Source organism: Canis lupus, chromosome 14 (assembly GCF_048164855.1).
Source record: "Canis lupus baileyi chromosome 14, mCanLup2.hap1, whole genome shotgun sequence".
Lineage (NCBI taxonomy): Eukaryota > Metazoa > Chordata > Mammalia > Carnivora > Canidae > Canis > Canis lupus.
In genome coordinates, this window is record NC_132851.1 from 60,076,776 (window position 1) to 60,148,864 (window position 72,089).

The 72,089-nt window shown below is 39.7% G+C and overlaps 2 long non-coding RNA genes and 1 other non-coding gene across 3 annotated transcripts; 1 reads left to right on the forward strand and 2 right to left on the reverse strand.

Annotated features, from left to right (window-relative positions):
• Positions 1 to 19,018: 19,018 nt before the first annotated feature.
• On the reverse strand, positions 19,019 to 37,969 carry LOC140604145 (uncharacterized). The gene is made up of 4 exons (XR_012007173.1): positions 37,777 to 37,969; positions 30,204 to 30,322; positions 20,338 to 20,430; positions 19,019 to 19,703 (listed from the first exon to the last, which is right to left on the reverse strand). It is a non-coding gene; the product is annotated as an uncharacterized lncRNA (long non-coding RNA).
• A 51-nt stretch (positions 37,970 to 38,020) lies between these two features.
• On the forward strand, positions 38,021 to 39,018 carry LOC140603506 (uncharacterized). Its single transcript, XR_012006494.1, has 2 exons — positions 38,021 to 38,060; positions 38,826 to 39,018. It is a non-coding gene; the product is annotated as an uncharacterized lncRNA (long non-coding RNA).
• Positions 39,019 to 52,129: 13,111 nt separating this feature from the next.
• Positions 52,130 to 52,237, reverse strand: LOC140604388 (U6 spliceosomal RNA). Its single transcript, XR_012007293.1, has one exon. It is a non-coding gene; the product is annotated as a U6 spliceosomal RNA (small nuclear RNA).
• Between the last annotated feature and the right edge of the window lie 19,852 nt (positions 52,238 to 72,089).

The following is a 72,089-nucleotide window of genomic DNA, read 5'->3' on the forward strand; positions in this document are numbered from 1 at the left end:
GTCAACACACAATTCAAGTGCCACATTATAAGCGCTACAAAGATATTAAGTACAGGGTGTTGTGGGATCAAGAGAACAACTAAGTAACCTATACTAGGGGTGGGGTAGCCAGGAAAATCTTCACACCCAGAGTCAACAATACTAGAACTGAATTATAAAGAGTGCCAAAGAGAGGGTGGAGGTGTTTTCGGCAAAGGAAAGCATGTAAGTACACACAACAGTGTGAGAGACAGCCCAGCACGATCTGGGAACTGCAAGAGGTTCAGTTACTGCATCTAAATGAGAAGTAAGGGTGGCGGGGGAAGGGAGGAAGGCAGAGGGTTGTTATAGCTGAGGCAAGGAGCAAATGATGAAAAACAACCACGACAAGTGCAATGAAGAATGCAGTCAACCTACCCAGTGCTCCACAACATCTGTTCTCTCCTCTGGGCACATGAAACACCACGCTTCCCAAATGGTGAAGTCAAAGGGATGGAAGGGCCAGTTCTGGCCAACAGGCTGGGACAGAAGTGATACATGTCACTTCTGGCTCAAAGCACAAGAAAAGCCATGTGGCATCTTCACGTGCTAGATCTCTAGCCTTGCTACAGCCACGGGCAACATGCAGATGGCATAGCCTCCACCAGCCTGGGTCCCTGATATCTGTGTGAGGCAGACAACCCCCCCACCCCCACTCCTGTACAATGGGGGACACAGAGGATGAATAAGACCTAAAACACTGGCTTTGCAAAGCCACTGAGACTTTCAGTTCATTTGCCACCACAGCATAACTTCACTTTCACCTAACACGGGGGGCAACTATGAGAACATTTCGTCAGGACAGTTATTGAACAAGACTTGTATTTTAGGGGCACCTGGTGACTCAGTCAGTTAAGCATCTGACTCTTGGTCTCAGCTTAAGTCATGATCTTATGGGTCTTGAGATCAAGGCCCGCCTCCTCCCAGCTCCCCATCAGATTCCACATTCAGCGGGGAGTTTGCTTGAAGATTCTCTCGCTCTGCCCCTCCCCACTGTGCTCACTCTCATTCTCTTTTTCTCATGCTTTCATTCACTAAAATAAACAAATAAATCTTAAAAAAAAAAAAACACACAAGACTTGTATTTTAGAAAGCTCACATTGGCTGTGAGGTAGAATACAGACTAGTAGTGCCAAGGATGGATATAGGGAAACAAATTAAAGGCTATACTAATAATTCAGTTAATTGGTGTTGTCTTCCATGTTAGCCAAACTTACGTCGTTCCAACTAGACCTTACAATACCAAGTATTGGGTCATCCTGGGCCACACCATGACACATGAGGCTTCCTTAGGCCCAGCCCTCTTCCAAACTCAAACTCTTGTAGGCAAAAAGCCTACAACTAGTAAAAGAGCCCAGATCTCTAGTTAAGGTAAGAAAAACCTGTGCTAGTAGAGAAAGTACATATAACAACTTGCCCTAAATTACTCTGAAAACTTCTTTTGTGTAGGACTTACTCTGAGCATGTAGCATTCCGAAATTCAGAACAGAGGAATCAGAGGGAGGAAAGCCCTCGGGTACCATTCACTGTCTGCCTACCCATAAATTGTTCAAAAATCTGGCCGAGATTTCCCTGAGCATCACATAAAACATAAAGAAGTTACTGAGATTAAGGTACTTTAGAAGCCAATATAAAACGATCAATATGTTGGGATGTTTGGTGCTAACAGATAAAGTGCACCACAGTGACACCCCACATAGTTACTAAACCAGTTGGAAGTCGAACATACTTGGAGATAACTCTAGTCTGGGATTTGGATCCCTGGACTACTCAGCTAGTGTGATGATAAGTCTCTAAGTGACCTTGGACAAGCCACCCACCTTCAATGTCTCCATTTCCCTTCACTGGCTTAACAATGAGAAGATTACTTTTCCCCTCAGAGAGATCATGTAAGAAGTTGTAACAGAAGCGTTTATTAAGCATTTTGGATGTCTTTCATACATAGAGTCTGAAGTTCAAAGCAGTTCCACATATGCCTAGACAGGGACCCATAAATGCATTTGGTCTACACCAAGGGATGACTCTGCCATGTGTTACTGTTGAGAAATAAAGGACTTGTATTAAAAATGCATAATTTAATCAAGAGAAAACCACTAATCAGTAGGAACTATGCAACCTTGATGTTATGGGTTTTTTTTTTTTTTTTTTTTTTAATGTTCATGTTATTAGAGCTGCCACAATTTCTCAGGGATCTGTTGGAATGAAAGTTCGTGTGAAGGAGAAGTTTTGAAAGATAAAATGAGATCAATCCATAAGGCCCTCAGGAGAGCCTAGCACGCCTCTGGGGCAAATACGGAGAAGCTAAAGCAGCATGACAGCCAGGCTGACATTGGTTCTTCCTCCAGTTCAAAGCTACAAACCTGCAAGCTGAGTTTTACAGTCCTTCAGAGGTTAACAAACCATGTGGTCATTCTACGAGTGCCCAAACACTATAGGATACAGAGGCCCTCTATGCCACAGCATCAGTTTGTCGGAGACTCTCCAACTCCTGTGTAGAGCTCGCAAAATCTCCGAAAATTCTAAGTGATCTTATCGAGCCTTCCTATGGGTTAATAATTAGATATAATCTTCCAAACAAGACTTCATGAAATGCAGCGGGGAGTCCTGTTTGAATCCTCTTCAGTCACAAACAAGCACATTTGACAATTTTTCATTAGCACTTAACTGTTATGAGAGTTGTTTAGAGGCTTAGGGCTGAGGCAAGGAGTGTGTGTGTGCGCGCGTGTGTGTGTGTGCATGTGTGTGTGTGTGTGTAGCTCTTTCTCTTTTGTATTGTGTTGGCTGAGAGAAAATCTGGCTCAATGGAAAAGGAGGAAAACAGTAAGGACAAAAGGGTGGCCAGCCAGCTCTAGTACACCCTCAGCTGGAACCATGCCAGCAACCACTGCAGATTCTGAGCCCAGGGAATCGGGGCTGGAGAAATCCCACATCGGCAGCGTCAGCAGGACTGATTGGGTGGGTGACCCTTTTTATCCACAGCAATTCTCCTATATTTGAAGAACGTAACTTCAGAGCTGAATGAAAAAGCGAACTTACCAATAACTTCACTGTAAGTGGGCAGCACAGGTGAAATAGTCGCATGAACTTCCCTTAGCCGCATGGATTAAGCGCCTGCATGTGTGAATTCCAAGCACTAAGAAAATAGCTAAAACTGAGCTGAAAGCAGCCCTTCAAACTGAGAAACTGTTCTTCATCACTAAAGCCTTTGCTTTTAGGTAAGCCTGTCTAAGAGAATGTAAAAAGCGAAGGCAGGAGGTGGGCAAAAGAAGTGTGTTTGCTACCCCAGGAAGGATGAAACATGAAGGTAACAAGGAGGTACTTGATAGGAAAGTGGGGTCCTAAGTGGAAAAGGATCCATTTTCACAGTTTGCTAACTGGTGATCCCAATACTAATAATTCCTCTTAAGTGTTGCTACCCACCCCTGCTTTGTAAGATGATGAAAATCATATAAAAGAGTTTGCTTTCTTAAAAATCTCAGCGCTCCCAGGACTAAAGTAGAACTTGACTTTCTCAGGTGTCAAGTGTGTCTTATATGCATTGGTGCACGGGGCCATACTCTTCCTAAAGCTACAGGTGACTTTCCAGGTGTGGCTGAGGTTCTCTGCCTTCTGTCTTTCTATTATGGATACTTTATGAGTGAGGTTTTAGGTAACTGTGTTGGTTTCTTGGCAGAAGCAGAAATTATTCCAGGAATCATGAGTCTATTGCCCCTCGATAATCTTTCTGTTTCCAAGACACAAGTTCTTAGAATTATGATTCCTAAGTGGTCCCAATTCATTCCAACTCTTCTGACAGAGGCAAGACTGTATATCTCTGGCCTGAATTCCAGAATTAGGATAACAATCGACTTTCTCCACGTAAGTGCATGGTAAATGAGACAATGCTAATGACTATTTAATGATTTTTTTTAATGTATTACACTAACAATGTATAACTCGGAAAGAAATTGGTGTAACATTTTTGCCTATATTGCACTTTGTAAACAGGTAATAGAAAAGAAAATAATCTTACCGTATCCTACTAAAAATTTTTTATATTTCTTGTTCGTTTTAAACTTTTGTGTATTTTTGTTTTGTTTTCCCAATCTTAAGGTCCTAGAGCACAGAAATAAAGACTCATAGTATAGAATTATACACATTCTAGCTGCATAAAAATAATATTGATTCTTTTCTAATCAAAGAAAATACAACCTATATTGGCTAAATCTAAAATAGAATATGGTAATCTTTTTTCAGCCTGAAAATAAGGCCAATATCTACTGCAACCTACTCTTCACTTTCTAAATATTTTTTCACTTCCCACCAAGGTTACTCTATCATTTCTCATGGCATTTAATGCCTTATGCAGAACTTTGCCAAATAATCTCAGGGGAGAGAAATTTTTCCCCCTTCTAGATGAGGTTCCTAGGATATAGAGGTGTTAAATAATACGGTCAAGGTAAGAGAACAGTGGAATAGTAGAATGGGAACAGAATCCAATGTGACTAAATCCTACCATGTTGTCCTAGACTCCCTTCCTCCATCCCTCCCTCTTTCTCTCTTCTTCCTTCTTCCAATTGTTTAAAGCCTTCTCTCTTTCAATATTTAGAAGCTGTCAGGATTCTAGAGAACTTAAACTTATTTTTCCTTTAATATCTTATCAGAAAATTAGTGAGGGAGAAGGAGGGGAAAGAAGGGAAGGAGAGGAGAGGGTCCTTTCCTTTATAGTAAGACTCCTTGAAAGTGTTCTCTATACTCAGTATTTTCTTTAAAAAAAAAAAAAAAGATTTTATTTATTTATTCATGAGAGACATAGAGCGAGAGGCAGAGACACAGACAGAGGGACAAGCAGACTCCCTGTGGGGAGTGATGTGGGACTCGATCCCGGGACCCTGGGATCATGACCTGAGCCAAAGCCAGACACTCAACCACTGAGCCACCCAGGCGTCCCTATATTCAGGATTTTCAATCTTTTCCTCCTTTCCTCTCTACTTCTCTCTAACCAAGCATGTCCTCTGCCACACCACTGATACTAAAGCCAGTATCCAGGCCCGTCCTGTCAGTTCAGAACATTAGCGGTCATGTCATCCCCAGACACATCAGACCAACCAAGGATCACATAGACCTAGGCTCAAGTAATGAGAATGCTTCTTATCATTCAAGGGAACCTGTAGGACAGGTAATTCATCAGCACTACCCTAGAGATATAATCACCAAATATACCAAATGAAATCTCTAACATAAAGAATAAAGATATTTTATAGATTTCAAGTCTCTTGAGTTGGAAAAGACCTCTGGGGACCAGACTAAGTGGCACCATGGCACCTGCTAGCATGACCTCCTGGGCCTCCAAACAACAGTGTCCACCTTCACAGGAGACCAGACTAAGTGGCAACATGGCACCTGCTAGCATGACCTCCTGGACCTCCAAACAACAGTGTCCACCTTCGCAGGAGACCTCTGCCCCTAGTACCTAGGATGTAATGGGGAGTTACTTAGATCAGAGGGCAGAAAGCTGTAGGCAGAAGGGAGGAGGAAGGGATAAAGGCTGGGAAGGAATGTGTTTTGTTTTGCAGAACAGGCAATTCCTGCCAAGGAGATGCCCAGCAAGGTGATTTACCTGGTACCCATTACATGAGCCAGTTTAAGCCAGTTTGGAGCTGAGAACCTGTGCAGAAGCCCTTCTGATTGCCCTAAAGTTATCTGTAGCTTATTATAATACTAAGAGCTCTCCTATTGGGAGAGGGGCTTGCTACACATGCACAGTTGAACCCAAGTGCCTAAGTAATAGAATATGTTTAAGTTCCTTAATGTATATGGAAGCTCCCTGCCCCCAGCCTCTAATACAGTGAATAAAAGCTTCCCGTACTAGCCCCACGGAGACAGTGCTTGGAAGCTATCTCCCTGTCTCCTTACTTATAACAAGAAATAAAAAGTTCTTTGCTTTCAGCACTCCCCTGGGTTGTGTTCAATCTAATGCACCTCAAGTGGCACATTCAGTTATAATACCGCTCTGGTTAAGGCCACCAAGGCCCTCCACATGAACAATTCTCAGACCTGTTGGCAGCATTTAACTGACCCATAAGCAGCATTTGATACTATTAGTCATCCTCTCTGCTTTAAAACGCTTTTTTCACTCAGAGCCTCTGACCTATCAAACTCACCTGGCTTCCTTCTTCCCTCCTGGGCTGCTTTCCCTCCATTTTCCTTGGAACTTTCTCATCATTTCCCCGACTTTCAAATTTGAAGTATCCAGCAGCTTGGTTTGGGAACATTTTTGCTTTCTTGTGATTTCACCCGATCTCATGATTGTAAATGCTTTCCATGTGCTGATAAATTCCTGTCTCCATCCACGATGCTTCCCCGAACACCGGGTCCAGTATATCCAACTGCCTACTGACATCTGTACTTGGATGTCTAACAGACATCTTAAAGTTAACTTTTGCCATTTCTAACCATTTCAATTCCCCAAATTGAACTTTTGCCATTTCTAATCAAACTCTGCTTGCCCCAAAATCCTTCCCATCTCTCTATTAAGCCAAAACCCTTGCATCATCCTTGATTTTTTTTCTTCCTCTCACACTATACACACAATCCAGTAGCATGTCTTGTTAGCTTTACTTTCAAAATATATGCAGAATCCAACTCTTTCTTACAACATTCTCTGATGCCAGCCTGGTCTACACTGCCATCACACCTTGCTTAGGCTGCTATTACAGCCTCTTAACTGGAATTCATGCTTTCACCTTTGCCCATTTTCAGTCTATTGTCAAAACAGCAACCAAAGGGATCCCTTTAAAATGGGCCAGTTCATGTCTCTTCTCTGCTCCAAACCCCCGAACAACTTCCTATCTTACTCAAAGTAAAGCCCAAAGGCCTTACAGAGACCTCAAGGCCCCACACAGTGTGGTCCTCCACTCCTTCTCTGGCCAGGTGTCACCAAACCCTTCCTTACATTTGTCTGTCTGCTACATTTCTCAAAGACACAGGCACATTCCTTCCTCAGGGCCTTTGGCCTTGCTGGCCATTCTTCCTAAAATGCTTTTCCCACAAAAATCCACACGACTTGCTTCCCTACCTCTTTAGATCCTTCCTAAAATGCCGTCTTCTGAGTGAGGGCTTCCTGACCGTTCTGGCTGAAATTAACAACCATGCACATAATCTTCGTTCTCTGCTTAGTTTCCTCCTTAGTGCTTGTCACTATCTACCATATTATATATTTTCAAATTTGCCTTGTTTAAGATCTGTCTTCCCAATTAGACCATACCAAATGCGATGATTTTTGTCTGTTTTATTCACTGTTCTATCTCTCACACCAAGAGTAAAAAGCAGACATTCTGTAAATACTGTAGAAGGAGGTATAAAAGAGGAGGAAGGATGCAGGAAGGGAAGGAGGGGAGGAAGGAACAAACAAAGGAAAGATGGCAAGAATTATTAAAGCCCTAGTTGCTCTCAGTGTGAAAACAACCTCTAACTCGTTTATGACATTTAAGTCACGGGTGGCATAAGCCTACTCCATTGCTTCCTGAGTAGATCTCGATAAATAGAAACCATCAGCCTCTAAAGAACAGTGGCATCCTCTTAACAAAATGCATTTTTTAAATGCCCATGTGAACCAATTAAAATATGAAGTGGTTCCAGCTTCCAAACGCTTTTTTCTTAGACCACAAACTAGGAACAGAGGCCAATGCCCAAGCTGCTCCTCTACCTCACACCATGTTAAGTGTGATGTTGGCTCTGGATAAGTATTAAATTGCAGCTATACCCTTTTTATTTCCCAAAACTAGGTTTTGATTTATCTTACTGCAGGTCTTGAGCGTCTGGAATTTTCCCAAAAGAGCTAAAATTCCTCCATCAGTAAAACTACTGCTCATTACCTGTGCTAATTTCATCTCTTTCTCTGCATTCGATAACCCCATCTGTTGCAATTCCAGCTGTGAGAAGGGAGGAGAGCAAGAGACTGAGCAGACCCAATGCAGAGACACTGTGGGTTAGCAATAGCTCTTTCACAGAGAAAAAGGAAATGTGTAACTAGCAGTGGACACAGCAAAAATAACCTGGCAAAATGGAGCCTTAGTGTAAATCACTCACACTTTACAAGTTCATAGTTCATTATTTTAAAACTTTATATTTATGCTTCAAAATGTCCAGTCCATTTGCTGATAAATTTATTGTTATAGATACACGTATTATGTAACGCCCCATATTATAAAAGCAGACTTCACTTCAAAGTTTCATGGCCTAATTCTCAACCAAAAGCTGCCGGACCCCCATGGGACACCAAAGTTCTGAATATGGGTCTGCCAAACTTTAAGGAAATGCTAGGCATATGTCATTCAGTAGATGCCCAAGAAATAGAAGTTCCCTCTTCTTCCCCTTCAAAGAAACAGCCAAACCCTGTCAAGCTCCTCTGTACTCTCCTAACAAAGTTTCTCAGCAATTCCATTGTTGGGAAACCACACCTGGCGCTGCATTCCTGCCCCCTGCTGCCTTCTGAAAGCCCTCCTGAGGCTCTGGGGAACTGCTGAAGCATTTCCTTCCTCTTCAGAATAGAATGATGAACCAGGTTGTAGTGATTCAGGATGACACTTCAACAAGCTCAATTAATATCCAGTAGGCCAGGATATGATTTATTTCAAATTCGCCCCTATTCTAAAGGGGAGAGCTGTGCATGTAGAAGTGATGGCTCTCGTGAACTTTGCTCCCTTGCTGTGCTCTCATGCTGTACCTCTCTCCCTCCTTCAAGGAGTGGCTCTGCAGGTAAGGATGAGGGCAGTGATATTTAAAACTGATCAATTCTTTACTATCAATTATTTTCGTAAGTGAGGCCAGAAAGAGAACTAGGCAAAAATAAGAAGTATGCTAATTTGTCTTCAATATGAGGTTGCTGGATAAAATATAGGATGCCCAGAGAAGTTTAAATTTTAAACAATCGACATATCTTTTTAGTATAGCTATGTGCCAAATATTGTATGGGACATATTTACACTTAAAAATGATTAAATTTTTATCTGAAATTCAAATTTAACTGGACATCCTGTATTTTTGTATGCTAACTTTGGTGATCCTACTTCAGAATCCCCTTCTTCCTCTTCCTTCATTCCCCACCCCCAGATCTCTACACGGAAAATTGGTCTGGGGCAGGGGGGCCACCCACTCCAGTCAGGTGGGAATGGCAGTCCAGGAAGGCTTCACAGAGAAGACTGGACCCAATTAGGTCAGGAAAAATATGCATCATACAAAAGAATGACTGGAGGGGAAGAGAGGAGAGTCCTAGGTATGAGCAATAGCATAGGAGCTTGAAAATCCATGCATGTTATAGAAACTACAAATTGCAGTATTACTGGAGTATGAAATATAGGATGGAGAGTAGCAGTGAAGAAAATTATCAAATAAGTAGGAGCAGATCATGGCCCTGTGTGCCAAGATCAAGGGCTTGTTGCTGCAGAGCTCTTGGAATGTTTTAAGCAGGAGACGATGTGATCCAATTTGCTTTTTAAACACATCCTTTTTGACATGTGTAAAAACTAGTTGTGCAGAGGATTGAATTAAAGGCCGAATCACCTTTCAAGTGTACCCAGGACAGGCTGGAGATGATGAGAAGCTGAACTGGGACAGTGTCAGAGGGACGGAGAGTGAAGAGACAAACTTAGTAAATATTTATGAGGAGAAAAGCACTAGAAAGGTCTGACGACTGATTAAAATGATGGGAGAGGAAGCAGAGAGATCCAGGACTGCCCCGTGGGTTCTCCTTGGATGCCGCAACTGTGGTAAAATGCCAAGCACAGTGGGGGTGGGTTAGGGAAGGTACCGGAGGTACATTAGGAGCTCAGTCTGGAGAAGATAATGTTAAGGTACTTAACAGTAAGTACCATATCAGTAAGGAAATGTTCAGCACATGAATCTAAAACTCAGAAGGATGAGGTTAGAGATAAAGATACAGTAGGTATCTACATAAAAATTCATGTTTACCAATTAAGGTCATGTTGCCTGGATATAACATGGTTTTCACAGAATTAAAAGCAATTTCTCTGGATCCAGAGGGGCAGAGTCCAGGGCTGATATGGTGACAACTCGTCATCAGGGCGCCATGCTTCCAGCTTTCTGCATCACCATCCGCAGTATATGGTTTCCATCCTCAAGGTCACCTCCTGGGCTAGTATAGCTCTTCAAGTTCGGCCCATTATGTCTGTATTACAGACAACTGAAAGACGGTGAGAAGGGTGGGAGAGAACATTTCTAGCACCTTTTAGGAGCCTCCCCTGAAATCTTGCACACTACTTCTGTTCACAACTTCTTAACCTGATCTCAGCCATATGGCCCCACATAGGTATAATAGAAGTTAGGAAGCATATTTTTTAGCTGAGCCCATTAACTCCCTGCATGAAATCAGGGTTCTGCTAACTAAGGAAGAGGGATGAATAGATATTGATTCAACAAAGAGTAATCTCTGTCAGATGATGGGAATGTATACGATTAAGGAAAAGTTTGAAGAGTAAAAATATAGTAGGTCAAGGCAGACCAAAAGTTTTAAGGATTTAAGGAAATAATTTAAAGGGCAAGCAAAGAAAAGACTGAGAAGGGAAAATAGTAAGGGGAAGGGAAGAACCCAGGGAAGAAAGTACCTTTTTATAGTTTTCCAAATAGTGATTCATTAAGCCTTCTACAGCGGAATCCATATTGCATCCTTAAGATTTATACGGATGCTTCTGGGTTTTTTAATTGATTATTCACATCCCCAGCTAGAGTTTTGTATTACACACTTGCTTATGCCTGATGTCTGTGGTCATTTAGCTTTTTCCAAGCAGGCACCTTTGGAAGCCTCATTAGCCCCTTGAAGCCATCAGAATATGCTGGAGCAGCAACTTACTAGATAATATCTTCACTTTCACATACTGAAATAATTTAACTCTATGGCTCATTCAAAAGCATTGGGTTAATGAGAACATTAAAAGTAACAAACAATAGATGTCACATTGGAATGCTTAGCACAGAGCAGAAACAAAGTTATACTGATATCTCTCAATAAAATAAACAGAGTTCATTATTAAAAGTTGTCTTTCAAGCAAAATTCTGATATTGAAACCATATTTTTCTTATTCTCTTGTGCTTTCTATGGAAAAAAATCAGCCCCAAGACATATAAAACAGAACTGTACTCCAGAGCCAACTATCCCCTCCACTGGTGGGAACGAGGAAATGAAACAGGAAAGAGGAAAAGATATCATTAGCCATAGTATATAGGCTTATGCTCTCTAGATAGAAAAAGAAATTAGCAAGCCTGTCAAGGAAAGGCAAAGCAGGGCTAAATGTAGGCCAAATAGGAGAAAAGAGACTCACTATCATTGTTGCCTCCCAAAAGCCAATGCGAGTGAGTTTTCAAAATATGGTAATGTTACCTACATGACCATTTCTCTATGATCCAGCACCGTGAAGAACAGTGTCTGCTGGCTAATTAAGTATCCCAGGTGTAAACCTTACACATCTGTAGTAGACTAAGGTGACAAAGTATTTTAAACACAATATGTAATTTGAAGCCCCTGAAGGATCTTAAACCTCTTGAAGTTTGTAGAAAGATGATATTACATAATCCCATTTTACAGATAGAAAAGCACATGCAAAGGAGCTATCCCCATCCTAAGATGAAAGAGGGAGAGTTGACTTTTTCACTCCCAAAGTCCTATAAGCTTGTGAGAACTACACAGGTACTGAGAAATAACTTTAGAACTCGGGATTTATGCCTCCAAGATCTCCGTTCCCTCAGAGCATCACGACAGCACTTAACATACATGGCTCTTGTGGATTGTTGGTATTCACATGATCAGTAAAATGCCCCAAGCAATAATATACATCATATTGATGATGATAATAAAGCATGTTGCCATGTCACAGTGCCTGAGAAGCATCCTTTAAGAATCAGGTGCAGGTTAAAAAAAAAAAAAAAAAAGAATCAGGTGCAGGTAGAGGTGTGTACAGGGAAAACCTCTGTCTTCCTCCCGGGAGACTCCTCCATGCTCACACAATTACCATATTCATAACTCTTCTGACACCAGATATGGGAGGCACTGCCACCCCAGAAAGCAATTCTTTCTGGACGCTAGCCAGGTGTCCTACCATTCAATTCAGTCCTGACACTATCTACCTGGAGGCAACATTGGATCTCACAGGTTGATGGCTTCCCCAAGGCTCCCCCTCACCACCTCCCCAACTTTAGAGTCAATCATGAGTCCAGATTATCACACATGGGAGGTTCCCACAACCCCCTTCCTGGGTTTGATTAGTTTTCTGGAGCAGTTCATAGAATTCAGGAAAACAGTTTGCTCATCAGTTTATTATAAAAGGATATGATAAAGGAGACAAATGACCATCCAGATGGAAGAGATGTGTAGGGCAAGATATGAACAAGGGAGTGATGCCTGCCCCTACCCTCTCTAGGAGCCCCTCTCTCCTAGCACCTTCACAGTTTCACTAACTCAGAAGCTCTTCAAACCCCATATTTTTGGGATATTGATGGAGGCTTTATCACATAGGCATGCTCAATTATTAATTCTACTTCCAGCCCATCTCTCCACCCTGGGGAATATGGCATAAGGCTGAAAATTCCAAGCTTCTAATCATGGCTTCATCTTTCTTTCTGGTGATCAGCCCCCACCCTGGGGCTCATCCAGCGACCCCTCAACATTAGAACAAAGACTCTGCTATCACCCAGGAAATTTCAAAGGATTTAAGAACTGGGGTCAACAACAAAATAATAGATCAAAAGAGGCTCCTACTGCTCTTATTACTTAGAAAATTATAAGACTTTTTAGAAGTTCTATGCCAGGAATTGGGGCAGAGATCAATACATATATTTTTATACTATCTCACAAGGTATATGCAGAAACACAGAAAAAGCTCTGATTAAAACTATCTCTGGTAACAAAGGAGCCATTATTCTTAAATTTTCACATTTAGGTATTGTTATGTAATTAGAGGTCCCAGGAAACTAATATTTAAGAACTTAGATCTTGCATATGACTGATTTTAACTTTATCCTCCTAGAAAAAAACTTACATCCTTTCTTCCTCTTCCCTTCTCCTCCCCACCTGAAGGTATTTCAGTTGTGACACAGTTTCGGTTGTGACACAGTTTCGGTTGTGACACAGTTACAAAAACCACTCTTCCAGGTGGTTTACCAACCCCAGACTTTTTAAGGTAGATGTAGAAATATAACAATCACAAGGGCAATGTTCTCCAAACTGACATTTTTTCTAATTTCAGCACCAATAAGATCATTCACACACATTGGATTACTTCCTAGCACCTTCCTCCTATACTGATTCCAGTTATAGTTTTATTTTTTTTAATATTTAATTTATTTATTCATGAGAGAAGATAGAGAGAGAGAGAGGCAAAGGCACAGGCAGAGGGAGAAGCAGGTTCCATGCAGGGGCCGGATGTGGGACTCGATCCTGGGACTCCAGGATCACGCCCTGGGCTGAAGGCGGCTAAACCGCTGAGCCACCCGGGCTGCCCCCAGTTATAGTTTTAATGTCTATTCCATAGCCATTGTTGCAGTCCATGGAAAGTACTAATTTCCTATTGTTTTTATGACAAATTACCACAAATTTAATAGCTTGGAACAACTGCTATATTTCTGTTCTAAGGTCAGAAGTTTAAAATGGGTCTTAATGGATTTCTTAGTCTGCTTAGGCTACTATAACAAAATACCACAGACTAGTTAGGTTATAAGCAACAGAAATATATTTCTCACATTCTGGAGGCTGGAATGGAAGTCAAAGATCTATATGCCAGTATTGTCAAGCGAGCATGCAGATTTCCCGCTGTATCTTTACAGGACAAAGAGGCTAGGGAGCTTTGCAGGGTCTCTTTTATGTAAGCACTATTCCCACTCTTGAGGGCTTCACCCTCAACACCTAATGACCTCCCAAAGTCCTCACCTCCTAGTACTATTACAGTGGGTGTGGGGATTTTAATATGTGGATTTGGGGAGCCATAAATATTCAGACCATAGATAGCAGTGGGCTCAAGTCCATATATCAGCAGGATTGTGTTCTTTTTGAAGGCTCCAGGGGAAAATCCATTTCCTTACCTTTTCCAGCATTCAGAGGTTGCCTCCATTCCCCAGCTCATGGTTCCTTTCTCTATCTTCAAATCCAGTGCTGGAGTATCTTCCAATGTCCACCTCTAACCCACACTGTCTCCTGCCTCCCTCTTTCACACATAAGGAGCATTAGGATCATACAGGCCCAGTTAGATAATCCAGGATAATCTCCTTATCCCTGGACCCTTAACTTAATCACATCAGCAAAATCCTTCTTCCCACATAAACTAACAGTCACAGTTCCGGGGACCATTGTTCTACCTCTCACAATAGCAAAGAAATACAGATGAGGGTTTACCGTATCATCTATGCTATTTGAAAGAGAAATGAGAGGGATCCCTGGGTGGCGCAGCGGTTTGGCGCCTGCCTTTGGCCCAGGGCGCGATCCTGGAGACCCGGGATCGAATCCCACGTCGGGCTCCCGGTGCATGGAGCCTGCTTCTCCTTCTGCCTATGTCTCTGCCTCTCTCTCTCTCTCTCTCTCTGTGTGTGTGACTATCATAAATAAATAAAATAAAAGGCCACCTTTAAAAAAAAAAAAAAGAAAGAGAAATGAGATCATTATATGTTTAGTAAGGACAACTTCCTATTTTCCTAGGCACTTCAAACTGTTAGCCATTTTCTACAAAGTCTTAGCTTATTCCCAAAGAAATAACTTGAACCATAAAGGAAACACGATTTTATGTGGTTCTTAAAATGTGCGGCCTTAACCCAGCAAACCTTAACTTTTGTTTTTCAAATGTGAAAGGCATGACTAAGATCATTGCTTTGCCATATTATCAAAGGTCTTAGGACAGAAACTAAAGTCTTTTATTGTGATTCTATGCATTGTCCACAGAACTGGACAGTAACCTCTACAGAGGAAAAAATCAGAGTTCTAAGAGAACAAAGATTATCTGCTTTACTTTCTATGTTTAGGCAGGTGAGAGAATCTATTCCGGCCTTAAACTTCTCCAGAGGTTTCTAATTTTTCTGGAATGAAACTGTGTGTTTGTGTGTGTGTGTGTGTGTGTGTGTGTGTGTGTGTGTGTGTGTAGTTTGTTTAAAAGAGCTCCAGAAGAGAAAAAATAATTTACCTCAGTAACCTTTTCAAATAGAAAATAGCTTTGATTTTTCTTACACTGACTAATCTCTATCTGGCTGTCAGAGGATACTATTTAAGTAGAAAGCAAGAAAAAGAGGTCAGAAACCCATCTCGCTCTTGCTCAGAATAGCAATAGCAAAAGAGGAAAAAATACCAGGACAGTTCTTACCGGCCTCTTCTTCCTGATACAGGAGAAAAATCTCAGTTTAAGGTAGAATAGATTTTAGCCCTTCTACTAATTTTATTCATGTCCCCAAAACATGAACAAAACCTTGAAAAATGTACATGTTATGGTTAATGAGATACACCTAGACATAGATATTACTTTTTTTTAAAGATTTTATTTATTTATTTGAGAGAGAGAGAGCACAAGCAGGGGCAGCAGCAGAGGGAGAGGGAGAAGCAGGCACCCTGTGGGGCAGGGAAACCAATGCAAGGCTCAATCCCCGGACCCCGGGATCATGACCTGAGCCCAAGGCTGACGCTTAACCAACAAGCAGATGCTTAATCAGCTGAGCCACCCGGGCGCCCCTAGATTTTACTCTTATTCTAAATTCTTATGCCCAATTCTCTACATTCTTAGAATCACAGAGAAGATGTAGTGTATTGCAGAGGGTGGGGCTTTGGGCTTCTAAAACAGGTCTCATTACCTACTACCTGTATGAGCATGGGAAAATAACTTGGCCTTTCTCAACTTTGTTTTCCCATCCCTAAAGTGTTGATAGTAACAGTACCTACTTCACTTCAGGGTCATTGTGAAGTATTCCGTGCAATGCCGGGCACCCAGCAAGAGCTCAATAAATGTTAGTCGTTATTATAGTCTAAAAGGCACTCCAGGGGTGCCTGGGTGGCTCAGTTAAGCAACTGTCTTCAGCTCAGGTCATGATCCCAGGGTCCTGAGATTGAGCCCCACAGCGGGCTCCCTGCTCCATGGGGAGCCTGCTTCTCCCTTTCCCTCTGCCTGCCACTCCCCTACTTGTGCTCTCTCTCTCTGTCAAATAAATAAAATCTTTTAAAAAATAACAGTAACAATAAAATAAATAAAAGGCACTCCAGAATCAAAAAGAAATAGATCAAAAACAAACAATAATAACAAAAAATACACATCCGAATCCCAAACTCAATCTTAGGCTATGGAAGAACATTAAAAACATGCAATACGGATTGGTGAATAATTAGTCAAATTTTTGCTCAAGTCCTATTTTGCTGCCTCTTCTCAATTTAGTCTTCTCATTGAGAAACCTACGGAAAAGAATCTTCATCAAAGATTTCATTGCTTTGATACCCTGAGTAGAAGGACAAGTCTTACTTGATAAGGCATAAAAGAACTGAGAATTCCTTCTTCATTATTATTAAGGAATTAACCTATTAACACCTAGGATTACAAAACAACCACCAACCACTGAGGATTGGTTAATTATAGGAAAATCAAGCAAAACTGAGGTCTTAGTGACTCCAAATGGTATGCCCTCAGAACATAATATCCAAATGCAACAAAATGTAGGAAAGAGGCCAGCCACACAGAAGGAAGGTGACCCATAAATATTGTTACATGAAGGGTAGGAAAGATGGAGGCAGAAAAGGAGCAGGGTGGGGGGAAGGCAGGAAAGAAGGGCTGACTTTTTCTCCAAAGACAGAGGACGATCCATGGCCAATCTTGTATGTATCTTTTTGTGCATCCCAAACTGCACTCTTTCCAGCCTCCCCCTTCACACACACACACCCATCACTCCAATCCAGACAAAGTCTAGTCTTAAATTCCCGGGGGTCATCCAGAGATTGATCTTAGATGTGTGAAGCATCCCTACACAAGCCATTCAAGTTTCTACATTTGAACTTGAACTGCTCTGCCAAAACCAACATCCTCCATAACAAAGACCTAAATCTATCTCTCGGGCAAACGGTCTCTGACTTAGAAATGGCCCATCCATACAAAGGGCTGTCATCACTCTAGTCCTATGCTCTACTTTACTGGAACATAAAAGCAGTCCAGAAAACATTTATGTGCTCATAGAGAACCTACTGGTTCGGAAGAGAAGGTAAAAAGACATTTTAAAAGGTAGAGGCAGCTTTAATGACTCTCACCCTGGAAGCAAACAGATTCCCAGGTAAGGTTAATCTGCCCTAATCAGTTCTCTTCAGCCCAATATCGTTACTAAACCTGCCTGTTTTTTTGTAGTCTCACCTTGTTCCTCTGCCTAAAATTCCATGAGTTAGGTATTCATTTGGATTATCAAGCACTCTCCTTAGCAATGCAAATGCTTCACAAAAGATTAATAGGCTTTCAATCATGAACATTTTCATACTGCATCAATTCAATCAGATTGCCTTCCTCCTAACTCCTGGAAAGTGTTTGAATTAACGAATTTTAATTCTAGAGAAAATATGAAGACAATTAGAGGCATAGGGAACTTTTTGTTTTCATTTATTCATATATTCTTTCACTCATTCATTTAGACATAATGAATGCTTTTAGGTGCCAGGCCCAGTTCTAGTCACTGGAGCACTTAGTGGCCAAGGGTGGCCCTTGGGGAAGTAGGGGGTGATGTGGAGGGGAGGTGTTGACGTGCCATAGTCAGGGGCTTAGTGCAGAATGACGGCATAGAATCTGTAATGAGAATCCCTTCAAGGTCAAAAATATTAAATTGAGGCCGAGTACCTGGTGGCTCAGATGGTTAAGCATCTGACTCTTGATTTCGGCTCAAGTCATGATCCCAGGGTCAGGAGACTGAGCCTTTCATTGGGCTCCTTGCTGGGTGTGGAGCCTGCTTGAGATTCTCTCTTTCCCCTCTGAGCCCTCTGCTCCTCCGCCTCCTCCTTTCCCTTCTCCTTGCACTTGCTTGTGCACTCTCGCTCTCTTTCTTTCTCTCTCTCTCTCCCTCTCTCTAAAAATAAAAATAAAAATAAAACATTAAGTTGAAGCAAGGAAAGGAAATAGAAATGTGATGGACAATTTTTATCTACTTGAGAAATTTGTCTCATCCAGAGAAGAGAGAAAAAATATTTTTTCCTTCCTTCACTGTTTCCAGGACACAAAGCATAATAGATATAATATAATTTACTCATCTTCTGAGTCTTTTGATAAAAATTCATTCTGAGCGGGAGAGAGACTTGCTATTGATTTTATACCTTAAAATACCTAAAAAGTGTTTTAACACTTTACTTGCTTCCATTTTAAACAACCCTACAGTTACACTATTCCAGAACCATTACGATCATGAATTCCTATTCTGATACTTGTATTGGTCATGACCTCAGAAATTATTAAAGGATATGGAGCTGAATGTCAGCTCCATATCCTCAAGACTCAAGAGTCCCATTCATGTGGCATTACACTTATTTCTACATTGCTTTTCCTTGCTGACTTATTCTCATCAATCCCTTATACTCTCAATACACCTGCCTCTAGCTTGCTTCCTATCTCATCTGCGGCCCTACTCCAGACAATCCAGCCTGTGCAAACCATGTGCGAAAAAGGAGTGAAAGGGAAGCCAGAAATTCTCCTGTAAGAAAAGTACATGAGTTTTACTGCATGAATTTTGTGACATTCATTTTAATGTTCAGATATTTTCCTACATCATTTCTCTGCTTTGTTTTGGGTAATGAGGATGTCAGATAAATGACCACCAGTTAGAAATAATAATGTTATAATTTACCATAATGAAATCAGAAGGGAAGTTGACAGTGGTAAAATTAACTTATTTGTACAATGATCAAGATATATTTTGTGTTCTTAAAAAATTTTTTTTTTTTTTTTTACTTTCATCAACCTTTGCTGCATTCCTATTGTCACATTCATGACAACTGGCCTAAAGGAATAGTCAACTTCAGTAGGTCTAAGGACAAAAGCCAGTTGTCGATTCAGAGGCAGGCATAAGAGGTGGTAACACCAGAACCTGGTGTTATATTTGAGGTGATCAGAGAAAGTTTTTATTCCCCAAATATGTGTCTTATCTAACAGCTGATTCTCTTTTAAAGCTCTACCTGGCTTAGAACTTTTACCTCTTATTATTAGGCAAATGTTCTTGGGGATACTTTTGTTTTCTAAATTAAAAGTCTCAATATTCTCTCTAGCACTCTCCTTAAATAAGGCAAATATTTCCCAAAAGGTGATGGGCTTCCAATAAGGAACATATTCGTTTTGAATTCGCTCAATCAGATTGCTTTCCTCCTAACTCCGGAAAAGCATTTAAATTGAAGAGATATTTGATTTGGAGAATATATATTTCTCAACTTATCCTTGATCCCTTCCTCTTATGAGAAGACTGTAAATTGCAACACCCACCCCCCAACATCCTTCTCACACGGAAATAAAATTGTAGGGAAACCATGTGACTTGCTAGATAGCCGTTTCCTACCTCCCTTGCAGGTAGGTGTGGTCACCTGACGTAGTTGGCAGACGTGATATGTATCTCCTGGCCAGCATCTTAAGACAACAAGGATACCTCCTCTGTACTGTTTCTCTTTCCCTCAGACAGAAAAGGACTCCGTGGAGACCCACCATCCACAAAACAATGCCCTGGGGGAGCAAGAAAACACAGGTTCAAAAAAACTTAGATCCTTGAATGTCCTTGGGGAATAGAGATGCCTAGCAAAGGAGCTGCCCTACAGTGTGACCGGGGAATAAATAAAGGGTGGTTTTGTTTGAGCTATTGCATTTTAAGGTCTTTTTGTTGGAGCAGTTTAGCTTTATTTTCACTAATACATCTAGAAACAGCTACACTGTTTATTCCTCTGTCTTCTGACTACAACTTGACCCTGACTCCGTCTCTCTCAGCATTTACACATGCTAAGCATACTTACATTAAAAACTAATCATCTCTCAAATCTTTTTCTTCTATTTTTTCCAAACCTCCTCAAAGTATTGTTTAGGAGTGTCCACCTGAGTGCCCAGTTGGTTAAGCATCTGACTCTTGATTTCGGCTCACGTCATGATCTCAGGGTTGTGAGACCCAGCCTTGTGTTGGGCTCTAAGCTGGGCATGGAGTCTGCTTAAGAGTCTGTCTCTGCCCCTCTGTCCCTCGTCCCCAACACCCCTCAAATAAATGAATAAATATTGTTTAAACTAGTGAGTATACAGCTCTGATATTATTAGGGCTAAATCTTTGTCATCTTGCTCATACGGCCACCCTTGCCTCTTGAAATTCATTTACCTCATCTTCTGTGACACCCACTGTCCTCATCTCCTTTTCTTCTCTGGCTACTCCTTCCCAGGCATCCGGTAGATTCCTATTCTTCTATGTGTCCTTGAATGTGAAGAGAACTCAAGATTATGGACCAGGCCCTCATCTTTCTCCATTCTTCACTTCACACTCACCCTGCTGAATTTCTCCCACTCTGGAAGCTTTCAAATAGGGAGCTCCAACCCAGATCCTTCTAGCCCTTTTTTGCAATTGTTAACTTCCTTTGACTGACCCAAGGCCCTTCAATTTCAATATATTCGAACCAAAGTCCTTAGCTCCACTGCTCCAGTGAATCACCAAGTGCTGGATCTCTTGCTTACTTTTTGACTCAGTTTACTTCTTATCATCTCCAATAAGACTATCTTTTTTTAAAAAAGATTTTATTTATTTATTCATGACAGACACAGAGAGAGAGAGAGAGAGGCAGAAACATAGGCAGAGGGAGAAGCAGGCTCCATGCTGGGAGCCCGACGTGGGGCCCCCCAATAAGACTATCTTAGTCAGAGAGTGTATTGTAGTTATTAAAAACATTGCTTGAGGGGCATCCCGAGTGGCTCAGTGGTTTAGCACCACCTTCAGCCCAGGGCGTGATCCTGGAGACCCAGGATCGAGTCCCACGTCAGGCTCCCTGCATGGAGCCTGCTTCTCCCTCTGCCTGTGTGTGTCTCTGCCTCTCTCTCTCTCTCTCTCTCTCATGAATAAATAATAAAAATCTTTAAAAAGGAAAAAAAAACATTGCTTGAGTTCAAATCTCAGTTATACCATTAAATGTGTGACATTGGCATGTTTCTTAACCTCTCTGTTCCTCAGTCTCATCATCTGTAGTGTGAGGGGTATAAAAACACCATCTACTGTATCATCATGGCATTGAATGAGTTATTATGTATAAACACACGTTTTCTCTAAAGTAGCTTAGAAGAATGACTATCACATATTAAGTACTAGTTAAGTGTTGCCATCTTTTTCTACAGATTTTATTTTTAAGTAATCTCTACACCCAATGTGAGGCTTGAATTTATAATCCTGAGATCAAGAGTCACACACTCTATGGACGCAGCCAGCGAGGCACCCCAAGTGTTAGCCATCATTGTCTCCTGCAGAGATTATTGTAATGGCCTCTTAATTTCATCATCCTGAACAATTCTTTCTCCCTTTCCAACACTAAACTGAAGATGCAATTTCTTCTTCATCTTCCGATGGCTACCTATTTTCTTAAGAATAAGATCCTAATTCCTTACCATGGCTTAAAAGGCTTTTTGCACGATCTGACCCTACTCCCGTCTTTGGCTACCCTATGCTCTGTGTTCTTACCAGTTTGGCCCTGTCTAGGCTCCTCTAACACTCTGTACTTTCCAAGGCATGACATTTAACACCAAATGCTGCCCATTTGCCTTCTCTCTGCTCCTCATTTTAGCAGGAATTAAAAGCACATTTGAATTGTTTAATTAAGAATGCCTCTGCAACAATGTAGTGTTGCTCCCTATTGTATTTTGCGTTTAACAGAATTGATTCCCAACTGCTACCCTGTTGGTTCTTTTGTGTATGTGGGCCATGCAGAATCCTTGCCCTCTGCATTTAGGAATTCTATTTATGCTGTGATAGTCTCTGAGGACATCACTTGCATTTTGAATGCTGAATCTTGGACTCCCGGCTCTTATATTCTGCAGCTCAAACAAAAGATCACTTCCTACTTTACATTTAGAAACAATTCCAAGGATAGAGCCTGCAAAAGCAGGCTCTGGGATAAGCCTTATCCTAACTGATTAGCCAAAGATATTGTGTGCATGTGTGGCAGGTGGAAGAAATATTTGAGCTGCAAACCCCAAGTCATTGTCCCCCTCTCTCTGATCCAAAGTGTTTTTGAGAACTCTGGGATCAAATTTCTAAGAGTAAATGCTCTCCCCAGGTTTCCATTTTCACTGAACTGACTGGGCAAAGGTTTGGTCAGGTTGTTTACTAGCTACATACATTCTCCTTCCCTCTCCCACATGTTAGGCTACCCACTGTGCCTTTGTGGAACCACCTGCCCTCTGTGACCTCTCTATTTTCCTTTGTAACCCTCTTCATCTGCCACTGACTGCTCCTCATGCTTTGAGTCTCAGTTCCAATAACACAAACTTCCCATAATGTTTATTTGAAGTAACATTTGTATGCAGCTTTCAAGTTTGCAAGTTTCATACGCCTTATCTCATTTAATACAAGAGGCTACACAGCACAGTGGCCAGAAAGCATGCCCTGGAGCCAGACTCCCTGAGTTCATAATCCCTACTCAGCCTTTTACTAGCTGTGTAACCTTGGCTGAACTGTAAACTCATTCCAGGTTGAAAAGCAACTGCTAAGCCCTCTATATCAGCTCATATTCCGTGAGTAAAACAGCACCAGCTTTACAACATTGCTTGTGAAAGACCTTAGGTCCAAGAACCCTAATACTTTAAAGGCTCAAAATCCGAAGTTAGCTATGACTCTTCCTTCTCCCCATCTTCCCATATCCAATTACGAAGTTTGAGTGATTCTTTTATTATGCTTCTTTTATCTCCCCTTCTCTTTCATTCCTACTGTTACCATATTAGTTGAGGCCATTATCAAATCACACCACCAAGTCTCCCTGTCTCTCCCATCCCCTCTTCCCAATTCAACTTTTCATTACCAAAAGAGTATGGGTGGTATAAAAAAGTATAAAACACTCTGCAATCTTGTAATTCGTTTGAGAAAATGGCATTGTGTGTGCGTTTATGAGAAAACGAATTGCATGAGGTAACAAATACAAACAAGAGGGCAATGGAAAATCAGAGAAGGGAGAAATCACATCCAGCTTAGGCAGTCAGGAATACTTTATGGACATGATCCATCTGAGCTCTGCTTGCTTGCTTCTTGCTTTCATAAATTTTCATCTAACAAATACTAATTGAGCATCTGCTTTGATACTGGAAAGACATCTTAATTTTTCAGTGCAAATTAAATACGACACTACATGAATATAGTAAATTTTCAAATATCCTTGAGATTCAAAATTTTATTACAAATGAGAGTCATCAGTCAACACTAGGCACACCAGCAGATATATTGTTAAACAATCACTATGTTATTGTATTTACAAAACAGTCACAAGTTTAAAAACAGGAAGCATGATGTAAGAGAAAGACAACTGCCATAAAAACACAAAGGTGGCCAGCACAACTTACCTCAGGACTAAGACCAGGGAGGATATACCCCATTGTTTAGGTCATTATATTTGCTTCAGTCTTATGTGTTTATTAATGACTCACTCCTAATTTCCCTTTCTCAACTTATTTTTATAACCAAGAAATCCCCTTGGGTTCAGTAGTACTGGGTGTCGTTGGTGTCTGTTCTGATTGGTTGGTTCCAGTGCCATTCCAGTTATTGACTATTTTGTAGATCATATGTGTATAGAGGCATGAGTTAAGATACTAAGACAGTGAAGATCAGAATAATACAATCAAAAGAACATCTTGGTCTTCACCAAAATTAGGAATTTGTCTCCTGTTCTCCATTCCCATGGGCCTCATCACTGTACCTTCTCTTGCTCTGTAAAATCAAGTTCTCTTCACTTCCCCATAACCCCTCCCTCCACCAAACACTGTCACAGACAAAAATGTGAAGCTTAACAAGAATAAGTATAAACAGCTGGTAAACATTAATGTCTCACACTTTCCAGGGTATCCTACCTTTTAAGAAGGGACAAAGCCCTCCCCAAACAGTAGCTATAGTAAGCTTTGTGTTGATTAAATGCTTATTGAATGCAGAGACCTACTGAACAAAACAAAACAAAACAAAACAAAAAAAACCCTCAATATTATTTAGAAGATTCTTTGGCGGGGGGGATCCCTGGGTGGCTCAGCAGTTTAGCACCTGCCTTTGGCCCAGGATGCAATCCTGGAGTCCCGAGACCAAGTCCCGCATCAGGCTCCCTGCATGGAGCCTGCTTCTCTCTCTGCCTGTGTGTCTCTGGCTCTCACTCTTTCTCTCTGTGTTTATCATGAATAAATAAATAAATAAAATCTTAAAAAAAAAAAAAAAGAAAACATAAATAGAAGAGGAAGTCTTCACCTAACTGACTCTCCATCTCAAGAAAATCTCTTGAATAATATGACAAGAATAGTCATGGATTTAGTTGCTATACCTTTTTGTTCCAGGTTCTCAACCAGGATCTCAACCCAAGTCAAATACCCTTTGAGCCTCATTTGCCAGAAATGGGTTTAATAACAGTTAAATTCAGTTTGACTCACAAAGAGCCAAACTAGGCCAATACCACCAATGTCACATGGGAGACATGAGCAGTCACAGAGACCACACAAGTTCATTTCAGGGTGCAGCAGAAGGAGTGGGGAGGCTGGTCCTGAGGCAAAGGTATAGTATCTTGGCTGGCACAGGTTGACCCACTGAATGGCCATACAAGTGACAGAAAATCCAATTTCCTATCTGCCCCGACACACTGTTCTCCTGAGGAAAGCCTAAGCAATGTTGCAGCTCCTTGGACACCTTTTGAAGTCCCCATGGGAATACCCAAGACAACCATTCATTACAAAATGTCACCCCACCCCTGCCATCCCTCTTTATCTCCTTTGTCCTGCTTAACATTCCTTGGTTAGCACTTCTCATCTCTTATTTGTTCAGTGTCTATCTCCTCCCATAAGAATGTAAATTCTATGGGAACAGAGACTCTATTTTGTTCACTGGTATATATATCCAATGCCTGCCTGAAACATAAAATAAGCATTTTTTGAGTTGAAATGAACAGAAAGTGCATTATCTATGGCACTGAGACAGTGCCTTGGATTCTTGGATTAGCTCTCTCCACCAACACTAAAACAATCTCTTTTCCACTATCGCCAAGGAACTTTTGCTTTGCTTAACCAGCTCACTACTACTTTTTGTATACACTTCTTGGGAGAAGCTTTGAAGGAGACAATGTGCAGAAGCCCATCTTACTCCTTCTGCCCCTACTCCCCACTTACCTATACCCTGGAATCAGATTTTTTTCTTTTTATACATATGACATTTCTTTTCCCACATTCACCTCCTTTCAAGACTAGAAAGGAAAATACAAGGTATAGAAAGGTGAATGGTTTAATCAGAAATGATGCTATTTGACTCTATCCATCATGCCTGCCCTATGAACCTGAGATGGTGTAATTTTGTGATGTAATCAGATACTATCTATATCATTCTCAATGATCATACATAGACCAAGTTAATTAAATTGTTGAGGGAAAAGTTACCTCAAAAAGTTTGAATGTCCATCTCTAGAGTCATTTCAGATACCTTCTAAGAACCTTGACTACTTCACCTCTAAAATGAAGATACTGTTTTACTAGAAGGTCTCTGCAGGGTCAACTAGCTCCAGTGAATTAGGATTATGTGTCTGGAAATAACACCAGAAAATTTTTAAGAAACAGCCTCAAGTGAATAATGGGAGGCTTAACAATATGTTCTGGGTATCATAATGGGCTTAGTTTGAGTATAATCTATCAGATATTCATTTTAAAACTCATACTCTCTACCTAAGTCAAATGTCATCCTAGAGCTAATTTGTGAATCTTGATAAAGTTTAGGCAGTAAGATCTTCAAAAATATTATTTCAATGGAATCATTTTATATGTTAACTTTGAAAATGTCAACAGCAGGGGCCAAGTAGAGGCGCTCAGGAGGTCTATGCATTTGCCATTTCAAAGGCTTAGCTGTCAGTGTAGGAGTAGGGGGGCAGCCTGCTGTGCTCCATGTTCTGAATAAACATTTCCAGAAATATTTAGCAGATAATAGGGCTCCCACTGGGGCCGTGTGTTCAAAGGCACCACATTGAGCCACCTACCATGAAAGATGTGGATGCCAAAGCTGAGAGTGCTCTGGATTTCAGATTGGGTACCTGCTTCCTCTATAGGACTTCTAAACACACAAAGTCAGGGGGAAACAGCTCACCTTAAAGGGAAAGTGCCTAATGCTTGGCGGAAGAAAAGAACATAATGGTCAATGTCTGAGTAATATTCAATAGCCTTCCATCATGCAGCAGGTCTGTGAAATAGTCTGACAACTCGAGAATTGAGGGCCAGAATTCACTGCTTGCCAGACTAACACCCATCAATTTGAAAAGCTCTGAAATCCATCTTGACTTTATGCAGAAAACTGGTTGCGGTTAAAGTAACAGTGATCTTTTTTTCTCCTGCATTTTATATCTCAGAGAGACATCCATTTTTAGTTCTGAATTTCATCAGAAATGGAAAAGCAAACAGATAAAATTGAGACATTATCATTTTGGTTAGTTTTATGAGAAGAAAGGTAGTATATGGATGTTTATCCACTTTAAATCTTCTAGAGAATGACAAAGACCCCTCCAAGCACACACATCTACACAAATACTACTGTACTTTGCAAATAATAATAAAGAACACATTATGCATGATTCATATATGTTCCACAAACTTTTTAGGTGACCTACAACGTTCTAGTCAAGCAGTGGCCAAGTACTGAGGATTTTTTTCAAGTATTGAGGATTTTTAAATGCCCGAGATCTGATTCCTGTCATCAAGAAGCTTGCAAACTAGTACAAGAGGAAAACATGTACTAGAAAAAAAATAGTAAACAATGCAACAAATGCCATCAAGGTTCGGAAAATGTGCTGTTGGAATCGCAGCAGAGAGCTTCCTTCCCACTAAGGCGTGCAATAGGCTTTAGTACACCTGCTTAAACCCACATCCAAAAGATCAGCGATGGAAAATAGCCCTGTTCATTCTGAGGTAACAAAGGCCTAAGAAAGGTTTTCTGCTATGTAACTTCTTCAAACCTTTTTTTTTTTTTTTTTTTTTTTTCAGTTTCACTTCTTTTGGAGATGGAGTTCTTTATTTTGCTCTCCTCTCCCAGGAAACCTTGAATACCACATTTTAGTCATCTTTAAAAGAAAGCTTTTCAAATGTGAGTGTTAAAACCGAGAAACCCACCTGGGTGTAGGGGAAGCTAGCGCCCTGCTGGAGAAGTTTCTCACCCCTTGCCTTTTACTGACCTCTAGTGGACACATGTTGCCACGTCATGGAGAGCCTACAAATTTATCCATAGAACTATAAGGCTCTGAATCCTAGTCAATGAATTCCATCACCCATCTCCCTTTTTCTGCCTGGATACTTAAAAGTTTTTCTACTCTATATAAAAAATATACATTTCAGCACAAACTTGGATCCAATCCAAGCTCATGATGTACAAAATACCCTTCCACACGTGTAAGTGCAAATAAACCCTTTTTCCCTGTAGTGCTGATTTCAGAATTATCTTAGACAAGACAGTGGACCTTAATAGCAATTATTAGAGCAGGGAGTCCCATGAGATTCTAGCCAGAAATTGTAAAAAAAAAAATTCTTTCTTTTTATATGCCTTTCTTCCCAAACAACTAATTTCCCTACCCATCCTTATCTCACCCCAAAGAAAATTACATTCAGTCCAAGTTTCAGCTCAAGAGTTTATTGCTAAACAACAAAAACCGCTCCTTGTGATTTGTGTGGCAATTGGAAGGGGTAAACTCCCTCATCTATACCCACTAGATGCCAACCCCTTTGTTCCTCTGTACCATTTCTCCTCAACTACTTTCCATAAAGAAGAAATAAACTTGATCTATAAAGGCGTTAATAGATTTGATTACATTTGTATGGCAAGCGGCTGGGTCATCATGTCAGCGAGGCTACTCTAAATGTTAATGCAAGGGCTGTTGCTACTCAACAGATTGGAAGCTGAGACAAGACTATGATAAAAATCTTAGTGCCACGAATTTGCGCAATACTTGGAATCTGAAAATAGATAGGACCCTTAAAATAATGGTAATTGAACATAATAATTTAGTAACGCTGGAGGAAAGAAAAAAGGAACATATGTAGGAATCACGGAGCTTGGGGCAACCAAAGGATAGAAAAATAAATCTATAATAGTAAGAATGAGACCACTTCTTGTGGGACTGCTGGGTTCTATGTAACATCAAGCCCCTTGTACATGACCACCATATGAAAGTAGGCTCTTATTTCGCAATAGCACATATCAAATTCTATAAATCTCTCCACCTCACTCTCTCTTCTTCTTCCTCTCTCTCTCTCTCTCTCTCTCTCTCTCTCTCTTTCTCTCTCTCCATCACTTTTCATCCCCCATTTTAGTCTAGCTCTTGGGTAATCCACAAGAGGTCTCAGCTTGGAATGTAGTTGCCCCTCAGACAGTCTAATTACAACTCAATAAATTCTTGACACAGCAAAGAAGGGTTGTGCTGTAGGTACAACACAAATTAAATAAAAACTTAAGAGAGTTTTGCCTCAGGGATTTTGTCATTCAACAAGAAGCTGACAGCAAATTTTTCTTTGTCTGCCTGAGGTCAGGCTCAGTTCTGCTTCCACCTTCATGGATAGAACAATAGATTATGTAGATATAAAGTATAGAGGAATGTTCCCAAATAGATTTCAGATAACCTTTATAACATTTTTAGCCCCTTATTTAAAAGCCCACTGTAGTTGCAGCAGTTTTGATCTCCAAAAGGAATAACTGTGGTTTAACTAAGGGGATTAGCAAATCAAACCTGAGGAAGCCTTTGTAAAGGAGATCTTAGGGTCCCAGAGATACTTGCCCTTTGAAAGATCATTGAGTAATTATGGCTCATTATGTTGAAAGGAAGGCAGCTTGCTGAATGGCTTAGAAGGTAAGAGACCTCTCAGGCTGATTTTTTTTTTTTTTTAATTATGTGAATTCAAAGTGCTACAAAAGAAGTCAAGAGATTCATGAGTCACTTGCTCCTCTTTTGGCTTTGGAGGCAAAGAATGCAGTGTATTCTCTTCCACCCAATAGACATTCCTATTACATTTTGTTATATTTATACACAGCCCAGATAACTCAAGTCTTCACTCAGGGCCTCTGTTAGATTATCCAATAACTAAGAATATGCTTAACATCCAAGCAAAACAAGAGCACCAAAATGGGGGGTGGGGAGGGAGTTGCGGTAGGGCAGGGAGGAGACTGATTTTTAAGAATTCAATATGTGAATTATATATTTCAAAATAAAGACCAGCAGATTTATCATGGAGAAAAAAGTACTTTGTTGAACACTCTTAGACTATTATTATTACTACTACTACTACTATTATTATTAGCAGCAGCAGCATAGTATAATGATTAAGTGCACGGACTCTGAAGTCAATCCACTTAGAACTGCATCCCAGACCTACCATGAACTATAAAATAGACATAAAAATAGTACCTATGTCATGATTTGCTCTAAGAAATGAATAAATTAATTTATGAAGAACATTTACCAGAGTGTTTGATACACAATAAATGCTGTACAAGCTTGTCATTACTATTACTCTATCATTCAAACACTGTTTTTTAAGTTTTTAGCACATAGGGAGGGGAAGGGGCACAGCATCAAAGTCTCGCATTGCTCAGAGCTTCTAAAGTCATAGTCTTGCCTCGCTGACAGATTGCTAACTCTACACATAATGAACATTTTCTTGAAATCCATTAAAGTCAAAGGAGAAATTCTTAAAATCACAGAGATTTTCAGATCTAAAGTCCCTCTTGACCCAAACGAAAAGTCATACACTTTAACAGCATAATAGTTGATATTTATGGTATAATAGCAGAACAGCTTCACGTTGGACCTTATTTCTGGGTCCCTACTGAAATCTCTGAAGGGTCTCCAAAATCAGAATGTCACTTCCTCGCCCAAGTTTCTCAAATTGAATAATTTGGGAAGTAAAACAAAGAAATGGCCGAAGAAGAATCAAAATATCAACTTTAATACCAAATGAAGGGAACTTGGAAGACATGGCTTGAACCAAAAATAAGGACTCACCAACCTGGTAACTGGCAGTGTTGGACCTGGCACTCCTCCCCAGGAATGGTGAGCTGGTAGGGACCTGAGGCTGCCTGTCTGTCCATCAGGGAATACAGAGGCGCCCTGATCTCCTGGCTTGTCCTAAGAAGAAAAAGGATGAAAGCAAGAGCTTAATTTTGACATTCTGTATTTACCATTTCTGTGGGGATGCCCACCTATGCACAAGGTTTTGATTCCCATTTTCCACTCGAGGCCCGTATTTCTGTACTTAATACTATACACTCTACCTAATCACAGAGTATCCACATGCTCTTATGAACAGATCTTTTCCATCTTGTGAATGAGAGAGGCTATAGAATTATTTAGGAGACAGAAACTTGGCCCCAAGGGAACAATTTTTCTCTTAATTAGCCACTAGAGAGCCAACTGGCACCACTAGGTGTGGAGTGACTCTTGGCCTATGGCCCAGCCAGGTGAAATTCAAAGTGAGCCCCTCACAGTTGCCTTGCTGGTGTTGAATACAGATGGAATTTGGGATAACACATCCAGAACTGCCTTCCAAGATGTGGCACCAGTAATTTAAGGCTAGAAATCCACTCGTGTTTTATGATAAAGGTGAGCAAAGCAAATATTGTCCTACTCCCAAAACACCCCCAAAAAGTCCTTAAAGACTTTTTTTTCCTGTGACTCAGCTGCCCATGTTTGAAACTAAATCTATCCCAAGAGGTTGGTCTTATTTCTTTCCTGTAGACTCATTCAGAACATTCTATTCTCTCTTTTCTTTTCAAATGAGGATAGCTATCTTTAGAAAGGCACTCGTAGCCCCTTTAGACTGTTTTTGATGTGGCATGTTGCAGAGTCGTTCAGTCATCTTTGACTCCCTCTCTTTGGAACAAGTTCTTATGCGTTTGTGTTTTTCTAAGAAGTATGATCCTGGGATCTGAATGTGATACCGTAGGTTAGAAATGAATGAGTAAAGACATTCTATTCTCATTGTATATAGGTTTTTAAGAATCCTCACTTTGCTTGAGTTGACTTTTAACCATTTACATATAAAGTTTAACTGTTGATTAAAATTTCAAGACTCTCGGGACGCCTGGGTAGCTCAATGGTTGGGCGTCTGCCTTCTGCCCAGGGTGTGATCCATAGTCCCGGGGTTGAGTCCCACATCAGGCTCTTTGCATGGAGCCTGCTTCTCCCTCTGCCTCTGTCTCTGCCTCTTTCTCTCTGTTTCTCATGAATAAATAAATAAAATCTTTTTTAAAATGTTTTTTTTTAATTTCAAAAAGAATTTTCAAGATTCTTTTAGCAATTCTGGTGCTGAGGTTCTTAATGCTTGTTTTCAATGACGGGGATTATTTCTGATCCAAGTTCTGAAATCGTACTAGTTTTGTAAATCCAGACTACTTGCGTAACTTCCTGAACCTCAGTTTCACCTTAGAATAGGATTATAGTTCCTCCCTTTCAGGGTTGTATTGATTTGTTAAGGCTACCATAACAACATACCATGGACTAGGTGGCTTCAACAGTAGAAATGTATTTTTTCACATTTCTGGAGGCTAGAAACCAAGATCAAGGTGTGAACAGTGTTGGTTTCTTCTGAGGCCTCTCTCCTTGGCTTGGAATAGTCACTATTTCCCTGTGTCTTTGTATGGTCTTCCCTTTGTAGGTCCACATCCTAATCTTGTCTTCATATGAGGACACCAGTCATATTGGAATAGGGGCTCACCCTAATGCCCTCATTTAACCTTAATTATTTCTTTAAAGACCCTATCTCCAAACACAGTCAGATTTTGAAACACTGGAGGATTAGAACATCAACACATAAATTTGGGGGAGACAATTCACTCCATAATATAGGTAAATTAGTGCTAGAGTCACATGGTATGATTCCTCAATAAATGCTTGTCAAATACTTGAGTCAGATGATGGCCCTCTAGCCCCAACCCTCAATCAACCCTAAGTTTGTTGGTTTGTTTGTTTGCTGCTGCTATTATTTAAAGGCAAAGATGAAACTTGAAGTATTCTTACAGCCCCCAAGGAACCTCCATAGACTCAAAAATAGTTGGATCAAGAAGTTCCTCTTGAACGGGATTGAAAAAAATTTAATCAAATCGATCTAATGTCCTCCTTGCCAAAGAAACTGAAGAACCATGGTAAAGACCCCCATTCCAGTCCGTTTTCCAATTCTTTTTTGCTTTCATTATTTTCCATTCTTTCATCTTCCTGTTCCTCCTTGACATGTCCTCTAATAGAGCAAACTCATCAACCATCTCCCTACCTTCTACCCTCTTTGTAGCCCTTGCTTTCCCCCTTCCCTCATGCACTTGCCAAGATGTTGAGCTGCTCTGTGTTGCTGATCAGTGACTAATTTCCTTTTTATCGGGAATAAAGAAACCCTTAATTGCCTCCTGCAATACCACTGGCATAATCCTGACACTAACACATCACAATGAACAGGAGGCCCATTAATAAACATGCAGTGCTGTGAAGAATTTCACTGATCCCTCTCCAGGTCATTAAATCTATACATGTTTGATGGGCAATAAAAGAGAAATGTAGAATGGTAATGGCAGCTGTAGGAAGCTGCTGCTGTCCTAGTCTGCCTTAACCACAAGAAAAGTCAGGAAATGGTCCACACATTGTTCTAAATACGTATGTATTCAACTCATTATTACTAATTTCAAATGCCCATGCATACTGCACAGGCAACTGGTTCATAAATAAAACTCAGGCTGAAATTGCAGCCTTAAATTCTTTCAACTTCAAATAGGGACATGGTATCCAGTTTGATTAAACGAGGAGGAGTGGTTCACTCTAACGAGAAATGTTTCTGTGTGGGGGTGACTTGGAGGGCAGCTGCTAATCAAAACACATTTCTGTTTGTCACCTTTTATGATATAAATAAAAGATGTTGCCCTGTGTTAGTAAGATATTAAGCAAAGTCAGATTCTAATTCCAGAAACAAATCATCAAGCCAATAAAGATAAAATAGACTCACAAGTTTATTCTCTAAAGCTAAAATCAAAGGAATAATTCATATCATATAAGACAGGTCAAAATTACTGTAGACATTTTATGTCTATTTCTTACCTCTCAGATAAAGTCAGACATAGAACTATACATCATAAAATGGAATGGCTAAAATACCAAATGTCAAAAATCAGCAAATCCTACCATCATCCCACACTCGTGGCTCGCATTAGACCAACACAGACAGAAACATTGCGATAAGCCTTTGGCAAGGGAACATTCAATGTTTGAGATTTTATATACTCTTCAGTGACCCCAAAACTCCACGACTTACAGTAATTTTTAATTTTGTTGAGAGTGAATTTGAATCACATCCCTTCTCCCCCACACACACCTCCACCATGAATCTGATAGGATGAAGTAATCACAGAACTAGTCAATTTACCTGGCCACTCGGCCTCTGTTCATTTGTTCAGCCCTGATACTCCTCCTCTTCCCTCATCTTAGTAACTCTCACAAAATGTTTTAAGATTTTACTTATTGATTGATTGATTGATTGATTGGGGTGGGGAAGGGCAGAGAGAAAGAGAGAACCTTGAAGCAGATCCCCACTGGGCATGGAGCCAAACAGGGGGCTCAAAATCACGATGCCGAGATCATGACCTGGGCTGAAATGAAGAGTCGGGCGCTCAACCGACTGAGCCACCCAGCTCCCCATCTCACAACATAGTTTTTGAAAGAAGGTAAGGAGGACTTGTTGGGTGCTAGGAAAGGGGAGTGTGGCTTCTGTGAAATCTGACCCTGAAAAGAAAACCAGATGGTGAAGGTAAGAACGGAGTGCTGAGAGAGATGTTACATTTGCCATCAAATTGCAATTATGATGGATTCTGCTTCATCTGAGTAAAATGAATGCACTCACCCTCACTTTCATTTCTGATTTAAATAGATGAAGCCTGAAGCTATCTCAGTGAAAGCTTGAGCCAGAACGAAGGTGATTTATCTGAGTGAGAGAGTACCGTGGAGGGTTTCACACCCATACCGCCTGCATGTGTTTCCAGCTCCATCACATTTTTATTGGAAGGACTATCATAGTACCCTGAGCATAGCTTCTGTGGTAAGAGATGTCATTTAGAAGCAACCTCACCCTGATTCACTGAATTCTAGATTCCAATTTCAGGAATATTATGGCAGACATTGCTGGTACCTTGCCCATATCCCCTCAGCCCTTTGCTGATGTCGCCTGCAACTTTGGTGGCTAGTTCCCATACACCAATGACTATGACCCCCACCTCAATCTCCTGTGTCTCTGGCTTTCTCTGGCCACTGGAGCATTCTTAGCCAGGAAATGCTGGAGCAACGGCATGCTAGAAGCAATTCTCAACCAACAAAGGACAGAATATCACAGAGAACTATACTAGCTGTTTTTGTTCAGTGGACAATTCTAGGTATGTTCTAGACAGTATCTTTGGAAAGTTTCCTGTAGAAGTAAAATCTAGTTGCCCAAAATAGTAATCTGTTCATTACCACAGTCTTGACTGGCTTCCCTCTCTCTGCTGTCCCATTTCCCTATTCCCTCACCTTATTTCCTACGATTTACCTCCCCCACCCCCCAAATAATATACTTGCACCCAGATCCTCATCTTAGAGTCTGCTTTTGGAAGAAATCAAACTAAGATAGGGCTCAAGTACAGAAGTCTCCCAGCTTTGGGAAATCCCATACTCTCTTTGTTCCCCACAGCACAATATTTACAATGAGAGGCTAATGGTCAATACCGAAATAGTTCTCAAAAAGGTGAGCCCTATATTCACTCTCATATATGTGACCAAATCACAAATCCATACCACTAGATAAAAGGTATCCTTGTGCAGAGTCTAAACTGAACCTAAGCAAAAAGGTTTTCATACAGTTATTGCCTCCTCCTTCACCAAGGCACCCACAAACAGTTATCAAAAAGTCTTAACTTTTTGCTTTCTGTATCTTGCCAGTAGGTCAATGACAGAGGTGAATTGGGGTAACAAATGGAAAATGGGCATTTGGCCATTATGCACATATTTTATAGGTAAATACCAGTCTTAAGGTTTAATCTCTGAACATGAAAACTGAATCTGTCTTTAACACATGGGTAGCAACGGTACCCACCTGAAAGAATTAATGTAAATATTAAATATGATTATCCATGGTCAGCATTGGCAATGTCTAGCAAATAGAAAACTCTCAATTGATGCTATCTATATCATTAATATTATTATTAAAATGGAGAAATGGTATTTGAGAGAGTTATTTAACCATTTCAGCTGTTCTTATTACTAATTTTTTCAGTAAGAATTGCCACAATGCTTCAATTCTAAGACATAGATTTCTTCACACTGTAATGTTTCTAAAATCTAGATATAATCACACAGTTGATGTGCATGTTTGATATGCTGAAATGTTTCTTTGTAAAGTTCTTTTTAAATTGATGCTGCATCTTATAATCAATAGCACCTTAAAACTAAATATTAAAAAAGCATCCAAAAAGAGAGTACTATGGTACTTGCTATTAATGCCACTGAAATACCGTGAAACCCAAAAAAGTTTTGTGATATGTTGCTGACAAATATAAAGTTCCTACTATTCTTGAGGTATGATAGTGTCATCAATATCACAAGTCTATGCGTGCTGACTGATGTTTTAAACCAAATAATTCACACTTCAAGAAGCAGACTTTCTGTGAGATATTAGCCTGTAGTTACACATAAATTTCAATAAATGCATTATTTTATAACCCATTTATGAAAAAATGCCACTTTGGCAAATAAGGAGCTCATGATTAAATGAAATCTAATATCCATAATCTCTAAGTCAATAGCAAGTAATAGGGCTGTATCCTTTTTCCTTTAGTATATTTTGACATCTTTTATAAGCCATCACTGTTTTATACCTGATTTATTTGATAACTAGTGAGGAACCTGGGTAAATTATTTACTGAAAAAACAAAGCACATGGATAATCACCCAGACTTTGACAAAACTCAAGGATCTATGCTTACTTCGGATAACCTTAGAGAAGGGTGACATCTCAAATAATCACACTCACATAGTTACAAAAATAACTTCCAGGAGCTCCTGGCTGGCTCAGTTGGTAGAGCAGGAAACTCTTGATCTCAGAGTTCAAGTCCCACATTGGACATGGAGACTACTTAAGAAAACAAACAACAAAAACAACTTCCAAACAGTTGTCCCATTCCAAATATACCTACAGATAAACAAACCTCCTATTGTTTATCTAGAATAGTTTCTATTTATGATACATGTTTAAACCATGATAAAAAGTTTGGAAGTATTGTCTCAAAAAAAAAAACAAAAAACTAGACTGAACAAGAACTAAGCCTTTGCAGCTCTCAGCTTCCTTGACTTTAAATGTAAAGAGCAAGTCTTATGAACAAGTGGTATGGAAAAGTGGGTAAGTCCCCCAGAGAAAGGAAAGCAATTGGAAATGGAAAATTCTAGAAATAGGGTGAGCATAGTCTAACTGAACAAACTCCAGCCATGGGAAAAACCAGGGAATTTACCACTGCTTTATTACAAGGATAGTTTCTAAGAAAACTCAGAGGGACCACTAAGGTAATTGACTGAATTCTGCTTCTGCAGATGCAACTAAGAGCTAATCTCTAAAGATGAAGAGTTAAAAGTTTGACCACTCTCCATCTGAATATATATTAATGGCTTTTAATACCAAAGTAAGCATGCAACCACACTACCCGAGTTGCAGTCCTGGCTATCTGACCTTAGGAATATTACCTGGCTTCTCTGTGCCTCAGTTTCTTCATCTACAAAATTGATACTGATATATTATCTGCCTCATAGGGTTGACATAATTGAATAAGTCAACATATATTAGTGCTTACACTAGTGCCTGACAATCAAAGCACTCAGCATTTTGTATCATTAAATATATAGATGTTTTGTTCCTTCACGTTTTGCTTCAATTCATATCTTCTTTCATAGTTTATCAGCATTTGTAAGTCAACAACTATTTACGTTTATTCTGTAAAATACTGAATAAGTAATCCTTTGGAAACATAATACCTATAGCATAGTCATATCTCGAAGTATTAATCTAATTACATTCTAGGTACTTCCCTCTCTGTTTCTCTTACTTGTAGTGAAGTGCTGCTTTTTCTCATGAAACACACTATAAACAAAAAACAGATTCAAATGAGCATTTAGGACAAGTGCCAGAAAAGATTCTGGATCCCATCCAGAGTGCCTCCAAAAGACTAGCTAATTCTGGGCGGGAGGAAAAGGGAGAAAGAAGGATGGTGTTTCAAACAGGAAACAAAGGGTGGACAAGAGGGATGAGAAGTCCAAAGGAGGAAGGAGACAGAGAACCTCTATCACAGGTGAGACAAAAGTGAAGAAGGGCCTTTGTAGCTGGGCTGTCGTCCAGCATGGAACATCCTCCATTCTCCCATGAGGCCCCTCTCCTGGACCCACACTTAAGAGGACCCTTCACTGGCTTCAGATGTGCTCCCCCAATAGGATATGGCACATGGAGCCCGAGCCCTTTCCCTTTTCTAGACCATAGACCAAGGACCCCACTGACCCAAAGCTGCTTCCAAGACCTATACTCTCTGTCTTACCCAGGTAGACCCGAGGGATGGCCACAGGGAAGATGTTTTCATGGATATGATCAGAGCTTGGACTTAGGGGCTGAGATGTCAGTAAGAATGTGCATGAAGCCCCTCATAATGCAGGATGGAGCTGGGAGTGGGGAGAGAAAGTGGGGCCAGATGCAGGCCTGCGCTTAGGGCTGTACCTTCTCAGGCTGCAGGATTCTGGCGCCGAACTCCAAAGAGTATGAGAATTCTAAATTAGAATCTGGTCTCCCAGGCTGCCAGAGGCCGGGAAATGAGGAAAACGAGATGTAGGTCAAAGGGTACAAACTTTCCGTTTTAAGAAGAATAAGTTCTGGGGATGTAATGTACAATGTGGTAAACTTATATACTTGAAAGGTGCTAAGAGATTAGATCTTTAATATTCTCACCATAACAACAACAACAAAGTGGTAATAATGTGAGGCAAAGGATATGTTGACTCACCTTGACTCGCCTTATTACGGTAAACATTTTGCAATCCGATATACAGATGCACCAAATTATCACATAGTATACCTTAAATTTACACAGTGTTATGTATCAATAAAGCTTTAAAAAGATAATATGATAGAATATGCTTTATTTACCACTTTGCCAAATTGACTTATAACTTTCAAATATTTGGACTTATGGTTTGTGCACTTTCCACAAACGTATGGTTTGTGTCCTTGTTCCAGGTCCCACAAATGTTAGGGGTGCACTCTGTGAGTAGAAAGGGGATGGCCTGCTGCTGTCACATGCATATTATAAGTTTATGCAATCTGATCAATGGGGATACATCACCAGAGTTAAGTCCCCAAAAAACAAATATCCTATCTGTTTTATCCATTGCTATATACCAAAGGCAAAATAAAGCCCACAGGCCAAACCCAGCCTGCTCTGTTTTTGCCTGGCCTATGAACTAAGAAAGGATTTTACATTTTAGATGATTGAAGGAAATCAAATGAGTAATATTTCATGGCAACTGAAAACTATATGAAAGTCACATTTCAGCGTTCATAAATAAAATGTATAAATTACACTTATTTGTTTAGGTATCATCTGCAGCTGTTCTCGCATTACAATGGCAGAGCTGAATTGTGACCAGCAATCTTACAGCCCACCTGCCTAACTTACCTGCTCTCTAGCCCTCCATAGAAAAATTTGCAGACTCCTGTGATATACCCAGTGCCTTTTGGAAAATCTGGTATATAACTGGTTTTCAATAAATGTTTTTTAAATAAATGAGTGAATTGTCCCCCACTAACAATTCATCCGAATCACTGAATCATTTCTCAGAGGACTAGATTACACTAGCACATACAGTAAAATTAAATGTCATACCCACGTTACAAGTGAGAGACACAATGAAACAGAAATGTGACGTAAAAAATTGTTTGAGGGATCCCTGAGTGGCTCAGCGGTTTGGCGCCTGCCTTCGGCCCAGTGCGTGATCCTGGAGTCCTGGGATCGAGTCCCGCGTCAGGCTCCCTGCATGGAGCCTGCTTCTTCCTCTGCTTGTGTCTCTGCCTCTCTGTGTGTGTGTGTGTCTCTCATGAATAAATAAATATTTTTTTAAAAATTGTTTGAGGGGTGCCTGGGGGGCTCAGTCAGTCAGGTGTCTGACCCATGGTTTCAGCTCAGGTGGTGGGATCAAACCCTGAGCTGGGCTCTGTGCACAGCAGGGAGCCCGCTTGAGATTCTCTTTCCCTTGGCTCCTCCCCACCTCTCTCTCTCTCCCCCCGCCCCTCAAATAAATAAATCTTTTTCAAAAATAAAAATAAAATTTTTTAATTAAATTTAAAAAATTAAAACCTGTTGGTACTCTTGGAAGTGCAGGCAGTTCCTCCAAGATGCCTCATAGTGTAGCAAAACTTGGTCAATTCACCAAGGTCCAGGGCTCAGTGATTTTATGAAGATGGCAGGTTCAAAATTGGTTAGTCCTAAAAGGAAAAAGAGAGAACCATCTCTCAGGAATGGGAACCGGGAAGTCAGAATGTCCATTCTTAATTGATATTATAAAATACAACTGTTATTCCCACCAGATACTGTTATGCTCTTCCTCTATTAGAAAACCAACCTGGAAGATCAAATTATGAGTAAGACATTCGATGATTAGTGACATCAGACTGGATTGCCTGTTGTATTTGTTTCCACAAGAGTTAAAGGTTATTCTGTATGATCTGAGCCTCCTTTTCCCCTGGTCAATGCTTAGATGAGAATTACCAGCACTTGCTGATGGATATCTCCCTTGTCTATGCCTCCGTGGCGACCTACCTCCCCTCATTAATTACATGTGCTTATTCCATCACCCGACAGTCAATTCTAGGAGGCCTGGGAGTCGTTTTGACTGAAGTTGACTTTGCCTATCTCTGCTATAATTTATTATATATGTGTCATTTTTATAGATTAACATGAAATAGGAAAGATTAGTTTCCAAGTTCCGGCAGAGGAATGAGAGAGATAAATAACTCACTACACTCTGCCCTATACTGTCAAATACTAATGTAACACAAATACACATATTGTGTGTGTATCTACATATGACACATTTGCCACATGTATATACATAGAATAAGAGCTTGCAAATTTTTAATCACTCTGGATATACATGTAGAAGAATATTTTGTTGCACTTAGCATACTGGATTTATATAAAACTGCAGCAACGAACTTTCAAAAGGAAAAAAACATTACAGCTACTATAAATGATGTGTTAATAATTATAAAAAAAACCATAAATGTTTTTATTAGTAGCAAATTGTGCTTAGAACACTAAATGATGATAAAATCATTATAGGACAAGCCAAGGCATTTAAGCAATTATTTAGCTGCAGTGATGAGCTAAGTGTAGCTCCATATTTTAAAACAGTCAACATGAAAAATAATTTTAAATAACTTTAGCTAAAATTTCCCAGTGCTTTTCATGTGCCACACACTTTAGGTATATTGCCTTTCATCTAATTCTCACAGGCTTATGATATAAATGCCAGTATTTTCTTTACTTTTCCTCATAAGAAAACTGAGACTGGTATTGTGAAATGATTATGTTTCTAGTGCTTGATTCAGACTGTCTTAGTTTAAATAATTTAATTTGCGTTTAAATTATTAAATTTACCACCACTTACTAACTGTGTCATCCTAAGCAAGTTATTTATCCTCTCTGGCCTCTAAGTGTCTCATCGGTGAAATGAGATATTTGTAACTGCCTCTTAGCATTGTCATTAAAGATAAAATTAGATAAAAAGATAAAATGGTGAAATAATTAGTAGAACATCTGGCACATAATACATACTCAGGAGATTTTGATGTTATTATTAGAAAACTTAGGTAACATTCAAGAAGTCACAAAATCTGCAAAGTTGCAGGAGCAAGACCAGGACCTGGGTTCATCTCATTCAAACTCCAGCACCCTTAATATGTACACACTAAGGTGAGCATTTACTGAACAACTGATGAGATTACACCAAATGCTTTCTGAGACCCATGACAGTCTGTTCTTCTTCAAAGATCTCAAGATGGTTTTTAGTTTTCTTCCTCCCACCCAAAACCAATGTCTACAAGGGGAGAGGAAGGCAAGTGACAGGGACATGTCTGCACTCCCTGGGTAGACTCTACTCTACCCAGCAGCCCAGGGTGAGGAGCCTTATAGGTGAGGGGCCCTAGCATCAAGCAGTTAATTACCGGGTGCACCGCTGGAGGTGAGGGCGGGAGCTGAAGGGGAGCCACCACAGTGACAGGCAGAAGTCAAGACAGGACCACACATAGCACTGGCTAATTAAAAACTCTTTTGCCCCTTTTCTGTGATTATTTTCTACCTCAGCACACTCCCAACCCACACACCACTGATGGGGCCCAAATTGGAAAAAGGAGTAGAAAGCAGACATGCCTTTCTCCCCAGTGCACATCCGCCCAGAGGTCAAGCCAGGGCTGGGTGAAGGGAGCAAGAGTGAGTTGGACAAGGGAGCAGACTTCTAAATTAGCCTGGGTTGAATCTTTTATATCCTAAAGTAGATAGAAAGTTACGGAATAATCCCTAAAAGTCATTAACAAGCAGGAAAGGGAGAATCATCAAATATAACCAAAAATATAACTAGAGAAAAACGAAATGATTTCATGCTTGCCTCCCACCAAATTCAGGCAGTTTAACTGATGGGATAATGTAGCTGATATGCTTTATACATACCTTATGGTTTACATCATTTTATAAAATTATCAGTGTGTTTCTTTAAGGTTCTTGTTTCCCAGTAGACTATATGCTCCACAGGGCCCGAGGTCACTTCCCCAGGAGCAGCTCAGCGCTGACACATAGTGGCCCCCTCATCCGTATTTGTTAAATAAATGTGTATGTGTATAGAAGCTAATGCTCCTGAATCTTCATTGAAAATGTTTCAATAGTTTCAATAGTTCAGATTAACAATCAAAAGTACGTTTTTTTCATGCATACATGAAAGATATCCTAATTATCATATTAATCTATTAAAAATTAGACTTTGAGGCATAAAAAGAAACTTGAACAAAAAAGAGAGAGAAAGCGAGAATCTTCGCCTGAGGATTCATTTCCTCTGGAAAGGCTATTTTAAGGATAAGTTTGATACTCCTTGGAAGGAGAGGACCGTGGAGAAACAGGGTTAATCTGATGGAAAGAAAGCCTCCAAAAAGTGGCTGATGTTTGCTCCCGAGAGAAGGCAGAGAGGGTGGGAGGTGGAGGGAGTTACTTTTTCTTGCAGTTCCTTCTTCTCCTTACGTCCCTCAAGGTGATATTTCATCCCAGAGTGATCGAAGTCCCTGAAATTTCAAGAACAGGCAGGCCTTCTTTTACAAGCAACAGTAAAAAATTTTGAGCAGCTAAGCATGTTACTGGGGAATTAATAATAAATCTGTACAGATTGATATTCCCCTGAGATAAAAGGAAAGAGAAAATATTAAAAAACCGATGCTTCTGGCAAATGAAAAACTAATGGAGTGTGTATCTCTCCGGGGAGGGAAGGTCTCTGTGCTTGCTTTCATTCCCAGACTGAAGCCTGCCACGTGGGCTAAGGGCAGGGTCTGGTCTCTTGCCTCTGGTGCTATGACAGCAATAACGTCAACCCAACCAAACAGCACAGTGCAACAGGAGCCCAATAGGCTTAGACCAGAATGCCAGTCCTAGCATTTCTCAGCTGTGTGACTTTGGCCAAGTAATTTACCATCCTTGAGTCTCAGCCTGCGGCAAAAAGTAGAGATAATATCTACTTTATAATATAAGGAGAATTAAACAGGAGCTCAGAAAAAAAAAAAAGAAAAAAAAATAAACAGGAGCTCAGGCACGTTGGCTGGGACCTAGTAAGGCTCAGTAAGCTTCGGATTCTTACCCTAAAATATAGTACATTTTTTTTCTAGTTAACTTTATCCAGAAGAGCCTCTTTGTTCACATAAACTATTAACTAACTCACAGACTACTGTATCTTAATAACAATTCAAGGTCCATAACTTCAGGAAGTCTTTCTTACTCAATTTCATCATATCACGTTCAATAGGCATCAGTTCCTTAAAATTGTTAATCATGCTGCTTTGGCTTTCATCTCCTTTCACAAGCCTCTCCTCCCCACTGTCATTCGCATTAGATTAGAAGAGCTGTGAAGCCAAGGTATATATAATTTTTCACTATTAAACCCCAGCGTCTAACACAGAATCTAGCTAGCACTCTGTAGGTGCTCAGTAGGTATCTAATCCCTGAATGGATGCAGGTAAGGCATATTCATCAAGACAAGATAACTGCTTTATCAAATAACCCCATATCGCAGTGTCGGGGTAACATGGGGCTGTACTCTGCACAATCATTCAGATACTGGGATCTTTTCATCTTATGTGTCCAATTCCTCCAGAGCCTCTGAAGCTTCCACTGAATCTTCCACATCCAACCAGCAATTAAAGAAAAAGAGAACCGATAAGAAGAATTTGGGGGCCGGACCTGGAAGTGATGTCCAGTACTTCCCCACTCATTCTATTAGCCAGAACTGAGGCATATGGGCTCCCCTACCAGTATAGGAAGCTGGATAACATAACGCAACTATGTTCCCAGAAGGAAGAGGGGGACTCGAGCCAGAATCTCTTAATTGATAGGTCAGTCCATATGCACTGAGGGACTAAGAGACCAGCATTAGGAATTAGACAAACAGTTGTCATCCAGGAATAACAGCCAGGTTTTGGGAACAAGATTCTAGGAGCCAGGCAGGCTTGCAGGGGAAGGAAATAGAGTAGAAGAAACCAAAGTCTAAAATAAGAGGCAGGGACTGAAAGTCAAGAGGAAGGTTCTACAACCCCAAAGACAGTGTCCAGTATCATAGCTCAATGTCATCAAGTATCAATACCAAGCCAATGGCCACAAAGGTAACTAAGTTGTACCCGCTTCAAGTCCATTATCCTCTGGAAACTGAAGCAGGTTGGGTTTCATGTGAGGCCAATGTGCCTCAGTCTGCAGAATTAGGAATTCAGAGGCAGGAGACTGTCAGTAATACAAATAACCAGTGAAAGAGGGGTCTATAAGCCCTATTCTCTAGATATGACCGGGAAAGATATGGATCCTCCAGAAAGTTAAGTTTCTGCATTCCTTAGTCGGCCAAGGGGTAGATTCCAAAAAATGTCATATTTTTTCTGGAAGGAACAGGCCTTATCTTAGTTCAGATTGCTATAAAGAGATACCCCAGACTGGGTGACTTAATCAATAGGCGCTTATCTCTCACTGCCCTGGGGGCTGGAAGTCTGCGATCAGGGTGCCAGCATGGTTGGGTTCTGGTGAGAATCCTATTCCTGGTTGCTGATGGTCATCTTCTTGCCGTGTCCTCACATGGTAGAGAGAAGCAAACTTTTTCCTGTCTCTTCTCAAAATGACACTGATTCTATTACGGGGCTCCACCCTCATGACCTGATTATCTCCCAAGTGCTCCACCTCAAATACCATCACATTGGGGAATAGGCTTCAATATATGAATGAGGGGGACCCACGAACATTCAGTTCATAGCAGGCCTTAACCTGCAGGACAGGTACAAGATTCCCTGCGTTTCCCCAGGAGGAAGGGCCTGCATCTCCAGCCTTCACACTGATGAGACATCCTTGTCTGTACAAGAAATTCCAGTGCCTTTACGCAATTGCCCTGAAGCAGTGCCCTTGACAGGACAATGAAGAGACCATTCTCCATTCTCACTTTCAGGTTTCCCTTTTCAGCACATTTTCCCCCTGCCAAGCATAGTAATTAGTGTTTCTTTGTGGGCTTAATTGTAAATTTGTTTTGATTAATTAGCCTCAGAGCTGACTTGGCAGTTATTGAGACATTGGAGAGAGTTTTGGATTTATTTTGTGTTCAGACCCCTGTACTCTCTGGAATTCCTTTCTCTGTCAGCAGCAAAACTTCAAAACTGTCTATGTTAGGAAATGCTTTATGTGTCTAATTAACTATTTGTCACTTTGAGGTAAGTACAAAGATAAAATCTCACCATCCTGTGTAAGGTGATGGATGTGTAACTTTTTATAGTGCCTTGGACCAAGGAACTCAAGAATCAATTTCTAGACTTGGGAACAATGACAAAATTGTCTAATATATTAATTTGTGCTGTGACACATTACTCACGATGTACCCTTCCAAATGGTTCCTCAAAATCTTAAAGTGTCCTCTTGTACTGAAATTTTCTTAGGCCTCTACCACCAGAAATCAATATGAAAACCAAAGCTGGTAACACTTAGCCTAGCAAAGCAGAGCTGAGAGTCACAATAAGACTTGTGAGAAGAGAGTCCAACCAAGAGATTGAGGACCTAGAATCTGATCTCATCCTTGATACTAACTAGCTGATTAGGACCCCCAGACATCCATCTGAAATGAACACAACTAAAATAGGGAATGTTTTAACTCATATAATTGAAAACTAAAGGGACTGGTCTTCAGACACAGCTAGAGCAAGGAAATCGAACCATTTTGCCAAGGCTCTGTATCTCTCTCTTCCTGCTGTACTCGGCCTGTCTTTACTTTCCGTATTGGCCTTATTCTGCAGATAGTGTGTTCAAGGTGGCTGTGGCGGGCAGACAATGGCAGCTCCGGGTATACGTGGGCCTCATAACTCTCAGTCTCATTAAAAGAGAGTGTGTTTCTCTGAACGTCTGTAAGCAAAATTTTACATTAGTCTCCGATTATCTCATTTGGGTCACAGGCCCAACCCTGTAGCAAAGGGATCAAATAATCTGAACTATGCAGGATCTGTCTCATACCCTTTCCTATGGTAAAAGAGAGGAAAGGGAGGGGATCAAGCTGTAGTGACAGAGTCATAACCACATGCAGTGGGGAAACGTGGTCCAAGAAATCAAAGATCAGGTGCTGTTACCAGACACAAAGGAAGGTTAGAAGAGACAAAGAAAAACAACAGAAACATGCTACGTCGCTCGTTTAACCTATCACTTATTGTACCTGAAAAATAGGCATAAGAATATCTCCATTCACATTACTTAGACGTACAAAGATAAAGCACAAAATGTGGATCAAAAAAAAAAAAGACTTTGGGGAGAAAATACTTGTTGGATGCTTTAAGGAAAATTACGTCTCTTCTACATTGCTATTGAAAGTATAAATTTTCATCAACACTTTGGAAACAATTTGGCCTTGTCTTGTAAAGCTGAATATTCATGAACCCATAACCCAGGAACTTCACTTCTAAGTGGCAGAGACAGTGATCCCATTCCATCTGCTTCCTCGCAGTTCTCGCTCTCCCTCTCTTGCATTAGGTTGGCCATATGGCTCCTTTAGGTAAAGGAAGTGTGCCTAGAAGTCATCTGTCACTTGTAAGGTAAGGCACGGAAAGACCCGGTGCAGTTCTGCAGTGTCCCTCTTCTCCACATTGGCCAAGGGGGCCTCATATTCTTGAAGGTGCATCTAATGAGGCATAATAATGCAGCCTCTGTCAGCCTGGGTCCCTGAGACTCCTCAACCAAGAAGTCAACCTGTGCTGCGTTAAGCCATCTATGCCTAAGGGTTGATTTCTTATCACAGCATAATCTGCTTATCCTGTCTGACACTCCTCGGAGAGAAACTTTTGCACATGCACAAGATGATCATAGCAGCAATAGTTCGTAATAGTAAAAATGTGTGCAACCCAAATTCCCAATGACAATTACGATAATTTTTTTTAAAAATCAGGGGATATTTGCACAGCAATAAAATGTATTGCTACAGGCAACATGATATATGAATTTTAATAACATGATGTCAGGTGAAAAAAGCAAGTTAGGGAAGAACCATATAGTTTGATGCATGCCCTTCTGTAAAGTTTTAATATAGGCAAAGGAAAAGATATTATTTAGGTCTATAGATATATATGGGGTTTTGTTAAGCAAGAAAAAGATCATCACAAAAACCAAGGTGTTGGTTCATCCAGGAGGCAACACAGGAGATGGCAGAGGGAGGAACACAGAGGTGAATACAGCTGTTGGTAGTTGCCATGGGCTGACTAGTACTGTTCCCACACGTACACACGGAAGTCACATTGGTTTTGTCGTGCCCAAGACTGCGAATCCGAGAAACCACCAAGGAGCCGACACCGATGCAAACACACGAGGGTTTATTTGCAAGCTTGAGCTTGGGTCCAAGTTTACCCGACACAGCGGAGCAGGGACTTGGACCCCGAGGTGGGTTACAGCTGGCTTTTTATGGGCTGGTCTAGGGGATTTTCAGAAGTGGGGGAGGAATTGCTCAAGTTCTGTTTACATTCTGATGTGGGGCTTTCAAGGGCGTTGAGTTCTGTTCTCATTCTAATATGGGGCTTCCTGCCACAGGCGTGGGCTCTGTTGTCTTTCTGATATGGGATTCTCTGCCGAGGACATTCTGCAGTTTTTCCTGTAAAGTTCAGCTCTTATTCACAGGCCTAAGATGGCTGTACTTGTGCTAATGCTAAACTTGAGGTGGGACGGCCTTGATTTTTCTCGGCCTCCACAGGTTTGGCTTGGCTTGGCTTGGCTTGGCTTGGCTTGGTGTTAGGAGGGTAAAGATATCTGGAGCATGACACTGGAAGCCATAGAATCTTATCAAGGGAAACAATTACTCCAAATTTCAGTTTTCAGACTTTTCTTCCCTTCTGGAAGGGGCAGTCATTGGCAAAACTGGGAAGCTGTTGGAGTCTGTCTCTGGCTCACCAGTCTCCTAAATGTGTGCCCTTTCCCTCTGATTTTGGACCCCTCGACCCCTTACTTTACAATACCTTTTAGTTTCATATTCCCTCCAGTTTCTCACCTATCAAAACATGGTTTTAACAACAAGCTGGAGCTGTTTTTCTCTGTGATAAATATTCCTTCTGTCCACTCTCCAAACACTTTCCATTTGTCCCAACAAATATGCTATCAACAGCCTGTGTATGCTGACAAGTCCCAAACTGTCTCAATTCTCTCCTGAGTAACAGAATGGCAATTCTGCTCATCAGTCATCTCCACTTGGGTTCAGAGAGACATCTTTAATTCAGAACAGACAATATGCACTTTTTAACTGTCCCCAAAACTCTGTTCTGCCTCCTACTTTCCCCTTTTTGATTAGTGCTGTCACCAGTTACCCAGTCTCCAGAACCATTTCCTATCGGTAGACACCCAGGATCACGTTCTTATCTTTCCCATGGGACGCCAGCAGCCAGAGTGGCCATGGCAAAAACGAATGACTAGAGAAGATACGAGGACCATTCTTGAAGAGATGTGAACCACTTCTAAGAATCCCCACAAGTAATGGAGGGGGTGTGGGTGTTAAAAAGACCAGGTTCTGTGTTATCAGATAGAGCTATTAACAAGAGGAATTTAAGTTAATCAAATTTTACCAATAGATTGGTAGGACCTAGGAATCAAATTACAAAGTTTGGATTTCTGTTTCCTCCACTACAATAATGTGAAACTCTGGAAATTATGAGCTGAGTTTTATCAATCTTAAATTTCTCAGTGCCTATGCGTCTGACATATTTATGCGTCCCAACATAAATTCGATACTCGACACTGTTTACTCTTTAAATGAATAAACCAGTTTAACATGTAACTTTGGGGCAGCCCAGGTGACCCAGTAGTTTAGCACCTCCTTCAGCCCAGGGCATGATCCTGGAGACCTGGGATCGGGTCCCACATCGGGCCCCCTGCACGGAGCCTGCTTCTCCCTCTGCCTGTGTCTCTGCCTCTCTCTCTCTCTCTCTCTCTCTCTGTGTCTCTCATGAATAAATAAATAAAATCTTTAAAAAATAAATAAATAAAATGTAACTTTGCCAGAGCTATTTACATTAGTGTGATTGAGGAAATTTGGTGGTATCTGAGGCCTTGATCGCGGAAGGAAGACACTCCTTAGTAAGCCCATACATCAGACCATTCCCAGGGCAAGAAATAGTTCAGAGTAGGGGCTTCCTGATGGCTTGTCGGTAAGTCATCTTGCCTTGTACTTAATATATTTCGTAGCTCCACATAAATAAGCAAACAGCATAAGGAGGAATAAGCAAGGCAAGGGTTCAGGAACAAATAACTTACTATGTTTTGGAAATATTTGCCTCAAAGGATTTGGTAGCATAATTTGTAATAATTTTGTCTTTGTTTTATTTTTTTAAAACATCAACAAATAAGACCATGAAAAAAAAAAAAACACAATACTTTCACAGAATGTAAATGAGATGAAATAAAGGGAATGTTGTTTCTACTAGCATAAATATTTACCAGTCTGGTTAAACTTTATAAAAATCATGATAAATGGGTACCTGCTTTCAGGGGAGCACTGTGTATTTGCTGTGAGCTATCCACTGGAAACTGATTATTTTATCTCTTCTATCATTTTTAGTGTTGTTTTTTAAAAGCAGGTTCATTATTTACCTGTGGGATTCCACATTTTGGTCAGGCCATTTCCTTTATGTTACAAGAACCAATGTCAGACGTTCGTTGTGGTGACACTTGTAAAGCCGCCCTGTGGAATATAATGAGGCCTGCAGTCAATAAATAAATAATGTTGACCTGAAAAGGAGAGTAAAAGCACAACTTCTCCCCACTAGTCACTACTGACTGTTAACTGCTCTACAATACCGTGAAAAGAGCTCTGTGCCCATGGCAACCCAGCAGTTGGACTTGGATGGTGAGGGTTTGTGGTTTTTGTTGTTGTTTTTTTCATCTTGGAAGGGGGCAGATGTGCGTTCACGCGCCTACCATAGTTAATAATAGCTTCTAAATCTGGCATTTCCTGATAATACAACAAGCTTATAAAACAGCTTTCATCCAAGACCTTAAAAGGCCTAAAATCAAGCAAGTATTATCAGCATTTGAAAGATAAGAAAACCCCCAAACGATTATGCAATTTGCCCAAGGTCAGACAGAAAAACTTACTAAAGCAAAACTACAGCTCAAGGCAACCGGCTCCCAGTCTGTTGTTCTAATTAGTCAGTCCTCTCCTGCGTTGGGCTTGAAGCTCTGCCTTAAGTTCTCAAAAGTCTCCGATGGATCGCTGAAGTCCAGGGAATGTTCCCAGAGGGCAGCTGTGGTTAATTGGACACCTTGCAACTTGCAGGATTCTGTTATTAGTCTCATTAATTAGTTTAAAGCATTTCTCACAAAACAAATTCTCAAAACACATGAAAATTAAGGATTTCCCTCTCGCTTTATAATCTCATAAATTAAGACATTAGAAACAAATTATAATTGAAATGAATGTATCACATTTTCACTTACAACTCAATAGAAAATAAAGCTACTGATGGAATCGGATTAGGGTCACTTGAAAGAGGCTGCGAATGCAAAAGCCATCCACAAACATGCCCTTCTCGGTGCAGAGCATTCTGAGTTAAGTGGCACAAAAACAATAGGAGTGAATTGCCTAAAACAGGCAAAGCATTCAAAAGTAAAAAGGGTCTAAGACACTTTCCTTTTCATCTTTACGCTGTTGCATTTTGCTTTTCTCTAAACCCTGACCGCCCTTCCTCTCTCTTCTCTCCTTCATCATGTCAACTCCCAAACATCCAACTTAGGTATCATCTTTTTCCTGAATTCTCACCTGCCCTCTGGGTATCTTGCCCCATCCCACCACAGTAGAATATAGCCCTCCTCTGTGCCCCGTGACCCCCGAGGCCTCTCTCTCTCTCTGCGCTTACGAGGTCTCTCCTGTACATTAAACAGAGCTCTGTGAAAGCAAGAGAAGTGTTTTCATTTTGTAAAGGTGGGAGAGGAGCCAGAAATTATCTCTCATCTCCTGTGATCTAGCTGGAGACATAGAGCAGTTTAGGGAAATTGCCCAAAACTGGAAAAAGGGATTTTTCTATTTCAGCTCCAACACGTAAAGAGCTTATTAGAAGTTGTCACTCTGACCCTTAGAACAAGAAGAAAGCTAAACACACTAAAACTCAGTGACTTTTCTTGGACCCATCAGAGAAGTGAGATTGCAGGAAAACTGCCGTCCCCAAATCTGAAGACACAAGTGAATCCAGAAAGTTATAGGTAACTTTGCAAAAATTCACAAAAAAATCAGACCCTCTTGTTTTCCCAGCCAATGGCTTCGGGAAAGTGTTCTGCTTGTGATTACCCCTGGGTACTCTGATTTCTCTATCTCTCTCTCTCTCTCTCTCTCTATTTTACCTTTCTCTGCAACCCGGGCTCCCTCACCACGATCTGTTTCTCCCACAAACCATGTCTCCACACTTCCTCTATGTGGCCTCTTCTCTCCCTCGAGTTGTGCAGTTCGTTCTACTAGTCTTATGGTCAGTTTCTTGGTATTCGAATGATTTGATAGTGAAATAGCTGTGTTCAAGGGATGAGGCACATTTAGGGTCCTCCTACTATGTTGCCATCTTAGCTCTCCCCCAAAAAGTAGTCTTAAAATAGAGTTTTACATCTTGGCCATTCAGGATGTTTTTCTCCTCTTTGCTTTTTTGCACTGGCTAGAACCTCCACTATAAGGTTAAATAGAAATGATGACAGCAGAAATCCTTGTCTTGTTTCTTATCTTAGGGAGAAAGTGTTTACCATTACATTTGATGTTAGGTGTAGGTTTCTCATAGATGCCCTTTATTGGGTTAAGGAATTCCCTTTATTCCTGTTTTGCTGTGTACTTTTATTAGCAGTAGATGTCACATTTTATCAAATATTTTTCCTGCATCTATTGAGATGATCATATTGATTTTCTTTTCAAGTTTGTTAATATGGTAATTTAATTGATTGATTTAGAATGTTAAATCAACCTTGTGTTCCTGGGATAAATACACTTGATCCTAATGTATACGCTTATATTTTTGGACTTAATCTGCTTTTGTTTAGAATTTTTTACCTATGCTAATGAGGATATTAGCCTGTAGTTTTCTTGTAATGCCCTTGTCTTTTATTTTAAAGATTTTGTTTATTTATTCATAAAAATATGGAACACTTCACAAATTTGCGTGTCATTCTTGCACAGGGGCCATGCTAATCTTCTCTGTATGCCTTCCAATTTTAGTATATGTGCTGCCGAAGTGAGCACTGTAATGTCCTTGTCTTCTGGTACCTAGTTTTGACAAGTTCATAGAATGAATTAGAAAGCACTGTCTCCTTTTCAATTTTCTGCATGAGTTTGAGTAGAATTATTATTATTTCTTCCTTAGATGTCTTGTAGAATTCACTTATAAAACTAAGCAAATAAAATAAAAATCACCCAAATCTGCCATTTGAAGATAATCACTGTATGCTTGTCTATGTAATATTTGGAGATTACCTACTATACTGTGTTAAAACAATGGGAGAATTACAAATAACATAAATGTACAATAGCTAAATGGTTTGATAAATGTGGATCATCTATACAACACGATATTATGTAATCATTAAAAGTGTTGTTAAAAGATATATTTTTAACTATTTTAAATTATATCTATAATATATTATAATTTTTAATTATATCTAAGTTTACTTAGTGAAATGGGAAGGTAGGCTATTTTATTGTTGTTTTGGGGGGGTTGTTTTTGTTTTGCTATTCCACATTTTGTTTTGCTATTATTAGCTTTTTTTGTATTTTTTAGAAATACTTTGATAATAGATCCTAGGAAAACGAACTTTTTAAAATATTTTATTTATTTATTTATTTTAAAGAGAGAGAGAGCGACAGAGATCATGAGCCCGGGGAGGGACAGAGGAAGAGGGAGACAGAGAATCCCAAGCAGACTCCCAGATGAGAGGGGAGCCCAATGTGAGGCTGGAGCCCAGTGCAAGGCTCAATCCCCAAACCCTGAGATTACGACCTGAACCAAAACCATGAGTCAGATGCTCAACCAACTGAGCCACCCAGCGTCCCCAGTAAAATAAGATACAACAATGTTCTGCCTACATAAATTCAATTTATGGGGGGGGGTGTATAACTGGGTGATGGGCATTAAGGAGGGGACGTGATGTGATGAGCACTGGGTGTTAGGAGCAACTGATGAATTTTTGAACACTACATCTGAAACTAATGATGTACTTATATATTGGCTAATTGAATTTAAATTAAAAAAACATATTTGGCAAAGTAAAAAAAAAAAGGATGAATCCAACTTAGCATTCAGTTACATTTGTTTTTAAGAACTGTTGCATATGATCTTTAGTTACACAAATTTAAGGAAAGGATCCACTGAATAGCCCTGAAGAAAGCTGTGATGTTGTGACATCACCTGAATTCAGATTCTTTTTTTTACTTCGAAGTAAATTTTGTTGTTGTTGTTAATGGTTAAACCGCAGCTGTTTCTATCTCTTGATTGTGTTTACAAAAGGAGGAAAGAAAATGAAGGAAAACATTTGCCGATGAATAGCTTATGTCTTATCTATGTATGTGTAGCTCATGTGCTGCAAATTGCGACCTGATCTTGAAAGGATACGTGTTGAACAGTTGCTTCCAAGTGATGGAGGGAAGGACCGCAGGACTGCAGAAAGCACATGTCGAAATAAGCTTTAATGCAAGAGAAAATAAAGCTAAGCTGGACTTTTGATGTCCTTTATGCAGTGTTAAGTAGGACTGAATAACCCCACATTTGCTGATGTTTGGTAATACGTTCTAATATAATTTTCCTAACGTGACTTTCACACCCTCGTGGGTGGGAATAGTCTTCCCTAAATGAAGCAGCTATTTCCTCTTCAGCCATGCTGGACAGAGGCCACTTAGGGCAGACAATGAGAATTAGTAACTTAGCTTGGACTGAGACAAATATCTGAGCTCAAAGACCGGAAATTCTTGAAGATGACTCTTGTCCCTGGAGATGCACAGGAGAGAGGGCCTGGAGATGCGCAGGAGAGAGGGCCTGGAGGCCCCCTAGAGGACCCTGAGTTAAAGAGTAGCTGTAGCATATAGCAGCCAGTTTAAATGAGCCCTTGTGCAGGACTTCCTTCATATTAATCCATGATACTCAGTGAAATCTTGCTGCAAGATGCAGCCTGAAGGGAGAGGCCTGGGGTGAGGGAGCAATAGCAGAAACTAGCAGAAGAAAGCTGTGCCAAGAGGAGCAGTTGATGGCAGAGGCATCTTAGTGACATGCTGTGCATAAGCAGCGGAAGGGTACAGAAAGAAAAATTAAAAAAAAAAAAAAAAAGAAAGAAAAATTTTCCGTTCTTCCCTTCTTGGTTCACTGTCAGTTAAATTGACAAAGGACAGATTAATGGGAGAAAAAAATTTAATTTTGTATATACAGGAGGCCATAAAAATATGCGACCCAAAGGCAGTTGAGGAATTGAGGCTTATATGCCATCCTGAGCTAAGGAATGGGGACAGAGAGGCCTAGGCTTCAAAGAGGAGGGCAATTCAGAGCAAGATAAGAAGGCCAAATATTTGATAATCAAGTGTTTGCCCTGCCATCCCAGTAAAACTTTTTTCAGATAAAAAGTTATCTCTGGTAATAGCAGTCCTTCTGGGCTAGGTCCCATATCTAAATTCCTTTAGTCAGTTCAGAAAGAGGTAAAACTCATTCTTGAGTCAACTTGGCCTTGATTGCCTAATGGCATGACCCACATGCCAAAGTGGCACATGTTGGGTGGCATAACTCCTCCCCTTGAAGGGAGACATGGGAAACCCGTTACCAAACATGTAGAAAGGTGCTGAGGAATCCTTAGAGCAGTGGTGGTTTGAAGAGAGAGAATAAAGTTTTGAGATTATTTTGAAGGAGAAAAGAAAAGAGAATTTAGTAGGGAAACGGTTGTGTTCAAATCCTGGTTCTGCCACACACTTGTTGAACAACCTAAGATAAGTAGGTCTCTCATTCCTTAGTTTTCTCATCTGTAAAATAGGTATAATAGGAACACTATTATAAATAGGTTGTTCTAAGGAGGATGTGACTTACTACATGTAAAGCTTATAGAATAGTGTAGAACCACTGAAAGATCGTTGTTGACGTAGATTGGTGACGGCTCACTGTAGCATTTATTGATGGAAATTTAGTCATGATATAGTTGACCCAAAATGTCACAAAATAAGATGTATATTTTAATCACATTTTATCAGTATATTTAGAGATACAAGGAGAAATATGAAAAATATAATCCAATGTCTCCAGGCTGGGATATTACAGGGCCTTTTAGGTTTTTTTCTATTCACATCTCTACTTCTAGAATTAGCTATAGTAACTTTCTTTAATTAAAAAAAAAAAAGAAAGAAAGAAAACTAAATTTTAATACACAATGAAACAGCAGCATAAAAATTCTGGAAAGTTGGTTGATAAAAATCAGATTCTTCAATATGCCCCAAGAAATTAATTTTAAGTACAAAATGCCCTAAGAATTCAGAGGAAAAGTCTCGATTTGACTGCTTGCCAGTATGAAGTTATAGTGCCTGCTATTAATCCTGCTATCCTTCCAGAAACGATTCCATCCATGTCAGCAAAGGACACTATGCTAGAATCACTCTCAGTGAATAGGCAGGGAATGGACAGGCCTTTAAAAATAGTCACTTGTTGGCACAAAAGCAGCTATGCATTACCCTCACCTTGAAACACTGGGTAAGACTGACCACCACTTAGTATTAAACAAAAATAGAAGTGCTCTATATACATGACCTGTCTAAATTTTCACAACAATTTTATCAGAAAGGTGTTATATTAGCAAATGTTTCAACGGGCCCAGGAAGCTTACATAACTTGCCCCTAATTACACAGCCAGGAAAGGATCAAACCAGAATCCAAATGAAAGCCTGGCATGTAACAAGGGACCACAGCTGCACTGAGTTTCAGCCATGGGGACTCAAATCATGTGTGCACACACTCACTCTGCATAAAAAGGAAAAGAATCCCTGGCATACATTATAACCAATTGTTTCCAAGGTTTTCCAGCACCCAGCCCTTGGACTTTAAAATTCTATATTAGCTTACAGTTTGAGGCTAAATGGCAAAGGAGGAGATACTATCACTAAAAACACTGAGACATAAGAACAGCCATCACCTCCCCAAGCAAAACATGTAAAACAGAACATTGTAAGTTTGGGAACTAAGGATTACCACAAACCTTTTTTTCTTGTCATTATAGAATATAGATGCCACTCATTTTTCCACAAATAATTCCAGTGTACATGTTATATTCTAGGCACTGTATGCTAGACATTGACGTTGGTCCCAAAAGTTCTCTTACAGTGCTTTATATTTTATTTCAAACATCTCAGATCATCAGTTACTGAGTTTTAGCATTAGCAGAGAAATGTACACGCCTCCCAAGTACACACGCACTCCTGTGTGTACATTCATAGAGGCCTTCTCTTGTGTTGCCTAAACAAGGAACAGATTTTGCATTCTCCCCAACTAACATCCAATTGAAGTTTTATATCTATCTCTAGGAATTATGATGAAAGCAAGTAAATGTATATTGATGAGATTTGGGACACACTACTCCAAAATATGGCACCTTGGCATATTGAATATTTTAAGCCAAAGGAGTTTGAGAAAACAGCAGAAGCGAGGAGATCACTTTGATCCCCCCACCACCTTCTCCCCTAAAACAGGTCATAATATCCTCATGTGGGAGGCCCCATCCCATATTGGAAAGAAAGGAACATGCCTATGTCCAAAGACAAAGGGTCGCCAAGAGGAATCCAAGCAACAGAACTTGCTCAATTTCCCACCACTTACTACCTTACCTCAGACTCTGACCTACTGTATTTCTACACGACTGCCCGGTCTTAATCAAATCAGCATAAAATATTCAAATGTGTGTCTTCAGGTCTTCATTTCCTTAATGAGGGCTCCCATGTCACATAGAACTTATATAAATTTATGTGCTTTTCTCCTATTAATCTTTGTCAGTTTAATTTTCAGACCCAGTCAGACACTCTATGAGGATCAAGAAAAACTTTTCTTCCTTTCCAATATACAAATAAAGGTGAATTCATTTGAAAGGCATTGATACCCAGCAGACATCTATAACTAAGGGCTCATTTAACCTCAGTTATTTAAAAAAAAAAAAAAAAAAAAAGTCTGTGAAAATGACCATCCTCCGTGAATGGTGACGAAATCTAAGTCTGATTTTACACATGTAAGGCACTTTGTTTTGATGGTGATGTCTTTCTCCTTCTTCAAACGCAGGGAAAACTCTCCTCGAGCACTACCTCATCCTTTATTGCAGAAGGCCTGCTTTGTATTGGAGTCATTATCTTTCTGAGGACTGAGTAAGAGAAAGTGTTCCTTCTTTTTTTTGTATTGAAGTGCCTGCTCCTTGACTCAGTTATTAAAATGAGGGAGCAAATAGCTCCTTGTTCTAATTTTCCTTATCAGCCTCCACAGGGCCCATTTCAGGCTGTCTGTGAAGTGTTAGAATGCAATTGTGTGCTTGAATAAAGAGGAGAAACTGAATTAGAGCCTCTTAAGCCCATTATATTGTCTTATTTAGTGACACTGTTTGCCTCACCATTACTAAGCAATGAGCTAAGTGTTCTTCCTGAGTAATAATAATAATATCCACATTTAACTAGCCCTTTACACTTTGCAAAGCACTTTTGCATACTTTATCCCTTTTCATCCATACAGTGAGCCAGCCTATCAGGAGGGTATGAAGAAGGGGACTGAACAATAGTTAAGTTACAGTTTAAAACCTGAAAGCCAGTCTTTGAAAGCAGATGAGCCTGGTATTGGAGCTGAGTTTGTCCCACCTTGCGGACATAGGAACTCAACGCTGAGCCTCCCTCTGCCTGTGGATAGAAGCCTCGAGACCCTAACTTAAATGGTTACACTTTGAAAGACAGAAATGTGGAAAATCAGAAGCACTTCACATTAGTGGACAAAAATACAAATATTTGTTATTAAGCCATGTGTTATAGAGGGCAGGTCATTTTTAAAATATCTAAGTTTTTGAACAGTTGTTTTAACCATGCATACTTCTGTGAATATTTTCAAAATCTGTTTAGAAATTCTGTCATATGTTAAGAAAAGTCCACATTTTATAGAACGTTTCAATATTGTCACAAATGATCTTTGATTACAAATGACACTAGCAGGTAGGTATACGTACTGGTTTGCTTCTTTTAGAAACGAACATAATCCTGGATATGTTTTGTATAAACCAATTTTCTGACAAACTAAATTTTATTTAGTTTTTTTTATTAGAGGTTTTCCTTATTTTATACAATTCTCTGAAGATGCTATTTAATGATGCAAGTAATCTCTCTTTGACTAACTTTACTTATCAATTTGTATTTTGAGTAAATCTAAGGTTTTCTTCACACAGAATATACATAAATGACTCTTAGATATTTCAGTCCTTTAGTTTAAATCAGCTATAGCATCTGCTGAGTCCCTACTGAGTGCCAGGACTCTGCTAGAGACAGAAAATTCAGACTTTTGAATACGAATACAAATGCTTGTGCTCAGGTGCTCACAAGCCTAGGTGGGAAAGAAACTAACTCCAAACTCTCCCTTTGATGATCTGCTAATCCCTAGAGACTTCTAAAACTACTCACATGATTATCACCAATAGCACCTTATCTTAGCCTAGCCTCTAGAAAGTAGAGCCTTGGCAAGAATCGAGATGGTAATACTTTGGTTAGAGGCTGGAGGGCCAAGGCCTAGGGTAAGGGAAAAAAGGAAAAGAAGTGAGGAAGGATGTGATGTGACACACGAATGCCCTGCTGTATGACCTTTACTTTGTAGTCAGCCAGCAAGTTGTTGGGTACTTGTTAAAAAATATTTATTTGCAGGGATCCCTGGGTGGCGCAGCAGTTTGGCACCTGCCTTTGGCCCAGGGCGCGATCCTGGAGACCCGGGATCGAATCCCACGTCGGGCTCCCGGTGCATGGAGCCTGCTTCTCCCTCTGCCTGTGTCTCTGCCTCTCTCTCCCTCTCTCTGTGTGACTATCATAAATAAATAAAAATTAAAAAAAATATTTATTGCAGAAGGCCTGAAGCATATTAAAATTGTTAAGAGTCCATCTTAACCAGGAGGCATTCCAGGCTTTGGTTTTGGTTTGTTTTGGTTGGTTGCTAAGGTATTAGAACCACCCCAGTCTAATGGCCTCCTCGTTTAAATAAATCAACACAGGGGTCCCTATGGGATCTTCTCTGGAAAGACTTTAAGAATGAGCTACTCCTCAAGAGAAGTCCCTGGAAGAGAGAAAGCAGGGCAAGCTGATGTGCCAGGCTTCCATTTTTGTTTGTTTACTCCACATGGAGCACTGCTTGCAAATCAGCCCCTCTGTTCACTCAGGAAGCCAGTTACCACTCCCAAGGGATGTTTTGTTCAAGGCCAACCATGGAGAGAATACCTGGTGAGGTGAAGCACCAACTGGAAGGAAGGAAGGGAGGGAAGCAGGGAGAGAGGGACTTTGAGACAGTGTACTTACCTTTGATCTCAATACAGCATCCCCTCTCATTCCTATATTTTAGAATCAATACATAAAATAATTACATGATCCCCTCCCCCCAGAATATACTAAATGGAGATTTTAGGTGAGATTGCTTTTTTATGTAGCCTTGAAGAATCACGTTTCTCCCCTCAAAATACCTTCTAGTTTATGGTCATTGTTATATGATTAGTATCTGTAGCTTCCACTAAATAGTAAGTTTTTTATAATAAGGATCACATCTGGTTTTTATTTCCATCATGTCTCCAGTAGCTGGCACTTACTAGGAGCTCAGCAGATATCTGTTGAGTAAATAAATGAATGGATGAGATAAATGTGTTCAATATTCAGTCACTGAGTCGTTGGCGTTTAGCCGCAGCCCAGCTAGCCTCTCTGGTGGCACTATTACAGAGATTTTAAAATATTTTTATTCTTTGTCATATTTTTTCACTTGCTCTCAATGGCATATAAGTATTAAATGGTCATACTTTTCTCTCTCTTTTTTTTTTCTTTTTCTAAGCTTTTTTTTCATCTCCTATATATATATTTTTTTCTGTCTTTTCTTTACGTCCTCCACTCCTTCTCTTCTGTTTTCAGCTCCTAGGTTTTTTGAACAAGGGAAAGAAATTAGAGAAAAGTGGTGTCTTTCCATTTTCAGATGCTGCTGTGTCTAAGACACGGATGCCCTCTGGGTGGCCAGTGTCCAAATGCCGGCTCTCCTGTAGAGTGCATGTGAATATACTTTTTTAGAGAGTTGGGGTGGAATGGAGTTCCTTGATGTTAGAGATCTGCCCCAGTGCAGCTCCCCCTAACACCCCCTTAGCTCCCACTTCTGGTGGCTCACCCCTTGGGCTCTTGCTCCTGGAGTCCTCTCACCTGGCAACCAGCCATCTTAGGCAGGTAAGAGGAAAGTAGTTACAAAATGGCTCAAGCCAAGCTACCTCTGAAGTATATACTTGTCAACACGGATTCCTTCACGTTGTTAAAGCAGTGTGAAGGGATCAGCGATTCCTTTCCAGGAGGGAAGGAGGAAAGGAGGGGAAGGGGAGTAGAGAGAAGAAAGAAAAAAAAAGAGACAAGAAAATGTGTAAAACTGAACAAATTATCATCAGGGCACTAAACACCCTCACTGCAAGCTATCTATCTTCACTAATCCTTTCCTCCATCTGATTTTCTGGCCTCTGTCCTTTGCACTCAAATCACTACTGGGTGATTAAATGACTAAAATTAATCTAATTCCTGTCGTGGTGGTATTGACAAGTATGAGTGACGTAATGGTCTAGCCTATCCAGATAACACCTTCACAGCACGGGTTCTTCAAAGCCTTACCTGTAAGGAAGAGGGGAGAATAATGTTAATTTAGAACACAAATGCAAATCGATAAGGGAGATAGTTTAGATGGGCAAGGGCATTCTTCTAGTTCTTCATAAATCTATCATTTATCTAAGTTGCTACTTCCTCTCCTTCCTAAAACCATTAAAATCTGTTTTTACTTAAGTTATAGAAAATTCTAATAATTTTATAAGATTTTTGTGGCACATTTCAAGATCATTGGAGACCTCCTGATGTGCCATAAAACCAAGGATTGAAATTTCCTGCACAAAGTTGTTTGGTAGTTTGTGAAAAACCCCTATCATTAGTCAGAAATTGAGTTGTTTAAACAAAATACAAGTGCAGAGTGCCACCTGCTGGTGTAATATGTATGCTCACAGAACTTTCCTTGATTATAGCTAATAATCTGGTCATTTTTCTATTATCAAAAATCACAACGATAAAATTTAATTTCAGAAAAGAAGTTATTAAAATGCATAAGATGTATATAGAATTTTTCTTAGATTACTTAAAAACTCTAAGGAAAAAAAGTCACCGAATTCAGAAAACCTGACTTGGCTCTACCAACATCTAGCCAGGGAACCATGAACAAGTTTCACTGAGCCTCAGGCTTCTAATCTGCAACATTTGGGCTTAAAAAAAACAAACAAACAAACAAAAAAAACTGTTCTGGATGAAATAGAAGATCACAGAATCTGAAGAAGGATTAAAGAAAAAGTGCTGAGAATTTAGAAATGAATGCAGAATGAGGAATTTACTTACACGGATCCCAAGTCCTGCAAAATGAGATTTGCAGTTTGGTAAGAAAATAAGAGAAGAAAGTACTGGTATGAAACTAAAAGGCATTGTACAAGGGATTTACATCCCTTAGGAATTTATGTAAAATGCTTCTTGTATGCCCAGTCTTTAGATTAAAAATATAAAAATATAGGGACGCCTGGGTGGCTCAGCAGTTTCAGTGCTGGGTGGCCCAGGGCATGATCCCAAAGTCCCAGGATCAAGTCCCACATCGGGCTCCCTGCATGGAGCCTGCTTCTCCCTCTGCCTGTGTCTCTGCCTCTCTCTGTGGGTCTCTCATGAATAAATAAATAAAATCTTTATATATATATATATATATATATATATATATATATATATATATATATAGCTGCCTCTAAAAAAAAAGGGAGGGGACTTTTAGTAGGAAAATAACCCTAAAATCTACACTTAGGAAAACATGGATGGCAGAGACTAGAGATCACAATGAGAAGACAGAAAAGGTAAACTGCAAATAGGAAGTGAGCTATCCAGAGGTTAGGACAGAGATTCATCCCAGAGCATTCCAGATGATGACGATATCACAAGTGTGGGTAAAGGCAGATGTCTCGGGGTAGAGGTACCACTAGGCTAGGTATTGGCTGAATTGTCCAGTGGGCATTGAGTGGTCAATGGCAGCAAAGCGAGAAGACAATCAGCAGGTGGTCAAGTCCTTATGAAATATGAGGGAGAGACTAAAATAATGAGAAGGAATAGAAGATGGTACATGCAGATGGCATCAGCACCAGGGCAGGTGTAATTTTTGCTTGAGGATGGCAGATTCCTCATCAGTCTCTTTTTTTTTAAGATTTTATTTATTTATTAGAGAGAGAAAGAAAGAGAGAGAGAGAGAGGCAGAGACACAGGCAGAGACAAAGGCAGAGGAGAAGCAGGTTCCATGCAGGGAGCCCAACGTGGGACTCAATCCCCAGACTCCAGGATCACACCCTGGGCTGAAGGCAGGCACTAAACTGCTGAGCCACCCAGGTGTCCTTCCTCATCAGTCTCTTGCTCTATCTTTCTATCTCTCTGTCTCTCCCTCTGTCTATAGTGTCCCAAAAGCCTTAAGCTAGCTTTAAGCTTTAATACTCCAAAATTATAAATGCTGCCAACTTGCAGAAAGAATAATTTGAGAGTTTAACTATTTACATTGTATTCACTCTTTTTTAGTTTTGTGGCTTTTTAAATATAAATTTCTCATTTAAATTTGTAGTACAGTCACAGTTTACCATCTTCAGTCAGAGAAACTGAATATATTTATTCAGCCAAGATTGACTAAGACCATCCAACCTACTAAGATCCACAAGTACCCCCTAGTAACAGTTGGGGAGGGGGAGGTGAAATCCTTTGTTCCTATCTCATAGAAATAATTATTTGATACAGGAAGGTTGACTTCCTTTTCCTTCTCAGTATGACCAACTTCATTCAGAAACACACATTCACATATTTATACATACATGCAGAAGCCAATTGGAAAGCCTTATACTTAGGAAAGCTTCCCAGTTTGTTTCTGGGGTGCACAAAACAGCTGGTCAACTATTAAGATGTAGCACTGCTTCAATTTCAAAAAACAAAGGCATACTCCTGGGGAAATTTTGTTAAATGGACCAGCAATAACTCAGATTCCCTGGTTTTTAATTTGTTCTTTCTCCCTTGTATTTGAGCTCTTTGTCTATTCCCTTGTAAAAAGAAGTCAACTACATCAAAAACTTATTTTAATAAAACCACAGTCAAGTGTACCCTGTGTATGGTATATACTATTTATTAGATTGTGTCAGTGTATTGTTTATTATATACTATGCAAAGTATGAAACATATTATCTTATAAAAGTACAAAACCTGAGGCCACACTGCTAATTTTAGCATATGTTCAGGGTTGGTAGAGTAGAAGAGCTAAAAGCATGAACTTTGAACCCAGACTTACTGGGTTCTACATACTAGCCAGGTAATCTTTGGTTAGTTAACCACCCGAAGACTCCATGTCTTCTACTATAAAGTGGGGATGGTTATAATGCTCCTCATCTCATAGGTTCTTGAAGAAGATTTAAAAAGATAACATATGAAAAGCTAGAGTTGTTGCTTACAGAACAATTAGTTCAACCTGCTTTCCATCCATCATCCCTTTCCTGTTCTCCCTCTTCACATGTTAACCTGACCTACCTCAGCACTCATTTGAAATGGGACGTTAAACCTAACTTGCAAATCTTCTTTTTCCAAATTCCTTCTAGAAAATAATGCTCCCTTTTCTTTGATCTTCTCTCCCTATATAAGAATTTGGGGCTGAAACGTAAGACAATTAAATTCATTTTAATTTCAGAGGGATCTTAACATATTGGTGCTCTGCGTCTACTCACTGTAATCGACTTTAATCTTAGATTCTAGTTCTTAAACCAAAAAGAAATGTGGATTTGTTCGTGGCAAGCCAAATTCTCATTCCTTGGTGTTCCCTGGATACAAAGGAAATGGAGATTATTAAAAGGTTAAAATATTTTTGGAAATCGTAACTATTATGCCTGGCTTTAACTAATTAACCCTTGCATTGAATTAATGACAGGGTTAATTAGCTCATACAGGGTACATCATTTAATTTAGAGGGGGGGACGGAAAAAGCCTTGGAGATTAGAATCATTCTTTTGCCACCTTGTGGTTTCATTTCCACACTGCATTGTGCTAAATAGATCTTCATAAAAGCTAAATAGATACATTGTTCATCTCTGTAATTTTAGTATATCTCAGCATGGTATTTAAAGCTGCTACTTAAAACTACCAGGTGATTGCATTTGGTCTTTTTTTTTTTTTTTTTTTTTCTCAAAATGCCAGATACTCAGAAGCTCAGTCTTGATATCCTTTTTTTTTTAATAATAAATTTATTTTTTATTGGTGTTCAATTTGCCAACATACAGATAACACCCAGTGCTCATCCCGTCAAGTGCCCCCCTCAGTGCCCGTCACCCATTCACCCTCACCCCCCGCCCTCCTCCCCTTCCACCACCCCTAGTTCGTTTCCCAGAGTTAGGAGTCTTTACGTTCCGTCTCCCTTTCTGATATTTCCTACCCATTTCTTCTCCCTTCCCTTCTATTCCCTTTCACTATTATTTATATTCCCCAAATGAATGAGAACATATAATGTTTGTCCTTCTCTGATTGACTCCTTTCACTCAGCATAATACCCTCCAGTTCCATCCACACTGAAGCAAATGGTGGGTATTTGTCATTTCTAATGGCTGAGGAATATCCTTTTAAAGGGGAGATTTTTTCCTATGCAGTGGCAATAAATGGCACAAGACATGAGAAATAGCTGAGTTTACAAAGAAAGACTGGAATTTGCACAGTTCCCTGGATTTCTTATTTAGAAGCTATAGTCTCTGCAAGTGTAGCATTCCTACTTTTTATCAGTACAACTACTGATATCCTTGGAAGATGTAATCAACAGAACTTAGACTTCTTACCTTGAAGACAAAGTGTTGTCATGTGATGCTGTTGTTAACTATCCATCCTCACATCCAGATGGCCATTTCCTTCACTTCCCTCACTTCATTCTAACACAAGGAGAGAACCCTAACATCACCCTCATTTTCAGTCACCAGCATTGCCTGCAAGACACAACCCCAGGGTATCAGTGCCGAGGTCAAGAAAACCTTTAGGTTCTATAATTTCTGGTCCACTTTCATTTCCACCACACGCTTGAAACATAGTCTTATGTACAAAGCCCATATAAAACAAAAATTCTCCTGTTTCCATGGCTCTAAGAGAGGACTACCAGGGATGACCTTTGAAGCTAAAATAGAACCCACAACTTAAATAAACAAATCTATAATTTTCCAACTGAAATGCTAGTTAGACCACAGACACATCCATCCTGAAATAATGTCCTGCTTTGTCTCAAGATAGATTTTTAAATTAATTCACTAGAAAGGACTTTCTAACTTGGATCAGTTAGGCTATCACAACAAATGGTTAGCTGAGTAATCGTTATCAGTTAGCTGTATTAAAAAAAAAACATACAAAATGTACTGACTTAAAACAATAATTCTTCAGTTCAGTCATTTGGACTGGGCTCAGCCCGTGACTCTTCTGATCTTTATTGGCCTCTCACGTGCATCTGTGGTCATTTGCTGGGTTGGTCTAAGATAGTCTCAGTTGAGGCTACTTGTCTCTGCTATCCATGGTGTCTCACCCCTCAGCAGGCTTATACTGGCTTATTTTCATGGTATCAGAACAGGTTTTCAAGGCCTATTAAGGCCAAAACTTGGAAGTTGCTTGAGAAATACTCAAGGATTCTTGAGGCCTAGGCTCAGATTTGATACACTGTCATGTATGCTGCATTCTATTAGCCAAAGTGAGTCACAAGGCAGCATAGTCATATTGTAAAGGGCATATATCCAGAGAAGAGTGAAGAACAATTGTGGCCTTTTGTTTTGTTTTGTTTTCTTGCAGTCTGACATTTTTATGCCCAACATCTGTAATTGCATCATCTTTATTTGAATAATTTCAAACAACTATTAACAGACACAGAGAAAGAAATTAACAATAATACAACAGTAATAGGGGATTTGATACCCTATTTACATCAATGAATAGATAACCTAGACAGAAAATCAGTAAGGAAATAGTGGCTTTGAATTACACATTGGACTAGATGAACCTAATATATATATATATTCAGAACATCCCATGGAAAAGCAGTGAAATATACATTCTTTTCAAGTTCATATGGAACATTCTTCAGAATGTACCACATATTAGGACACAAGACAAGTCTCAACAAATTCAGAAAAATCAAATTCATATCATGCATCTTTTCTGACCATAACAGTATGAAACTAGAAACCAATCCAATAAAAAAAAAAACCGGATGGAACACAAATACATGGAAGCTAAATAATAAACTAATAAGCAATGAATGGCTCAACCAAGAAATCAAAGAAGAAATTGAAAAAATACATGGAGACAAATGAAAATGAAAGTACAACAGTCCAAAATCTTTAGGATGTAGCAAAGCTGTTCTAAGAGAGAAAATTATAGCAGTAAAGGCCTACCTCAAGAAATAAGAAAAAACTCAAATAAACAACCTAACCTTACACCTAAAGGAGCTGATAAAGAACAAAGTCCAAGGCCAGCAGAAGAAAGGAAATAATAAAGATTAGAGCAGAAGTAAATGAAATAGAAACTAAACAAAATAGTAGAACAAATCAATGAAATCAAGAGTTGGTTCTTTGAAAAGATAAACAAACTTGATAAAACTTTAGCCAGACTCATAAGAAAAAAAAAGGATGAGGACCCAAATAAATAAAATCAGAAATGAAGGAGGATAGATAACAACCAAATGACAGAAATACAAGGGATTATAAAATAATACTGTGAGAAATTATATTCCAACAAATTGGACAACCTAGAAGTGAATGAATTTCTAGAAACACATAACCTTCCAAAATGGAATCAGGAAGAAATGGAAAATTTGAACAGATGATTACTAGCAAAGAAATTTAATCAGTAATCCAAAAACTTCCAACAAGCAAATGTCCAGAACCAGATGGTTTCACTGGTGAATTCTACCAGACATTTAAAGAAGAGTTAATCAATACCTATCTTCCCTATCTTCCTCAAACTCTTCCAAAAAAAAATGGAAGAGAACAGAGAGCTTCCAAATTCATTTTATGAGGCCAACGTTACTCTGACACCAAAACCAGATAAAGATACTATTTTAAAAAGAGAACTATAGGCCAGTGTCTCTAATGAACACACAGGCAAAGGTCCTCAATAAAATATTAGCAAAAAATACATTTTTTTAAATTACCAAGATCAAATGGGATTTATTCCTGGGATGCAAAGGTTGGGTTCCATATTCACAAATCAATCAACATGATACATCACATTAAAAAAGAGAAAAGATAAAATTCCCTCACCTCAATAAATGCAGAAAACACACTTAACAAAGTACAATATCCATTCATGATAAAAAAAACCCCCAACAAAGTAAGTTTCAGAGGGACTGTGCCTCAACACAGTAAAGTCCATATATGAAAAATCCATAGCTAACATTATATTCAGGGGTGAAAAACTAAGAGATTTTCCACCAAAATTAGGAACAAGACAAGGATGCCCACCCTCACCACTTTTGTTCAACATAGTACTGGAAGACATACCCACAGCAATCAGATAAGAAAAAGAAAAAAGCATTCAAATTGGTAAGGAAGAGGTAAAACCTTCACTATGTGCAAATGACATAATACTATATACATGGAAAACCCTAAAGACTCTACCAAACAACTAGAATTGATGAATGAATTTAGTAAAGTCACAGGATACAAAATTAATATGCAGAAATCTATTGTAATTCTATACACTAATAATGAAGTAGCAAAAAGAAATTTAAAAAACAATCCCATTTACAATTGCATCAAAAGTAATAAAACACCTAAGAATAGACTTAGCCCATGAGGTTAAAGATCTGTAGTTCAAAAACTATAAAACATTTATGACAGAAATTGAAGATGACACAAACAAATGGAAAGATATCCCACACTCATGGAATGGAAGAATCAATATTGTTAAACATCCATATTATCCAAAGCAATCTACAGATTTGATGCAATTCCATCAAAACACCACCAACGTTTTTCACAAAATGGAAACAAATAATCCTAAGATCTGTATGGAACTACAAAGGAGCCCAAATAGTCAAAGCAATCTTGAGAATAACAAAGCTGAAAGTATCACAATGCCAGATTTCAAGATATATTTCAAAGCTCTAGTAATCAAAACAATATGATACTGGCACAAAGATAGACACAAAGATCAATGGAACGGAATAGAGAGCTCAGACATAAACCCACCTTTATATGGTTAATTAATCTATGACAAAGGAGGCAAAAATAAGCAATGGGGAAAGACAGTCTCTTCAACAAATGGTGCTGGGAAAACTGGACAGCAACATGCAAAAGAGTGAAACTGAACCATTGTCTTATACCATATACAAAAAAATAAACTCAAAATGGATTAAAGACCTAAATGTGAGATCTGAAACCAAAAAATCCTAGAAGAAAACATAGGCAGTAATTTTTCTGACATCAGCCATAGCAACATTTTTTCTAAATATATCTCCTCAAAGGAGGGGAAAGCAAAATTAAACTATTAAGACTATACCAAATAAAATACCTTGCACAGTGAAGGAACCCATCAACAAAACAAAAGGCAACCTACAAAATGGGAGAAGATATTTGCAAATCATACATCCAATAAGGGGTTAATATCCAAAAAATACGAAGAACCTTTACAACTCAACATGAAAAAGAACAAACCAATTAAAATGAGCAGGGGATCTGAATAGACATTTCTCTAAAGAAGACATCCAGATGGCTAACAGACACATGAAAAGATGCTCAACATCACTCATCATCAGGGAAATGCAAATCAAAACCACAATGAGATATCACCTTAAACCTGTCAGAATGGCTAAATTCAAAAAGACAAGAACACGTGTTGGTGAGGATGTGGAGAAAAAGGAACCCTCATGCACTATTGGTGGGAATGCTAATTGGTACAGCCACTGTGGAAAACAGTATGGAGATTCCTCAAAAAAAAATAAAAATAGAATTACCATATGATCCAGTAATTCCACGACTGGGTATTTATCCAAAGATAATGAAAACTCTAATTTGAAAAGATAGATGCGCCCCTAAGTTTACTGCAGCATTATTTACAATAGCCAAGATATGGAAGCAACCCAAAGGCCCACATATATGAATGGAAAAAGAAGTGAGGTGTGCATGTGTATACACATATATATGCACACATACACACATATGTACGTGCAGTGTTATATACTCAGCCATAAAAAAGAATGAAATCTTGCCTTTTGCAGGATAGAACTAAAGAGTATTATGCCAAGTGAAATAAATCAGAGAAAGAGAAATACCATATGATTTCATTCATAAGTGAAATTTAAAAACAAAACAAATGAACTAAGAAAAATAAATAGAACAAACTGGTGATTACAAGAGGGAGGTGGGTGAGGGAATGTGTGAAATAGTTAAAGGGGATCAAGAACACAAAGAATAACAATGTATAGAATTGTTCAATCATTATATGTACACTTAAAACTAAGAAAACACAAAATAAAATAAAAATCAATTTTAAAAGAAAAACAGCGCACTTGGGTGGCTCAGTCAGTTAAACATCTGCCTTCAGCTCAGGTCATGATCCCGGGGTCCTGGGATCAAGCCGCATCGGGCTCCCTGTTCATCGGGGAGCCTGCTTCTCCCTCTGCCTCTGCGCTCTCACTCTCTCTCTCTCTCTCTCTCTCTCTCTCATAAATAAATGAATAAAATCTTTAAAAATAAAAGAGAAAAACATGAATACTTTTAAGTTTGTTCCCATTCAGTTTAGGATAGTCATGTAATACAACAGATTCCCAGTGTTACCAAGAGACCAATACTATTTACATGAAAACTTATTCAAATCATTTTTACAAATTTTCTACAAAATACCAACCCTATTTTAACCTAACCAGGTTGTAACTGGGAATTGACAATTAATTTCAATGCCACACAGAAAAATAATGCATTCCAGTGGGGAAAGCAGTGAACCAGAAATCAGAAAGAACTTTGCATTTTGATTCCACCTGTGACTCCCTACAATGGTGTCTTCGGGTTAAACCTAAAAACCATGTAGTTATCCAAATTCATAAACTTCACTCAACCATAGTAGGAGAAAACAATGGAGAGAGGAGAGGAAGAAGTGGTGATATTGAAGAAGGCAAATGATTTTCCCGAAATATTCCTTTTTGTGGAGAGTAGCCTGAGGGAATGGAAAGAGTACTAATGTGAGAAATAGAAAGCCTGGGGTTCCATTCCCAGCTCTACCACTTATTTATTGGTGACCTTAGAAAGAACTTGGTATCTACAAGGTTGTGTTTATTCGTTTCCATAAATTAAAGCAATGGATTTCAAAAATCCCTGTCAGCTCTTAAAAAAAAAGTGTGCTGACTTTGGAGGGTCCTGAATTCACCATAATTGCTATGCCTAATTCCCATCTTTCTTCACCACCTCCACTCTCTCCACCTCCCACTCATCATGGGAAAGAAATTCCAAAACTGTGTGTGTAGAATGGCATCAGTACAGCTGGGCTAAGCGTACTTGCAATGTAAGTGGAAGAATTCGATATGCTAACGTTGGTAGTGAGTGAAACTTGTTTGACAGTCAGATTACATGACAGACAAGACAAGACAAGGCTGCCAACAACGTCCTGGATGTGTGACTGGGGTGGGGGTCGTGAAGAATGACAATGACATGAAGAAATAAAGGCTTTCCCCAGAAAACAGATGATCCAACAGAAAATAAAAATGAGCTGTTTTGAAGAAGGTAGATAAGACTTCTAGATAAACTCCTTGAATAGCTACAGGGATTGGTGATTTTAAAAGGTTTGAAAGCCAAAGGTCAAAATAGAATAGAGTACACAGCTCAGGAGAGTTAAATGAGGCTGTGTGTCAGAAAAGAGGAGATTCAGAAGCTTCAAGGAATGGAGTTCCAGGAAACAAGTATACTGTTCAACTCAATAAATTCAACAAATGTATATTGAGAGCCTGTTTTATGCCAAACAGTATTCTTGCAGTAAAACAAATTTTTGATGTGCGTGTTTTTGTCCTCATTGAGCATTTTAGTAAGAAATGGCAGACTATAAGCAACATAAATAAGTATATGTGAATTAGAAAGTGCTTGGTGTTAAGGGGATAAATAATGCTGGAAAAGGGTTCCCATGGGGTCAAATAGGTCCCAATTTTAAATAAGGCAGTCAGGGAAGGTTTCAAGGAGAAGGTGGCATTTGAACAAAGACTAGAAATGTGTGAGGGGGTTAGATGTGTGGCCCTCTAGGGAAAGATGGTCAAAGCAGAGCATGCCTTGTAGATTCTAGATGCAGAGAAGCCAGTGTAGCTAGAATGGGGTTGAGTGGAGGGGAGAGGTGTAGGAGAGCAAAGAGGAAAGCTGGTGTGGGGGGATGTTGGAAGGCCACATTCCAACAAGGATATGAACTTTTACCTGGAGCATCCTGGGAAGCCAGGGCATGCCTTTGAGCAGAAATGAATGCCATGGGGCTTTGGGCTCAGTCAGGCCTGGTTGGTTCATACACATGTATACATAAGAAGGACAAATATAAAACAGAACCAAGATCTCCAAATCAGTTTGCTCTTCATTCAATTAACACTTATTGAGTGAGCAAACATAAACCCAATTCTAGGGATACAACAGTCCTACCATAAGAATGAAGATTTAGTGGAGAGAGAAATGAGTCACAATTCACTGACTCATTTTATTCTTTTATAAATACACCTAATTTGCTCAAAGGCCTTCATTTCCACTCAATAGCAGAAAAAAAAATTTGCCCATTCACATTAATTTCTATATTAAAAACAAAAACCTCCTTTCCAATTTAG